This window comes from Pezoporus wallicus, unplaced genomic scaffold (assembly GCF_028554395.1).
Source record: "Pezoporus wallicus isolate ANWC-B61680 ecotype Strahan unplaced genomic scaffold, APGP_CSIRO_Pwel_v1 contig_642, whole genome shotgun sequence".
Taxonomy (NCBI): Eukaryota; Metazoa; Chordata; class Aves; order Psittaciformes; family Psittacidae; genus Pezoporus; species Pezoporus wallicus.
Genome location: NW_026637470.1, coordinates 1,048,202 through 1,120,290, shown reverse-complemented (window position 1 = coordinate 1,120,290; position 72,089 = coordinate 1,048,202). Strand labels below are relative to the sequence as shown.

The following is a 72,089-nucleotide window of genomic DNA, read 5'->3' as shown; positions in this document are numbered from 1 at the left end:
GGCAAAGAACCAGGAGAGGGCAGGTGGGAGAGATGGTGTTGATTTGAAGCTGTGATGGAGTTTCAGTGAACCACACCACAAGGCCTGCTGACTCATAAAAAGGTGGAATACCTAAAAGGAAAGCAATGATCCCTGAGCAACTGCATCCCATTATGGTATGTCAGACATGTCTTTGATTGCACAAGCTTACAATTAGTTACAGAGATTTATGCTATTTCTGAAGAAAGAAGAGGAAGCAAAAAGAATTATTCCCTGTGCTAGTGACTAGCAGGATCAACGGATAACGCTTAAGGGTTGCTTTAAATAACATGTATTCACTGTTGATGTTTATTTTTGCAATTTCAGAGTAAATGCCAATGATTCAGTAAAATTTAACAAATCTTAAGAGATCCCACTGCAAAGATCTGAAAATCTAGGAACTGATTTTAGGGCTTGGTTCCTAACCAACTCTGCGTGTAAGAAACCCACTGGAGCGTCTTAAGTATCTTTTGAAATTTATTTTGAAAGTTAAGATCTCTTGGATTTGCGGCGAGAAACAACCGAGTTTAACACGAACCGAAAATCGCAGTAATAGCTGCATTACATACCTGCTAACACTAGATGGGGTGCAAGGAAAGAGTGAAGGGGAAAGCCAGGGAACGGCAACCCTTGGAGGTCCGATCTACCTCAGACACAGAAACAATTTAACTAAGCTTAGCAGAGCTTCATCCACGTTTTCAAAAGCCAAAACCAATCGTAAATAGACAAGGACCCACTCACCCACCTTGTCCAACCCTCTGGAAGTGTGGATCTTCACCGCATGGGTATTTTAACACTCACAGCACACCACTATTAGTCTCATTAACTACATTTTATTCATATATTGAAAGAGTGCATACACATGTCAGTAGCATTGACTGCATCAGCTCTTCTTTACTAAAAAAAGCTCAATGTATATACAGCCTTAAAAAGCTCCCACTGTAGCTATCACATTGTATTAAATCTATGCTTATATAAACTACTGTTCTTTACATAGTTGCATGTATTTTAGAATACCTTAAAAATTACCAGGTGGCATGTTCTTTTATCCTTTCTCACTGTCCTTATGGTCTAACAGTTTCAATAAATTATGTATATGCATAGTTAATTTACTATTCAAACCAATTTCTATTATAGAATATAGGGCATGGAGACAAAACCATTGTTGCATTTGGAAAGGCAGTATTCTTGATGCTTAGTGATTTCTGTTGTTATGGTTGCATCCTGCACCTTTCCTTGAGAGCAGGAAGCACAGAACATGTTTTCTGAGCCCCTGCCTTTGTTTAATCCTGTGAAGCATACCATAACCTTTTCTACATCAGCTGGCGCTTTTTACCCTCCCTCTTGGCTGCTCTGACCTCCTGTACTAACTCAGCAGAACAGGAGGGACAGTGCCTGACTCCAAGTTCCTCCTGAAGCCAGGAGGGATGCTGAGCTGGCCCTTCTGGCCAACCAACTCAGCTACTCAGCAGAAGTGGCAGCCTCCCACAGAATTAATTTCCCTCACTTACTTTTTCTGGTCCCATGTGAATGAGCTGGACTCCTACGGATCACTCTATCCTCTTTATTAAGCCTGTCTCTGCAGAGACCATTTTAATTTAATTCAAGTCTATAGCCAAGTCTCAAAATCCCCTTGGCTCTTGAAACAGTACAATCTCCTGGTATTGGTATTTGATACACAAGCCTTTTTCCACCATCCTCTTGCTTCCTTTCAAGTAAAAATGGCCAGGATCCAGTTTCTCTAAACTAGCTTTTTAGCTCTGCCTGATGCCCCTTGCTGAGGGAATGCTACCCACAGCGAGCCGTAAAAGAAAGTGCTGGCATGCTGAGAAATGCTCCTCCTCATCAGAACATCTGACTCTTACTCAAACATGCATGCTCAACAGAAAAGCAGTAACAAATTCTTCCGCGACACAGGTTGAAGAAACACCGCTTGCCAGGCATACCCACTTCAAAAAGTAAACTGGGAACAGGGTAAGAAATCTCATTCACTGGCAAACATATGAATCATCCCTGTTTTGTCGGATTTGTTAGCTTAATCCTAGGAGAGGTATTGCTAAAACCTACTGCAGAGGCTTAGTTTGCATTTACTGGTCTGACTGAACCACCAGGGCTGAAACCACATTGGGATTCGGAGGCCAGTGCTCAGTACTTCAGATGGCTGGATAGGCTAAATTGCCAACGTAATAAAAAATAAAACCAGGATGAGCATCTCTATAGGGAAAACCCAAAGATATCATTTAAAAACAGAATAAAATGAGTTGGGTCTGACAGACAAGTAATAATTTTATTTCATAGGAATGAGGCAAAAGTTGGGGAAGGCATGTTGGACATTGGACATCCTATAAGAACATCTCTATTTGTAATAATAAGCCATGTTTCACATGTCCAAGGAGAAAAAGTAAACCTCACTCAGCACAGAGATAGCCGTGAGTATGAAGGAATAAAGGACAGTTTCTTTTGCTCTGCCTGCTTTATGCAAAGCCTCCCTATTTATCCAAGGCAGCAATTCAGCAGCAAGACATAGTAAAACAACCTAGTATGCTAAGTGGTATGAAAACTCAAAGAAACACACTGTGTAAGTGAACAAACAAGGGCTCTGATACACAGTTTTGCTGGGTAAGAATGGTAGAGAGCCCTTCAAGGAAAACAGTCACTTGCTGTTATCCTGACAGAGGATGTGCCAAGACTGCCCTGTTTAGGATGACTGAATGCCTTAGTCTGTATCCACCCAAAACACCAATAGGGCACAGTGTGTTTAAATTCTCCAGTTTAACTTTCAGTGGGTTGGCAACCTGGAAAAAGCCTGGAGTCACCAAGAGGAAAGTCTTTCTTGGAGGCAAGGATAGCTCTAGCCTGAAACAGTTCCTGCTGCCTTGGTTTCAAAAGACTCAGCAATACTGAAGTCATATCTAGACCTCAGCCAGGAGGATTCCCCCAATACAGCTTGTGATAACCCAAACCTCAATATATTGCTTGTGAGTTGTTCTGGGGGAGCACTGGAGAGTAAATCATCTCACTGCATGCAGACGAGCTACAGCATGGAGTGCATGAATGTAGATGCACGCTTCAGGCTAAGCTTCAGCTGCGCTTTCTAGACTGGGAAAACACAACATACTTGTTAAAACACCCCAGAATCTAGAGGGATCATCAGAAAAAGCATGAATTAGGGCAAAATGACATAGATTTCTGGAATACCCATTAAAACAGAAAGTGGATGGAATTTGTAGTTCATTCATTCATGGCACCATGCAGACCTGTTGTTTTCTATCTATGTTAAGACTTTACAGTCCAGAAGTGACAAACTGTTCCTTTCCTAGCTACCCAGTTACTGTGGGCTGAGCTACTTATTATACATTTGTTGCTGAAATAGTGAATAATGGAAGAAAAATGGCAATAGATTTTGACTTGCCTTTAACCTTCAATGATTTAAAATGACGTCTTAGACTTACTATAACCACAAAAACAGATTTTGAAGATAGGCTTCAAGAAACCAAAATAAAGTCTGCTCTGGAACGTTACTGTTTGATTCTGCAATTCATCAGCAATCATGAAGAACTGGCTCTAGTCTTAAAATCATTACTAACATGCTTGTTTAAGAGTCAAGATAATTTCTATGCTTTGTATGGGTCAGTCTTCATTTTCCTTATGAGATGTTCAGTTCAACGTAGTTTTCTGGGTAAGATGGAGACCATCGTCTTAGATGTCAACATTAATCCTGATGCACTGCACTCTCCTCTGAATGACTGCAGATTGCAAAATGTCTTTGAAAAAGGATAAAACGAACATGTCATGCAGTAACCAAGTAAATGCAATCCCTGATTAATACGCAAGTTTGAAAAGTTCAGAAAATGTCATCACACTCCATAGGTGCACCCTGGTTTTGGAAATGTCTCTGTTGTTTTGTCTGTGTATAAATGTCATTGCACATGAAATTCACTCCAGCAGCTTTTCATAAACTCAAGTCAATGATGATGTGTTCAAATATTTGAGTGTTTCCTTTAAAACTAGAGGCAAAGAAAAAATCTCTTCGATCCGTTGACACAGCTGTGAAAGACCGTGGTGCTTGCACATAGATTTCCTTAAATAATCTGAAAATCTTCTTTTCACCATCCCACTGGTAAATCTGGGAGAAGGTATAGTCACTTCCCAAAGCTAGGTAGTAATTGTTCTTGAAGGAGAAAGGCTGCAGCGTCATGGCTCCTCGGGATGGAAGAGCCTGTATCTCCACAAACTGCTTGCTATTCCATTTCATAACTCTGGAGTCACCAATGAATCTCGTGAGTGTGATGTACAGATTATCCTGCATCCTGAAACTCTTCACAGCCAAGACATCTTCCATGTTGGGGATTTCACTGTGTGGAACAAACTTTTTGGAAGCTTTGTTCCACTGGAGTATAATGGGAACCTGAGAACGGCTAGAGAGGATTAGATGTGATTTCCCATCTATATCGAGAAACTCAGCATCAGTGTCCCTGAACCACTCGTGAAGGGACTGGTATGAGTAAAATCCTTTGTTATTCCACTTGTACACTGTTGACAAACCCGCTTTAGAGCTATCTGCTATGACAAAAAACATTTCACTATCTATCTCAAAAAGCTCTATATCATTGGGCTTGGAAATGCGAGATACTTCAATATCCTGGAATTTGACGAACTTTGTCCAGCTTTCATCATACTTGTAAATGTGTGAGCCACCAAAGAGCTGTGCCACCACCACAAACACTTGGTCACCAACAAGAATGGCTTTACATCCCACTATGGACTGACCTATTGCCCAAAGAAAAAAGAAAGCACATACATTAGCACAGTACAAAGCACCCTTTAAACCACAGAGAGATTACCACATCACCCCTCTGCCTTTTTATATCTGCACCATCTGATAATTTTCTCTTCTGCTACATGCCACCAGAGCTTCTTTTCATGCTTTTTTTCTCCCTAGGAACTGGAAAGGTGACTTCAAATATTGAAAATTTCACAGCCCTCAAGGTGTGCAAGTATTATGTACCCTAAAATGCTTATTTTTACCCAGAATACCCTTTATTTCTCTGTTCAAACACATGCACCCTAATATTCAAAACAATTACTAAGCCTGAATTTTGTTATTCCAAAATAACAAGAGTTATCTCATGACTCAGCAGGAATCTGAAATTCTCTTATTCTTGGAATGTCTATCTTTCCAGCTTAACCAGAAGAATGAAATATAGTCTAATTTTCTTGCTCTAAGAGGGCCAAAGTCAGCTTTTTTCTACTGCAAATAGAAATATTGATGCATCTCATGGATATATCACCTGACAGCGGGATGAAAAAAGATAAATCTGACTCTGTTGTTTCTATTAACTATTCCTGAGGTTATGTTAAACTAGAAATATTTAGGAATATTGTGATTGCCAGATTAGATCAGATCAGGTTATGGTCTATCTTGAGAATGTCAAGTCACTGTACAACAACCACACCAAAAAAGTAACAAACACAGGCAGCCTGGGATGATCTACCACCTGCCCAGTGTAGGAGAAGTGGGATCCATCTCAAATACTGTAAGGTATCTGCAGCATAGACTTGAATGGCTGAGCTGATCATCAAGGCTCTTTTTGGTCTAACTTAATCAAAAAGCACTCTTGAGGATATTTCACCTGGCCTGTATATGTCCCCTTTTGCAGAGGACAGCAACACCTATAATCTGCATGTTGACTATGAAGGCAACCTTGACAACTAGCTGAACTCTATAAGCCCATGTCGTAAAAGGCTAAATTCAGATATCCGAATGCCAAGCATACATTTACAGAACATATCTGGCTCTTGAGCTCTACAAAACACTCTTTAGGCCCTGCAAGAGGCTCTTTACATGTTCATGTTCCCTGGCAAAAGTCTCACTTGCATTTCATAGTCCAGAGCTCAAGCTCAGACCTTCTAGGAACAGAATGGGTGTTCAAGAAACAAGTCTGGGCATTCACACTGGGTGTGGAGCTAGGACACAGGTACCCAGCAGAAGTGTCTCCTAATCCCATTATTCACAGAAAGGTGACTGGGAGACAACTTGGAAATGACCAAAATCTATTTCATTTCCAGAGCTTTCCTAGAGCTCTGTTAGCTCTCTCTGGGCCATCAACTTCTCAGCTTTCATTCACTGGTACATATTTCCTCCTAATCTACCAAACATAATGAAACATAAAAAAGGCAAAATTTTAATTTCCAATATTTCCTGAAGGAGGGGTAGCATCTTGTAAACTTTCACTAGTGACACACAGCTGACCTGAGGAGGTAGGTGCTTGCTGCCTTTGTAGACCAGATGGGGATGCAGCTCACTCTTTGTTTCCCAAAATGCAAGGTAAAAAATAATTACACATAACAAGGAACATGTGGGAAGGAGAGTTCACAGGGAAATTTAGCTCCTGAGTCTCCAGAACCAATAGCCTGAAGTAGCTGGGAAATCGGGCAGTGTGTAACAGCTCTAAAGACTCTGTTCCTGCTGTCATGGTGTGACTGAGCATCATGAGTATTGGTTAGGGACAGAACGGTTGTTAGCATTAGAAAATCACCCAGCATCCACATGCACTTTTTGTTTGAAGAGTAATCTGGCCACGATGCTAATTCAGCATGTTTGTAAATGGAAAGTAAACATGAAAGCTTTACAGCACATCTCTCTAGGTAAAAACACAGTTTAAGTATTTCTGCGTCATCTTCAGCTGTAAAACATGCTTTCCTGGCCAGCCCATCCTAAAAGCATCCTTCAGAGCTATTTCCTTCTACATGCAGTAGACTATTTTTATATTCTACTTTGTAGGCACTTTAGCAAGAGCAAGGGCTCCCTCAGCTTGCACTGTAACCCGCAGTGTGATTCAGGCAGTGAGTGCTAAGCTGGGCCACAGTGTGACATTCACAGCAAGTGTTTGTGCCTTCAGAACCATTTACAAGATCAGACAAAAAATGCCTAGTTTGTGTGCCACAGCGAAGTTAAGCGTGCATGTATTAACAAGATGCACTACTCCATGAGGTCACTGATGTCCAAACATTACATGCTTTGATCTGCCAAATTCAACACAGATTCGGAACAAAAACCATCAACTGGTCCCATGTATGAATCTTGTCCTTGTGAAATGCCAACAGTTCATTAACAATGGGAATCCAGATGTTCATATACCTGTGATGTTGTCATAACTCCTGAAATTCATTTCAATGTGATCCCACTCCAGCACCATGCAGTTCTCCATGCTGGGCTGTGCAATGGCTACGAACACATCATTCTTTGAGTTGAATGTATCCACTGAAACTGACTGGTAGGGCAAAATCTGGTGAACAACAAAATCTAGAAACATACATTTTCAAAAGTTAGAATACATCTTTACTGGAAACACAAAGCGGTCACTGATTATAACGATTTACACTGAAAAATCAGCAAAACAGTCTGGATTTTGTGTAACACTAGCATGGAAGTTCCAGTGCTCACATGAGGCATGCAGCAACAGGGGAAAGTGTCTCCTGCTTTAGGTATCATAAACTGTCCTCTCTGAAAATACAGTTGCAAAGGAGATCAAATAGGTAAATAGTGGCAGAAATCAGATTTTCCATCTAAGCTGGCTGGTATTAATGAAATTAGGGTATTGAGAGAGAAGTCTCTTTCCCCACAGCTGGAAGGTGCTTTCCCGTCAAGTGAAATCACCTTGCTAGAATCACTGTCAAGCTAAGAGACAGCAACTTCCAGCTGAAGTCCAATAACTTCTTAAGTCATGTAAATTTAATCACTAGGAATTTGTGTTATGTTAAACCAGGCAGAAAGTGAAATGGTATCTGAAGTTTGCCTGGGGATAACCCCATTATGGCTAAACCATAGACAAAATAGAGTAATCAAAAACTCAGTTAACATAACGTTTTATGGGGCATTTTAAAGTAGTTTAGGCATAAAATACAACTAACCTGCAAATTACTACCCAGTAGCAGACTTACTCTAGACACTAAGACTGAGGAGTTGGAGTAACTTGTAAAGACTAAGAGTGTAACTCAAGATTTTTTTCTGAAAATTTAAGTGCATTTGTAGATTTAACTATAAACTTCACCCAGGGCTAAGTCAGCAGTCAGCACAGAGCCAGTCTGGGGCAAAGTGAGGAGACTTGGGTCTGATCTTTGGCCTGACAGCTGGGGAAGGTCATTATTATCAGAAAAAGAAAGCGGTATAACAGAGTTGACAAAGAAAAGCCAGCACTTGGGTCTAGCACATGGCAGAAGTGATGTATGGATACAGATATGTAGAAAAGGAAATGCATCTTCCACTACGATGGCGTTTCTCTGCAGAGCGACACACCGCTGTTTCAAGCTCCGTTTGTTACATGTTTTCACCATGCAGTCCTATGCTGGAAGGGCCTGAGCATCCAGCGATTTTGGTGAAATGGTAATTAAGTCCTCACTCGAGTCCCTCATTTTGTTGCATTATGAAATAATTGCTTTTGAATGAAGAACCCTCTGTCTCTGCATGCTTGAAAGCCTTGCCCTTGAGGAGTTACACTTCTGGAGAATAAAGACAGATGACTGCCATTAAACAAACAGAGCAGATTCTACAGCTGCGAAAGAAATGACAGACTCCATTCTTCGAGGGACTATCATAAATAGAGTTTGGGCTTGATTCATAAATGCTGGTAGGAAAACAAGAAAGTTGTCTTCATACTCACTGGGAAAAATAAAAGAACTGGAGAAAGCTGACACTGAAGTATGCAGAAAGTAAAAGTAACTGATAAATCAAGGAAGGCAGCTAAGGATGGAACAATAGCAGATACAGTCACTCAGAATCAAAATATTTTTTAAATCTTGAAAAAAAAAACCAAGCCAAAACAAAACAAAACAAAACAAAAACCCAAACCCCTAATCCTGAAAAAGACATCTCTTGAAATCTGAACAGTTGTGAAACACTCTGAGGGACCCTGTGAATGAAAACAAACCAGTCTGTGTGTTGATACCCACTGCTCATTTAGAAATGATTCAGTGTTAACATAGCTATTTTTACTTGCACCTGTCATTTGGCTCTTTATATCACTGGATGAGTAAAAATGGCTAACAAAATCAGTCATAATCAGTAAAAAGCAATAAATGTTGGTTTTGGCACCAGCTGGAAATACGAGACTCTAATGTACAAGGTTACACAGTAAAGAGATGCTGCCACATCAGGATTGCCAGCAATTCACATCTTGGAGGCTTGACTTAGTTTTACAGGCAGGTCCACATACCTTGCTTTAATTCTAGAAAGAGCTTGTACAGTAAATATGGTGTGTGTGCATGGAGGGGGTGTCCCAACATTGCTCTCTTTGAAGCTAGATCAGCCTGCACAGGAGAGGGAAGAGGATGCAGCCTTCGCTTCCCCTGTGCTGCTGGCTGCCCAGTCTGCTGCCCTCTCTTTCTAACCCTGATGCATGATTTTACTCCCCCTGTCATGGTTTTAACACTGCTTTCTGCTGGCTGGGAGCTGGGGTGGTGTGTCCCCCCATCCTCCAGCCACCAACTCTGTGTCTGCTCCTGCTGCTGAACTGGCATTAGCCATCATGGATGAGAGACCCAGCTCTCTTGTTGCTGGACTGATTTCCCTTCCACCGCTCTGTCTGATCCCAGCACACAGGAGTGCTGATGCTGGCAGAGCAGAGGTGGGGTGCCCAGAGAATGCTGGAGGATGCTAAAGAGAAAGGGGAGCAATGATCTGTTTGGGCAGCAGCTCCTAAACTGCACCCTGTGACTTGGTCCCCCTCTCCTCACATCCTTTGTTCCCCACAGCAGAGACTTCTACCAGGACCTGGGTGTGCTGTCAGGGAGCATTAGCCATCCATTCCCATCTCCCACCACAGCAGCACAGGTGATCTCACACACAGGAGTGAGTACAGAGCAGGTAACTCTTAATTTGCAAACTACCTTCCTCCCAGCCTGTGGGGAAAGAGAGAAGACAATCCCAGCTGGCTAAAGAAAGGGGAAACCAAGCTTTCAGAGCTCAGTGAGATGATCTCTGCCTGTAGGCCTGGGCAAAGCAGGTCCCAGGCATGCACACAACCTGTTCTCAGTGACTGTGGGAGCGTGAGGCCCACTTCCCAGCCTCCTGAACATAAGTTACATGTCCCCCACTGTGCTTATAGCCACAGCACAGCCCCCTTGCACACTGCTATGGGACAACAACAAGAAACGAAATGAAACAGCTTGACCTGCTTCTGTGATGTAAGCCACGAGACATGGGAAAGAGGGATGCTATCACAAAAAGAATTACAAGGGCAGATCACCAACACTGTGAATTGCTTTCTCTGTGAAGAAGCAATAGGAGCATTTTGTTCTTTGTCTTGTTTTGATTTGTTTTTTTAATTGGCAGCCCCTCTTTCCATTTCTCCTCCTGTTACCACTGTACCAGTTCAGTGGATGCAATGAACCAATGAAGCCAATGAGATGCATGTTTTACCAAGCAGATGGCTTTGTTACCATATCCTACAACCAGTCATGCTCCACACAGGGTACCAGAGACCAGAAATAATGGAAAGTCTCATCACATCTGGCAAAGGAGGGAAATACAATACTGAAGACTAACATGAATGAAAGAGGTTTGCAGAGCACTGCTCATCATCGACTGGGAAAGGAGACTACACACAGAATATGGTACAAGCCTGAGCCTGTGACTAATCAGTCCACAAGGAATGAATACAGACATATTTATGATCCCTTTGGATCTGGGGAAAGCAAAGGCAGAGAAGGAAAAAGCAGCTATGGCCTGATACCGCAGACCACCAAGGACACCAGAGGGTTATAGCCTGAGCAAGGTAACTTCCAGTTCAGTGCAGGGGACATGATGGTGGCTTAAACATGACACATTCCTGAAGATCTGCATTTCTGCTCTACTGACCTGTTTTGTCTTTTACAGGTAATTCCTGCATGTACCTCTTGGCACTTTGTAAGGATGCCAGAGATCCATGTCTTCCACACTCTTCACCTTCGCTCTGCATTGGAGCTCTGCAAAGCCTACTGCTGCCTGCCCCCAGGCCAGAGGGGTTTAGCACACAGCCTTCGCAGAGAATGACTGGTCTGAAGATGCCCTCTGCTATCTGAAGTGTATTACAGCTACATGCTGTGCTGCAAGAGCATTCCTCTGATGGCATCTGAACAAATACTCAGCTGGGCAATCCTTGCACCACGTTAACGTCTTAGCTCCCCAGCAAACTACAGCATGTGAAATTACATTCATGCTTCGAGTAATTTCACCTACAGCAGACCAAGGAACTAACATTAAGGGTGAATTTTGCCTGTTGCAACCTCATAGTTAGGGTCCTAGGTACAAAGAGATGACAGAGGGCAGGTAGGTCAGTACAGGTGTGAGGACTAGGTAGATAAGGCTTGCTCATCTGCACCATTAGTGCTGTGCAATTGCTTAAACCAGACTGCAGTGAAATAAAGCGGTGCTTACTTTGTACTTTGGCATCTCAGTGACTTGGCAGACACAGGAACGTAACTTAGGTACCATTCGAAGCTACACTGCTCTCCTGGTTTTGACATCCTTTATGTAGCAGATTACCGTGCTTTACACCTGCTACTATTCTGATGTATTGCTGAATTTTGAGTTAATTCTCTTTTCCCTTACATATTGCCCTTGGATTACCATTCCCTGTCATGAAACTTCGTTTTACATTACTAGTAATCAACTTTCCTATTGTCTTTTAATAGCGATGACTTGATGACATGAGAACTTGAATGCCTCTGGTATTACTGTACAGAAAAAAGGCAGAGTGCTGACATCATATACATGAAAGATGAAAAACAATACTCACAGCTGATATATTCAGTTATATGATGTGACTACATTTAAAGATAGGTAACTGTGGCTGTTCAGTTATAAAACATGAGCATAACCACATGCAAGTTTCTCTTCACTTCCTTTAGCATGCTTTACATTACCTAAAATAAAAATCAAGATCCTAAACAAGACAGTAGTGAGAATATTATTGGACATTTCCCACAACTTAATGGAGTTCCATGAAGAACAGCTGGCAGTATTGCCACCACTTTTGATGCTATTAAATCGTGGCCTATTGAATAAAGATAACAGATATAGCCACATTATTTAAACCTCTTTTCATTGCTTTCTGTGAAATACAGAGATTTTGGGAAGCTCATATGCCATAACTATATGGCCTTATTCCAGATAACAGAAAGCATTCTGTGATGAAAAGACGCAAAGGGAGTCATAATCAAGTCTTGGAATACGAATAGTCAGAGCTCTTCTTCCATTATCATTTAATCCAAATAAAAGCTCAGTACTTACTTTGACTTCAAAATGTAATTTTCCCATTTTATGCTTGTTCTTGTACTTGGTAGTGCTTTGTATGTAACCCTTTCCTCCCCCCAGGTCACGCTCACAGAAGCAAAAAGGTATAGTCTAAACTTCTGATATTTAACCATTTGTAGTGTGCTTAGAAATATACATTCTGAATACCTGTAGTGGTGCATTCATAATCAAAACTTGTCACATCATTTAACTTCTTATCCTGATATTCTGCTGGACCAATACACAGGACATCAGAAACAGTGGAATTTGTCATCTTTAACCACAAAAACAACCACTTGGCTTTGCAGTCACACTCAAATTTATTTCCCCTTAAATCTCTAAAAAAACACACAGAAATAAACATATTTGAAAAGGTTGATAGCAATACGAATACTACAGAACTGTTATCACCTTGACATGCTGAATTTAAAAATACCTGAGCAGCCTTGAATTGTTTCTGAACTGAGAACAGGAAAGTTGCTTCAGTTTTATTTGGACTCTCTTACTATGAACTCTCCTTCACTAAGTGTTGTCCTTGGAAAGACTGTTTCTATCTAGGAAATATGCTCACATATAATCATAGTAATGTGTGATTCCTGTGTAAAGTCACTCACATTAATAAATTTTCATAGGATTAGGACTGTAATGTAATAAATCCTGACAGCCTGGTTGTCTGCTGCAAGCCTCCTTCCCTCCATCTACTGCTGACACTGATAAATCCCATTCCTTCACTAAACTACTCCAGTACTGCTGGTTGACAGAGTGGCCTTGCTGGCACCATTTCTGTGTTACATTAAAATACAGATGTAAGGCTTGTATTTTCTGAGTCGCTGCTGATGTCTGGTCAATTTAACCTTCCCCTACTAATGTATGTGCAATTTCAGCACTGTACTTGTTCTTCGATCTCCTGGCAATTTTTGTTGTTTACAATTATACTTTGCTGTCTGGGAGGGCTAGGCCAAAAATAGGGGAAGCTGACTATCAGCTCAATTATACAAGACAACACTGATAGTAAGTCAACAATGTGGCACAACTACATAAAAATAAGAAAAAAGGTGGCTTTTTTAAATTAATGTCTTTCACTAATATAATCTCAGGGGATGCATGCACAATAACAGGGAAAAATGTTCAGAGAAATTGTAGTTTTAAAGTTTGTTGTGTCCCTTTCCCTAAAAAACAATTTATATGAAACATCAAAAAGAAGTACAGTAATGCAAGCTATGTACATCAGCATGAGAAACTAGAGTGATTTGAGAAACAGCAGTTATTTTAGAGGAGTCTAGCAAGTAAATAATTTTAAAATTAGGAAAGCTAGCACAATAAAAGGCACACTTCTTTCGTGTGCAGATATCAGGTACAGCACCACATAAACCCAGAATGTAAAACTCAAGAGTAACAGCATGACAGATTTAGGCAGACGGTAGAAAGATTCTCATTACTTACAGTTCAATTAAAGAATCTAAATCACTGAAGACATCCCTCGGCAGAGCTTTGAGATGGTTATTGGCCAAAGAACTAGGAAAGAAAGTTAGAGCTTAGTACCACTGCCTTCTGTTGTCTGGCTGATTCATTAAGTCTGAGCTCACCTACAGTTGTTAGAACTGTCCAGCCACTGACATTGTTAATAGTTATAAGGAACAGGCACATATTAATTATTCTTACTCAAGAATGAAGATTGCTTGATCATGTAAAAGTAAAATACGCAGAACTTTTTTATTGCTCAGGTGCAAATGCAACACACAGACCAATCACTGAGCATGCTGAAGAACCAGGACCGATAATCACTAATACACAGTGCAAAGGTGGTAACGGTTCAGCATCCGCGGGCAGCAGCTGCATCTCAGCACAAGCTGTGAGTGTGCACAGGCAGCCCAACAGGCCACAGGGCTGCCCCAGCAGGAGTTCTTTTAAGGCCAGTTTTTAACTTGAGGGAGGCATGCTGCTGACAGCAGGAGGAAGCTGATGCATGGAGGGGAAGAGAGGTTTTCTCTGTAGCAGAAAAAACAGTGGTTCCCCCTAAAGAGTTTTGTTCAAGCAGAAATTACTCTATCTAGTGTGAATAACTTACAGGTGAGTCAGGTCTCGAAGGCCACGAAAAGCGTTTCTTGAAATGGTTTCAATTTTATTTCCTTCAATGAATCTAGGAAAACAAACCAAAAAAAAGTCTTTTAAAAGACTTTATTATTAGCATCACCAGTGCTTTAAGATATGGCCTCCAAATTCAGCAGTGGCAGCCCCTTCAGACTTAAAGGTGGGGAAGTCTCTGTGGAGCTCGTTTTCCCTTTACCACTTCCTTCGGTGGACTGCAAGGAACGACGAAAGTACCAGGCAGCAAAAGGGACAGCAGCATGTGACACAAACATCCAGCAGAAGAGGAACAAAACAGACATAGCAAAAAACATTACTCCTCTGTTAGTTAATCCTCTCAGGGTGTGTTGTGTGAGGCAAAAGACCTGTGTAGGAGAGGTTTCTGAGGTGGCCTTTGAAAGCTGAGGTCCTACATTCCTCTCACAAATCACCTGCACTGTAACACCACATGGCAGCACAGAAGTGCCAGGGCTGCCTGGGCTGAAGACAGACACTCTGATGGGCAGCTCCTGTGGCTGCACGCACTGTCCCACCTCGGCACCCACAGAGCCGTGACATGAACCGTACACATACAAAGCCTGGGTAAATGGCAAGACCAGTGTCTTGTTCCTGCTGCAGCTCCCTCCAGCCAGGACACCACCTCTGCAGGGTGATCACCTGCACACAAGCCACGGCCCCATGCACTGGGGGAATAATCACAGGCACGTATCGATTCCAGGAGCATGCTGCTCCTCCTGACTGCATGTCAGCATTTAAGGAAAGCGTTGATATTTGAGCATTTTGACCCCTGAGCACTTGAGGACTGTCCTGGGTTCAGCAGTAGCAGTCACATACTGCTGAACCCAGGACAAGGACACATCCCTAAATACATCATCAGCCCTGCAAAGCAATTGCAGCCAGGTGGCCATCAAGATATTGCATGGTACAGCAGTACCTGGATGAAGATAACTGCATGCTGACTTTATAAAAGGTTTCACGAGATATAAATGTCTCACTTCTTCTATACATCCTTGTTTGCCTTCCAGAGAAATAGAGGAAAAATGCTATGAGCCAAGGTCTCTTCAAAAGAAAGTCAAGGTGGTGAGGCACTGGAATAGGTTGCCCAGGGAGGTTGTGAATGCTCCATCCCTGGAAGTCTTCAAGACCAGGCTGGACGAAGCCTTGGGTGATACGATGTAGCGTGAGGTGTCCCTGCCCATGGCAAGGGGGTTGGAACTTGATGATCTTAAGGCCCTTTCCAACCCTAATTATTCTATGATTCTATGTGGGAGATGCCATGTGCTCTTGGTTCTGCTGTTTAGATGTAGCCAAAATCCTTCATGAAGTGACTGGGACCCTGACTGCATGCAAAAGGTGCAGATAAGAAAGTGTTGTATGTACACAGGTGTCAGAAGAGGTTCAACTGTTCCAAGGCTGCCTGGGGACATGAATTCAAATCACAAAGCAGAGAGCCAAACTGCCTCCTGATACTCTCATCAGCACCTGGCATCCCTGCACAGTGCCAACTCACCAGTCTGTGCAAATAAACACGGCTTCACTGCACACACTGCAGCAAGATCATGCAAATTTAGGCTGGGACTCTGTAATTTGATGGATTCCTGAGTCACCAAACCTGGCCTCAAAGGGATGCTACCCTGGGAATGCCACTCTGTTCACCAGCAAAACTACCATCTTTATTATACCTGTCTTATCCAGACTGTACATGGAGCCAGGTAGTTTAAAGGTGCACTGAATGCCATTGTCAGTGCTGCAAGCTCAGCAGGACACAGCTGGAGGTATACTATCTATATACATATATATATATATATAAGTATCTGCTGCAGACACTCCCCAGCAGCTCTTTGTTTGGAGACTTAGCTTTGTACATAAAGAAACTTGTTATTCTTGTTTGTCAGAGAGGTTTTCTTATTCTCTGTAAGGTCTGATCACCGGTAACTGAGAGACACGAGTTACAGAAGCTGTAATGCTGTTACTGGCTCCATGGCCACAAAAGCCCAGAGAAAGGCCACTCACACCCGATTCCCAAAAGGTGGAGGTGTGATTTGCTGGGAATAGGAAGCACTCTGTGGACTTGGCAGGGAGGGTGACCACAGCCATTAACTGAGGCCACTTGTTCAGCTGCTGCTAAAGGAAACTCAAACTGTATGGCTTTAGCAGTCTTCATGCTGTTCCCTGGCTTGCAGATGACAACCAGGGAAAGAGATTGCCCCTTTGACCAACTGAGGAGGGGCAGGACTTTCTTCTTTCAGACTGGGGTCTCTCTGCACTCACCAATGCAACCAGGACAGCCAAGTATGCTGCTGGGACAAGCTCATCAGCACTTGAAAGCAAGTAATTCATGAAATGACACTAAAATGGTTTTCTTCCTTTTTACAAACATATTGAAAATTACTTTTTTCCCTGTAGACACACGGAAAAGAGAATGATTAGGGAGTTCACTGTTTCTGAAAAATCCTCTAAAATAACCGAATCATGGATTTTAGAGTATACCATTTACCATTATCCTCTATTTCTTGGTCTGCAAATTCCAGTGTTGGCTGCTTCACATGTATCAGACTAGTAAACTTGAATACATCCCACTTTAACACCTATTTGTCTGTACTCAATTTTATGAGCATTGGTCTTCCTCTGGAAAAATACAGAAATGCTTTCCACAGCTACCTTTCAGCATGAAAAGGTGGGTGGAAAGAGGAATTTCTTTCAGATCATATTCCAAGTTTCAAACATACCAGCTCGTGTCCGGTAACACAGAGAAATGGCAGTCCTTTGGAGTATGAAGTGAGGACAACCTGGTACCAGGGATAATACTTTTTTAAAAATTAAAAAGGGTGACCTAAAAAAAAAAAATAAAAATTGGGAAATGAGGATACTGTAAAAATCAAGTACGTGAACAAAGTACAGGAGAGTTAAATGAATATAAATAATAAATAATTGCAACAATGTATATTATATGAAATATATATTTATATATTCATATATTTATAATTATTTATAACATAAAGATAAATGCCACTGGCATTAAATGGGATAGCAGAAAAAAGGTGAAGTTGGAAAAGAAAGTTGGGAGAATGAGCCAGGCAATCAGGGCTGCTCTGGGCAGTACACAGATACCCTGCGACTCCTCTTCAGGCTGCCAGCAAGCCAGGAGAGGCTTTCCCACCTCTTTCCTAAGGTTCAAAGCCCCTCAACAGCCATGGCACTGTTCTGGAAAGCTAAGCCAATGCCTTTCAGTGTACTGTGATTGCCACCTTGCATTCGCGGCTTACTTTAAAAATCCACTTGCAACCTCTGAGAAAGAGTGAGCCACTGTAAAGAACACTTGCACGGAGCAGAACATAAATCCTTCATCCCCCCTGCTCCTGGGAATCACACTAAAGAATAAGGCTCCACAGCAGGAATCTTGGCAACTTATCAAAACATCTTGATTTATAAAGGACAGGGGAAGACATAAAATACCAGACTCACAGGTATTCTAGATGGAAGAGACCAGCAAAGGCGTCATCTCGTATAACAGTGAAGGAATTGGAGTTTAGCAAGCTGAAAATGGAGAGCAGGCGTTAGGAAAGCACATTAAAACTTGACACGCTGGATTATGCCTGTTGTGTTTATTGCCCATGACCAAACTAATCTTACTGACTCAAGCCCATATTGCCCCACCAGTGTAGCAGATATAAACCTCTGTGGAATGGCCTATTAAAAGGAAAAAACAAACCAAAGGCATAATGTGATGCTAGTTAATGTCCACTGCTCCCCAGGAAAAATGCTCACTGTGCCATCCACACGGTTAAATGCAACCTGACCCTCAACAATCTGATCCCCTGAAAAGGACAGGAAATAGCAAAACTTCTTATTTGGTCTAAAAATCAAACACTACTCAAAAGAAGTCATTTTTGGAAAATCTATGAATTTTCCAAGTGAATATGTCTACATTAATCACTTTATTAGAGAAACTTATTAATCCTCTTTTTGTCTGGTTTTAGGCATTTTACTAAAATTAATTTAGAAGACTAATGAACATGAAATGCAAACTTTCCCTGTGATCCTTGGTTATTATGCTAATGCTAGACAAATACTTGCTAAATTATCCTAAAGAAATCTGACAAAGATGCAGGCTGCCATTAAAAATAAATCCTTACGTTACTCTTTTACCATGGCTACTGCCACAGAGGACACAGGAAGTACCCAAGTGATCAATTATGCATGTATCTCATCTCTTGTGCCATTTAATCATTCTTTTTTCTCATGCTTGAAGGAAAGTCACAAATTGCACCAACAAAATCTGTCAGGGCTCAAGGTGGTGGTGCCAAACCCTTCTGGCTCCCATGCCTGATCTACCCCATAAAGTGACAATGGCAACTTCTGATTTTCTCAACCTCTGCCCACCACCCCACACAGCCCAATGTCTCCTCCTGAGTATCTGCTACAGCTAAGGAATAGGAATAACCTTCATGTGCTCTTCCTCCCTCTTCCCAGTACCGCTACCTAAAACAAGCCAGATTCTCCTCATCTTGAGTTTTCCACCCATGGTTTCTCTCAGCCCACCTTGGGTTCACCCCTTCCCAGCTGGCATAGGTCAGCTGGTTGCCCCCATTCCCCAGTGGGCAAAGTCCCTCTACCCTCTTCCTGGGGCTCTGTGCTGGGCCCCAAGGCCCACAGGCATTTGGGTTTGGGACTGGTGTCATGCTAAAGAAGGTGCAAGCCTGCATTCCTTGCTCCACCCACTTCTCCCCAGTTTTCTCGATAGGATGCTGCTCCTCCAGATAGTGAGACAGGCCTTTGAGTCAAACGAGGAGGGGTGCCCAAAGACAGACCGTAACACTAGCAGAGGCCTTCAGGGACTACCTCTTGCTCAGACCAATTTTAACACCTAGCCCTGTGGTGAGAGCTTAGCCTGGGTGCCTCGCATCTTTCTGCTTCAATTTTCTTTGCAGTGTGCCTTAGGGAGGAAGCCGGTCCTTGATGTGGGAGGTATAGAGGGTCTGCCTGGTATCGGGCATCACAGGCAGGCTGAACCAGTCTACGCAGGGCTCAGATGAAGCAACTATCAGAGAAACAGGCACCCAGGCTCCCAAGGGGATTGTACCGCACTCTGTGTCTCTGTGCCTTTCCACTACTGCCTTCCAGGACAGCTAAATTAAGGCAAGTTTGGGTAAGCTGCCCGAGCTGCAGGCACACACCTAACTGCAACGGGCATGACCATGCGAGGTGCCCAAGGTCAGGAAGGAGGGAGCGCTGCAGAGTGCCAGAGCTGGACTGCTGGCCCCCGGGACAGAGGCCCACCAGGTCAGAAGGCATCCATTGGAGGGGCAAGCCTCCAAGTTGGACACCGAAGCTCAGAGTCATGCTGCAGACACCACCAGCACTTCATGCATGGAGGCTTTGCACAAAGGCTTGCTTTCCTCCAAGGAGTGTCCCAGCAGCCTCTGCTTACCCCCGTAGCTCCTGCAACGTCCCAGAGCCAATGTGAGACTCCTGGGCACAAAGTGAGCCAGTGAGGCACCACATGAAAACTCAGCACTATAAACTTATTAAAGCTGGTGGCGTGGGAGGGTTTATATAACAGGGAACTCAGGGTATCATAAAACATTTTGTCCTCCTTCAGCAACTAAGCACACATTTTATGAAGTGGTTTATGAACGGAAAATGCATCCCTCTGTTATGAAGCAGCAGCTACATCACGGGATGCTGCACAAGCTGGGAACGTCCCTGTTTCCCCCCCGTTCCTACAAGGGCACCCGTAACTCAGTTTAGGAGGCGCAGACAAAGTGCTAGCTGGCCGCTGCCCTTTCCAGTGCCATACTTACAGCAGCTGCAGGGAGGGCAGGTGGGAAAACATCCTGTCCTTGACTTCGGCGAACGTCCCGTTTACCAGGCTCCTGTCAGGAGAGAAACCACCTATGAAGCGGGACCGCCCCGCATCCAACACCGCCTCACCTCTCTCCCCGCTCCTTGCCCCGCACTCACAAGGACCCCAGGCCGGCGGGCAGCCCGCGGGGGGCCCCCGCTGCCCCGACGCACAGCGCCGACTCTCGCCAGCAGCTGCAGGGCGGCCCGCAGCGCGGCGGCCTGCGCGGAGCCCCGGGCAGGGGCAGCGGCAGCGGCAGCAGCAGCATCGCGCAGAGCGGCAGCAGCCGCAGCGACACCGCCATGCCCGCACCACCGGCACCGCCACCGCCTCCCGCGCCCTGACATCAGCGCGGCACCGCCCCGGGGCGGGCGGGGAAAGGGGGGTCCCGGGCCGGGCCGGGCGGTGCGAGGGGCGGTGCGAGGCGGGGGATCGCGTCGCCCGCTGCCTCCAGGCGAGGTGGATGCGTGCTGCTGCCCCGCCGGGAGGCAGAGGACGTCGCTGTCCCCCAGCCCTTGCTGCTGGTTGCGCGCTCAAGGCCAGGTTGGAGGGTGTAGTGAGGTGAGGGTCAGTCTCTTCCCCCAAGTAACAAGCAATAGGACAAGAGGTAACGGCCTCAAGCTGCGCCAGGGGAGGTTTAGATTGGGTATTAGGAAAAAAATCTTCACCAAAAGGGTGCTCAGGCATTGGAACAGGCTGCCCAGGGCACTGGTGGAATCACTGTCCCTGGAAGTGTTCAGAAACTGTGTGGATGAGGCCCTCAATGATACGGCTTAGTCGTGGACTTGGCAGTCCTGAGGTAATGGACTTTGTGATTTTAAAGGCCTTTTCCAACCTGGTTGATTGCATGATTCTAACTGTAGCAAGACCAACTCCAGGGATGTCTAGTCAAGAAAGAAGCAGATGGATGATAACACTGTAGAATTATAGCTGCTTTGCAGTAGTAATTTGTGTGTTAAGTAGTGAGTGATCAAATCATGATGTATCTGAATGCTTGAAAGGTATCAGAGCTGTGTGTTCTGAAACCACATTCTGGTGCCCCAATTTGACTGGGATGCCTCATGTACATGAATGAAATAATCACTCTTTTAACTCTGTCCTTAGTATCCGAGCCTCTTCCCTTGGTCCACATGGGCCAGTTGCAAGGATTTTGTGGCAATTTCTGCTGCTCAGCTTGTGTTTGCTGCTTCTCACCATTGACTGCATTGCTCCAGGACAGCCTCCCCCAGGTTGTTGAAAACAGCAGTGAGACTCCTTTTCTGTGTGCTGAGCTGACCCGGGTCTCATCACCTCCACCCATACATAATCCCTCCAGCAGGCAGAAAATCAGAATGTGTGAGCAACACCTGAGTTATCAGGACAATCCTTTTGTCATTTCATTAGGTGGAAACAAGACAGAGAAATTATTTGAGGTCAGTGTTATCCCCAGTTTTCTTTCCTTGGTTTTATCTTTTCAGTGATTTTAATGATTCATGTAGTACACCTCTTTGCAGGAGCTATTACAGCATCTTAATTCAACAACCACAATAGTCTTAGGGTGCTTATTTCCTTGGTAAGCAGACAGAAATTGTTGTGATTTGTGAGCCCTGTTGGGTTTTCCTGTGATTCCTTTCCAACTGAGTCATGGGTGCTTTATCCTGGGGTCACTGTTAAGCCCCCCAGAAATAAATACAAGAACACTACCAGAAATCAAAAGCTTTTGATGCTGTCTTTCATGGAATCCTGCTGGACAAAATGTCCTGCACACAGCTACAGAAGTCCATAATATGTTGAGTGAGTAATTGCCTCAAAGGGTTATAGTATATGGAGTTACATCAGTCTGGCAGCCAGTCACCAGTGGGGTTCCCCAGAGTTCAGTTTAGGGCCAATGCTCTTTAATGTTTTTATAAGTGACCTGGACATATGAGTCATATGTACCTTAAGTAAGTTTGCAGGTAATACTGGACTAGGAAGGACTGTGGAGTCCCTCGAGGATAGAGAGGCTTTACAGAGAGATCTGGATAGGCTAGAGTTGAGCAATTACCAACTGTATGAAAGTTAACAAGAGCAAGTGCTGGATTCTCCAACTGGGACAGGGTAATCCTGGTTAGACATAGAAAATAAGGGATGAGAGGCTGGAGAGCAGCCCCTCAGAAAGAGATCTGGGGGTTTGGGTTGGTGGCAAGTTGAATAAGAGTCAGCAGTGTGCCCTGGCAGCCAAAAGGCTGAGGTTACTTGGTTTGTTCAGCTTGGAGAAGAGAAGGCCAAGGGGTTGCCTCATTGCAGTCTACAGCTTCCTCAAGAGGGTCAGTGGAGGGGGAGGTGCTGATCTCCACTCACTGGTGACCAGCGATAGGACAGGAAGAAATGGAATGAAGCTGTGTCAGGGGAAGTTCAGCCTGGCCATTGGAAAAGGTTCTTCACTGAGGGGATGGTCAGTCACTTGAACAGGCTCCTCAGGGCCTCCTCAGGGTCATTGCACCAGGACTGTCAGAGTTTCAGGTGCATCTGGACAATGATCATAGTCATGTAGTTTAGTTTTAGGTGGTCCTGCAAGGAGCAGAGAGTTGGACTCAGTGATCCTTGTGTGCCTTCCAACTTGAGATATTCTATGATTCTATGAAATAAAGGCACAACAGTAACTTCCCAAAGCAGCAGCAAAGTTGTGATGTTCCTTTGAACCAGACAAGACATTTCTCCATAAAGTACAGCTGCTGTGGCCATCAAGGGATGCCGCTTTGGGAAGCCTTTGATGTAGCCACCCTTTCCAAGAGGCACTCAACACACTGCCAGAAAACAGGGTTTCAGGGTTTGGCATCACTACAAGGTTTTAAACCAAAATATGGCAAATATGGCAAATGCTGTATTGGTGTGGAAAGCACCTTCTCTAAAAGATACACACCTATTTCACCCCAAAGAGTTTAGGACCCCAATTCCACCACTTTCACTCATGCTAAGCTGTTTCATGGCAACCTCTAAAAATCCCAGGACACTTCAAACAGGAAAGCTGCTGTCACTGCTCACAATTAATTTTGCATACAAGGTGTTTTCTGAATCAACTGATTTAAAAGCAATTTATTTGGCAATCATCTTCCCCTCACTGGGAAGAGGAAGGAGGATTTTGGATTTTCTTCTGCTCTTCCCACGTGGGGTGTTTTGTGCAGCTTCACTTGCAGCGGCCCTGCTTCACTCAGTGGGGGGCTGCCAGGCACAGACCCTTTCTGGGGGTCTTGGAGGTGCCAAGGAGCCTTCCTTGCAAGTCAGAGGAAAATAAGGTGGAAGAATTGCAGGTGCATCAGGGCTGGGATACTGTGCGGGAGGGAGCCAGTGTGGAGATTGAGGGCTTTGTTGGAGGCTGAGGACAGCCTGGAGTGCCAGCAGGACACAGCAGACGGCCCTGTCTTGATGAAATTAAAAATGAATGATTGCTTTGGAGCATTCACATGGCAGAAACCGGGGGAGGGGGGGGAGCTGGGTAGAAAGATAAATGTGCATATACATACACACATGTAAATTTCCTTAGAAGAACATTAAAAATCTGCTTGTCTTAAAAAGTGATGTCTATGGTATCCACACGATATGCATATGATTTATGCAATAGCCCTGCATAAAAACGAAATCCTCTTTCTTCTTTGAAAAGACAAAAATACATTGAAAGAAAGCCAAAGGAATGAGAAATAACACTGGAATGTGTGTTCTGTTTCTTTCCTTCACATTCTAGTTCATAGGCTGAGGTGATTTTTTATGTAGACTTGCAGGTGCATCCATTTAAGTCATGCTACAAATAAATGCAGTCAACTGTACATAAATGATTGTGCTATCAGACACCCATAGATAAAATGGCACTTCAAATGGGTAACACAAGCAAAGAAACATTCAGACAGCGTGTCAATGGCACGATATAAAAACCTGAACAGATATGTGAGGTGGAAAGCACATGCCATGTCTTCAAACAGTCACTGTAACCAAGCATGCAGAGGAACATGCAGGTCCCGTGGGACACTGTTTGTGCCCCCAATCAGACATCTACAGTGGTGTACATGATCCCTTAAGTGAATCTTTAAGTTAAATGGAAAATATCCCAATTCCCTGGTAAGTATGGCTCAGACATTATGTTACCACTGTCACTTCTTCCAACACAATGACTCTTTCTCTTTTCCAGAATCTCAGATATTTATCTGGAATTGCAAAAAGAAATGGAATCAGACAAACATTTAGGACCACATAAATATAAAAATAAATACCCTGATGTGAAAGTTGTCAGCTCTGTTTCGTTTAAGATCAGGAAGGTATTCCCCACGTGTTCTCTTTTTTGCTTCTCAGTCCATTGCTCACAAGCTCCTGCTTTATTGAGTAAATATTAACATAAATGCTTTAACTGTTTTTTTCCTGTAGCTTGCCAGAAGTGGACAGGAGTGGACAGGAAGGTGCTGATCAGCTCACCCCATACGACGTGTGAAGTATAGAAGGGAAGAACACTTCAACCTTTTGTCTGAGAAAACTGAATTTCCAGGTTAATTTGCAAATAAAAATGATTTTTGTTGGATCACGATCAACCACCTGCCCAAAGGAAGAAATATGGAAAAAATTGTGAGTGAGAGGCAAGTCTGTCAGTGGAAGTGTTCCCACTATGAGGATTCTTAATTGCTTGTGACCCTGCTGTGGAAGAAGGTATGGGAAAATTAATTCTCTGAGCAATATTCATCTTGCTGAGTGTTTTCCTTTCTTTCTTCAGTCATGGTTGATGTGACCTTTTTGGACTCCAACCGCTAGAGGAGATATACTGCAACATGCAGAGTACATTATTGTTATCTTGAACATTCTGCAGCTTTCATACCAAATGTTTAGTCTGCTTGGTCAGGATTAAATGTCCTTTGCTTTTGACTTCTGAACATTTCTGATGCAGACTGCACACCTGGTACGTTGCTACAGTTTCCTGTTAAAGAAGCACAAAAGCAGTTTTCTTTGCTGAAATGCTCTACAAGGTAGGCTTTTATGAAACCTATTTAAAAAAAAAAAACATATTGCCAGAAATCAAACAAAGTACAGCTTGCCAAATCCTTCTTTGGGAATGCTGGCAAGTCTTCTGCAGTGACACCCTGCTGTGTGCCGTGTGTGTGGTGGAGGTGGTTATTCACATGACACCAGAAAAAGAGGACTTAGTCACGTGTACTGTCCTTGTTTTCCAAAAGGCCCCTAAACATGAGTTCATGGTGGCTCCAAACCCCCAGATCTGGAAAGGACTCACTGTGGAAAGAGGAACAGGCAGAACAAGTTTGGGCGCCCCAGAGATTTTCACATGTAGTTTCACATAGGGTCCTACCCTGCAATAAATCTTCTTGAGAAAAGGTATTAGTAGCATATTAGCACCATGTATGTAATAAAAACTTAATAGACATAACAATCCACATGCCTTTCTCTTTCTTCACTTGTGAATGCCTAAGACACCAAAGGAGCTGCAAGTTATTAATTGAAGAACAAAATGAATGGAGTCTTAGTTAAGGCTAAGTCCATATCCCTCCACTGCAACATCCACTGCCTCCCCTCCCTGCAACATCCTCACTCACCTGGGATCTGCACTTCCCCACTACTCCAGTTTCAGCAACCTCCTGCAATGGTCACTCTCCTTGTGTGTTCCTCATCTCTTCTTCCCTCTGGCTGTCAGTGGGAACTCAGGGTCTCTGTGTCCTCCATCCTGCTCTCCAAACTGGTTCAAACTGAATGAGCTCAAAGTTATCAAAGGGTTCTGGCAAACAGGCACAAATGCAAACAGATGATAGTGCAATAACAGAACTCTCATTTCTTTAGGACACCAGGCAAAGAAAAACCCTATAGACAGCGTGACAGTTCTACAAGAAAAAGATTTTCATGTTTGCAGGATGACTGCATTTCATTATGTGCGATTTGGTGTGCTACAGAACCTCCTAAAAATGAATAAGGAGTTTTAATTTTTCTCTTTCCACCTTAAACTTGGAAAAACTATTTCTAAATTAGACTTGTAAATGAAAGTAAAATTCATCCTTTATATTCTTAAAGACAGAATAGCTATAGTATTGGCTGCAGAAAAAGTGGTCCACTTGTGGGTGGTTTATGTCCTTTGAAACCAATTAAACAGAATTACTGCATTTTTTAACATATATGGCCAAAGTTCAGATAACCTGCAGTCCCTCAAAAGCATAGGCACTTGAAAATAAATCCTTAGATAACCCGTAATTTCAAGTAACCCACAAAAAGAAACAGGGAGGCTGCGGGAGAAGGAAATCAGACTCTGTGGGTATCATGGCAGGGGACTATTAAGATACCGAAAGCTAAATTTTGTCTTGTATATACCTATTTACTGACAAATTGTACAATCAGCTAATGAATTCTAATGCCGCTTGATCAACTGCAGTTCCCTGACCATTTCACCCCAATTCCACTTATTGATTTCCTGCTCACTGAACTACTTCAAACCTTGCCATTCAAGCCAGGATTGCTGGGTACAGCACCCTTATAGAACAAACCGTCGCTACATTATAGAAGAGCACCAATTCTCTGCAGTCCCAATTTCCCTGAAAATTATCCCAAATTGCCTTCTGCACATTTGAGATGAAGCTAATGTCCATCACACCACAGGCACTGCTCAGCTGTGAGGTTGCGAATGCCAGTTAGACTCAATCTGACACAGTTTTATTTATGCTAGAAAGTACTATGATATTTTCTGAATTTCAGGAATGCCAAACACCATTTCTTCAGTGAGGAAGGACAGGCAGAACAGTCCAAGATTACCCAAAGAGATGAGGAGCACCTTGGCTGTATTGGCAGCATAGCATTTGGCTAGATTTTTCTCATCTTCCTCTTAATTTCTGTGTGGGTTTGGTCCATTGTGCAGCCTGGGCATGCTAAATGCTGCTAGAAGTGTGAAGGTGCAGTGATGATCAAAGGGCAGGGGCCCTTATCATGAAATATGCACTGAAATACATGTAGATGTTTCTGGTTCCCTGACAGCTCTTTCTTCATAAAGCAACTTGTGGAGGTGGGTTGCTCACTGCTGGATGCCGGCTCACCTGGCTAGCCCATGTGGACAGCATCAGGATAGAAGGAGGCTCCTCCATTGCTGTTCATACTCATTTCCATGCTAGAGTCCCTCCCTTCATTTTCTCTTATCCCAGTTCTATGAAAATCATGTGTGGTAATCACTGTGCACAGGGTGTAAGTAGTATTTTCACTATGTTCTGTGTTTAGTGATGTTACATTATGTTAAAATATCCTTTATAAAATATGTTTATATTTTATGACCATGCACAACCTAACACAGTTCACTGAAAAGCTTATCCCATTGTATGACAGCAAAGGAGGCAGGTTTAAAACTGCAAGTATTAAATAGGTGGAAATCATGATACAGAGCTTACAATAACATCATTTTGCCTAACTTGGCAAACTATCTCTCAGACTACAGTTTAATTTAAGCAAAGGATAAAATTGCCAAGTAATCTATATTACATTTGCCAACCAGTTGAACAAGCCTCATTTAAATTGATTTGAGACAGTACAAACATTCCATGTAAAAAGATCAGGCATATCCACGTGTGTATTTTAGCAACTGAAGAAGTGGCACACTCACGGGCAGGGGTGAGGACCTCAGTGCTTGCACTGCTTTTGTACTCTGAAGGCAAGGCAAAGCCCTTCCTCAGGCTTTGAGCAAAAGCTGGATGATGATTTCAGGTGTGTAACTCCAAGTGCACTTCTCCCACCCCTCCCCTGCCCATGGCTAATTACCCAACTGGGGGGGGGGAGCTTCCTGCCATTGTTCTAAAAGACTTCTAAAAGTTCTCCTGTTTTCTTACCCCCATGTGCTTGACAAAACTTGGGGTTTTCCTCTTGGCTCTAAAAGGCCTGACAGCAAAGGGAGTCTGCCCTCTTGGTTCACACACTGCCACTATGCACCAGGAGTGACCTCAATGTGCCTACTCCCCCTTTTACTCTAACAAAGCACATCAAGCCCAGTCCTGGTGCTTGCCACCTGCCACCATCATGGCAGGCTTCAGCAGGGTGGGAGGAGGAGATGACCAGCAGTGGATGCATACTGAGTCAGGGATACTAAGAGAACTTGGCCCAAAGCTGTCAATGGGACCTAATGGGCTCCTCACAGCACTGGCTGCTGCTCTTGTAAGAGCACTCTTTGTCACCTTTGAAAGGGTTTGGTGAGCAGGATAGGTCGCTAGAACTGGAGGAAGGCAAATCTTGTACATGTCTTCAGAAGAGGCCAAAAACATTACCTGGGGAACACAAGCCAGTTAGTGTGACTTTGGTTCTTGGGAAAATCATGGAGCAATTCCTCCAGGAACACTCTTCTTCAGTGGATAATATTTACATCAACTTCATCAAAGCATTTGACATTGTCTCCTTCTTGCATCAAAGTGAGAACATTATGGTCTGGATATGTGGACAACTAGTGTGTAAAAGCTGCTTGGATGGTCAAGCTCAGCAGGTAGCAGTAAGTGGACCATACTCTATCTGGAAAGTAGACCAGTAACGAGTGGAGAATGGCAGGCGTATGTCCTGGGACGTGTTCAGTTTAACATCTTCATCAGTGACAATATGAACTTGAAGGAAAAGTCCCTTGCAACAACACAAATGGGGGGCCCAACTGGCTGAGGAGCAGCTCTGCTGGGATGGACCCGGGGCATGAGCCAGCAGTGTGCCCTGGCAGCAAAGGTGGCCAAGTAAACAGGGCTGTACTAACAGGAGCATGGACAGGAGGTGCAAGGGAGTAACTAAACCCCTTTACTCAGCAGTAATGAGATCACGTCTGCAGTCCTGTGCCCAGTTTTGCCCCTCTCAAGTAAAAGAACAAGGATGATGAACTGTGGTGGGTTCAGCAGAGGGCCTCAGACTGGGACGGAGTCTGGAGCACTTCCCTGTGAGGACAGGCTAAGTAAACTGGGCTTGACCAGGCTGGAGAAGAGATGGCTTTGGAGGCACCTAACAGCGGCACCCCAGCATCTACAGGGAGGTCACAGAGGAAGCAGGGCCAGGGTCTTCATTCACAGAGCTGCATGGTAGGAGAATGAGGGACAACAGATGGCTGCAAGAGAGGTTCAGACTGAGTATATGGACAAAGGTTTTCCCCAGGAGGACAGTCAGAGGGTGGGATAGCTGCTCTGAGGAGCTGTGCAGTCTCCATCCTTGGGAGTTTCAAGGTATAAAGCCCTGAGAAACCTGATCTGACCCCAGAGCTGGCCCTGCTCTGAAGAGAGGTTGGACTAGCGGCCTCGTGAGGTTTCTTCCAACCTGAATCATCTTGTGATCACAGGAGTCTGTGGTAATGGAGCCTGGTTTATAGGCTCCATAAACAAGGAGCCCGGTTGTAGGTGGTGCCACTGAGAATAAGAAACGCAACTCTGAGATTCTTCGCCTTCCCTATATTTAAATTCTCATTAAAGATGATGGATTATTTCAGGGGATTTTTTGCATCACCCAGATATATTCATATACACATACATCAGTATATATATAGAAACAAGAGAGTGTCTGTGCATTTTCCTGTGTGTATTTATCCAGTAAATGCATGTTTTATAATCCTCAGTGTTTTGCAAGGCTACAGGGTAATCTGCTTCATTCAGTAGTAACTCTTGCTCAGGAAATGCACAACAGTCACAAATGCTCCACAGCTTGGTTGCTGGGTAAACTGTGGCTCATTTGTATTCAGCACCCTGTGTAAAAGTGATAAGAAGCCAAATACTCCTAGGAAACAGCACAAATGAAATACAGCATGCAGGAGGCAAAGTATTTATAGAAACAAAATATCAGCATTTTCCACACATTTACACAAAGCAATTTCAGTCTTTTCATAGGAAAAAAAGAACATCTCTGGCATTCATTTACTCATTTCCCTGCAGTCATATATTTTGGCCAAAAAGCACTGACTACATAGGAAACCTTCAGGTCACAGCAAATTAAAGATCAATGACAACCTAAAATAGATGCTGTCATATTTTCATCCTTACATGTCTTTGTAATAAGAGCATTGTTTTAGTAAGTAAATAACGTGACATTTTGGCTTGAATGGGATTTTAGCATCTTGGCTGAACCCTGCCCGCAGATCCCCAGCCTGCTATGAAAGAAAGAATTATATCTGCATTTAACTCCCGGGACCTCTGGATTGATTGGCTGAAGTCTGTTCAGTGCAGGACAGAGGCTTGCCAATCAGAACAGCAGCTGACCACATCTCCCTTGGTGTGCGTGTACCAGCCGTGGGCTCTGTTCATGATGGTGCAGCCTTGGTGCGCTCAGGCACGATGCCCACCGGCACGGGGGAAAAGCCCCCTGCGCCACAGTGGATACTGGCACAGTTTGGCCAAAATGCTTCAGCTTTGTTCAAGGGAACCAAGGAGGTGACTGTGATGGCCTCTTAAAGGACTCTTGTGCACCACGCTCATGTCAAACCAGCTACACTGGCAGAGGAAGAAGCAGGTCAAGCCAAGCCCCCATTGTCTGGTGTTGCTGCTGGCACTTGCTCACCCGTCCACTCCCCAAGACACCAAACACAGCACCCATGCTATTGTCTCTGCCATCCATCTCACAGAGCACCTGCCCTCTGTCTTTGAATGAATAGGTAAGAATAGAGAACTATTTTTAAAGTGACATTTTAAGGCTCTGATTTTGTTATGTATACTCAGCCCTCCTTGTGTGTGTGGCTCATATAGTTTTATGAGTAACATTAAGGCTGTGCAATAACACTTATGGACTGGAGCAAAAATATGGTTGTTTAGTCGTTCCACAGTAAAGTAACCAAATATATCTCAATTTTTGCAAGAAGCTTAGAAAATAATCACCTATGTAGCTGATTCCAAATATTATTCCCATTTGGCAAGGATGTGAGTGGAGGCTGGGAGATGCCATCAGCTGCACCTTCTGCTATGATTCCTTGGCTTAAATCATTATTTCCTATTTGTGGATTTTGGGGATAGGGATTTGGGAATGCAAGAAAAATACATGATAAAATCACAGAGGAAATGTGAATTTATTTTTTTTATTGATCTTTTATTGGCGGAATTTTTATCAGGAACATTCAGAAACATGAAAAAGGAGAAAATGTTGGAACCATCCAATACAAAGAAATAAACCAACGACTATAAGAAAGCATCTGAACTGGGAAACAAGACATAAAAACATCTTTTTGCTGTCATCACCTACAGCTGAGCAAAAATATTTTTGGCAGAAATTGTCTTACCTATTAGTAGAAAAGATATTAAATTTAATGGTACTCAGCAATCTTTTGCACATCTCTATTTTAACCTTCATTCCCTCCAACCTCTACCAAGGCTAAATAAATAACTAAACATGTAGTGGTCAGTCCATGCCAGTGATTTACAAACAGCAAACAGAAGGCTGGAACAGCACTGGAGGCTGAGCAGCAGGAGCCATGAGGTGCTGTTGGCTGCATGTAGTTTGATGAGGTATTTTCTTGAATCTGTTTTCTGGAACAAACTGGGGAAAAAGGGTGCAGTTATAAAATGTTTAAAAAACTGAAGCAGCTGAAAACCAGCAAATGCAAGACTCTGGCCAAAACTGTGGAGGCCTTGCAAGTTACTGCTTAGGAGAAATCAATGCAATGCTGCTTCTTACAAAAATTCTGAGCCCTGATCCTTCGGGCATTGAAGGGGTTAAGAAAACAAAGTTTCTGTGCTTCTACCACGTCTGTTCCAGGCCGTGTATTTCCAAACCTGCCTCTCCGGGCTTCTTCTCAGGATCACACTTATTTAGAATAGATCTGACTTTCTGCTGAGTTCTGTTTTTCTCTTCCCTTACATCTGTAGTCAAGGATCAGAGAAATTCCTTTTCCCAGATGATTTAGTTTCTTTAGTGAATTTAGATATGCCATATATCGTGGCTGGCGCTGATACCAACGTCTATAGCACAGCTAGATTAGTGCAAAACCTATTGGAGACAGATTAATATTAAAGCCCAGGACATCTATTTCACCCTTCAAGACACTTACTAATTTACTGAGTTCTTTAAAATTAATGCACATGCTCTGTTATGTTTTGGATCGTATGGTTAACCTGATCTGGTTTCACCAGAGCTGTAGCACAGACATCAATGCTTCCAATTTGTGTACCAAACAACATCTCTATTTCTCATATCAGATTTCAATTTCCCTTGCTAGGATCCTTGTCTGCATTTCAATACTCATAAATCATACTCATGTAACAAAATAATTTCTTTTATTGTGAAGTCTCTTACAGGGTCAGCAAGATCTTAACCTGGAGCAATGCACACAAGTTAGAAGCTGCAGTTTAGGAGTTGTACCTTTCAGTTCAAGAAGAAAAGGCAGGCTGGGAAAGTAATCTAATAGCTCTTTGAACAAGGTCTAGGTGCAGAGCACTGAAACTTCAGTAAAGTATCAGATGGACCTGGAAGGCCACATGAGGGGGGCACAAAACTATTTCCTCCCACAGGCAGGAGGATGGATCAATAACAACAGCTAACTCAGGGTGGGCTGGAGGGAAATAAAAGAAGAAAACCTGATGTAGAGGTGTGAGATTAAATGACTGAGGCATCCCTTCTTGTGCCTTGCCTGAAGTCAAACACTGGCTGCATAGCTTGGGAATCTGAGCATCACTTGCATCAGTAGCGAGGTGGCCTTCTCTGAAACAGCTTGGCTGTTCACTAACCCTGGTAGGTCCTAAGTTCAAAAGTTGCCCATGGCCAAAACTGCCCAGACTTAGGGCTCAAGATCAGGCATACTTAAATTGTTATTTGTCTCTGTCCCTAGGAAAACCTTGAGCCACTGTTCTTTCTTAGATCATCTTAACATACCATAGGACCAAGGCCTTCAATGAAATGCAGTTACAGCCAGTAACAGTTTTAAAATATCATTACAAGCACCACCTTCCACCTTCCCACACCAGATTTCTGATCATCATTTGTCTAGGAAATGACAAATCTATTCTTAGTCTTTCCTCAAGGGGATTCTCTAAGCCTTGGGGAAAGAGTCATAGCCTGAGGCTTACAGTCTTCTGGAGGAGGAGAAGAGGGGTGTACTTCATCCTTCCAGGTGTGCCAAGAAGAAAAACAAACAAAAAATCCACTCATTGTTCATTAAACTGAGCAGAAGGAACAAATAGGTTGACAGCCTATGGCCTCATAGCCCAGGAAGGAAGGGTCAGTGCCCTGAGGATGCCAGTGCTCGTCAAGTGAGTAGTCTAGCTGCCCCAGCCAAGGTCCAGTCCGCACCTCCAAGTGAAACACCCAGGTCCATGGTGCAGGGCTCAGAGCTTCTATGCTTTTTAGGTCAAATGGACTTCTGGCAGCTTCCTTACAAACACTCTGGGGGCTGTGGATGCCATTTGAAGGGGTTAGATTGCAGAGCATCGTGTTGGAAATACTCATGTCTTCTTTAGTTTCTGACCATTAGGAAATTAGCCTCCAAGGAGGCAGTCTCTTACTAAAAGTGTTCTCGCCTAGACATACCCTCTAGCAGGAATCAAGAGGGAGCTGAGGGATGTGGATTAGCCATACTGTACCACACAGGTGCTGGAGATGGCAGCTTTCCTCCTCGTACAGGTTATGCCCCACTCCAGACACAACCCAGAAGTACCCCAGTTAGCATATCCTCAGTGTCAAGCCTGTTGTTTTTTATAGGCAGCACTGGATGAAAGGGGCTTAAGAAATCCATTACAAATGCAAATATATGCCCTGAGTATCATAGCTACAAAAGGAGGCACGTTGATCTCCGGTGTGGAGGCTTGGTTCACGCAGTCCATCTCTGATCCAGCAGTCACTGGCACGTCTTGGCTCTGGCACAGGGCTCAGGACAACGTAACCTGCAATGGTGACAGCCGGACAGCAGTGAGCTTGGTTCTCCCATGAGGGCAAATCCAATGTCCTGACCTGCACCAGGAGAATTAGCACTACAGTATCTACTAGCTGGAGTAACGGGGTATTGCTCTGAACTAGACAGTCACTGAAAACAGAAAACAGTTTGAATTCTGTATCAATGAGCTAAGAGAATATTCTTGCTTAAGACAGAAGACTGAAGTCACCAGAGTTATGCTATACCATTCAACTGACTTTGCTTTATATTGGTATGACCTTTTAATTTCTTTACATTTTCCCTTTTACTTTCAAAAGCAGAATTAAAAAAAAAAAAAAAATTCTATTAAAGATAAAATTCAGTGAAAATGATTCATGTGTTTCAGAGCAATGATAAGACCCTTTTCCAGAAAGAATGGAAAAATACAGTCAAGATGAAAGAACTTTAAACAAAGACAAAGGTAAGCTCTTCGGGAGTGCAGCCAAAGCTCCAGGTGTGGGAATCATGTTCCCAGAAGTTCCTGCTTGACAGTTGGCTGCAACCAACTGGAGCATGGGGAAAACCCAAAGACTGGCATGCAAGAGCATCTAAAGGTCATAGCAGCAAAGAAGGAATATGAAAAGACGAGATTGGTCTGTTGGGAATTGCATATTTATCACAAATAGGCTTTGAGGAAGATCTGCCAGGAAGATGAGGCAGGCAGGAGAATTAGAGCAAACGGGAACAACCTGGTATTGAATTTGGAAATAGCACCACCTATCGATGGCCATTTTAGTTGGGAAAATGCTGGCGTATTCCAAAGTACACTTCTGGACATTAAAGCCATTATTGCTACTATGCTGTTTGTTTTTCTAACGGACACTTGAAGTATTTATAAAAATGGGATTCTTAGTTGCACTTATGACATAATTTAGGTTGATTCTCAATAATACCCTAAGTAGTTGAGAAATACACAAGTTTGAGCTTGGCAAGATATGATCAGGCCAGCATTATATCTGACCTCATTTCACTTAAGAGAAAATCCACTGAAAAGCCTTTCCCTTGTCTCTCACACTTACTAGTATTTAAAAATACATGGAAAAAACTCCGTATGCAGTACCAAGCAGCAGAGTGGAAAAGACTGCAAGATAAATATCTGTAATAAAGAACTTGGTGCCTTCTCTCCAAAGCCCATCTAATCAATCAAAATGTATTCTGCTCTGTGTATTTGCCTATTATATTTGCTGACCTGTGCAAGTAAAGCTTACATATATTGGCAGTCTTGTGCTTTTCGGGAAAGAATATTTCAAAGTAAGGCGCCATCCATCATAGCATCAGCACTCTTCGGAGCTGCTCAGAAACAAGCTGGGACTTCTTGGGTTGCTCTGGGGGCTTTTAGTTAGCACTTGTCATTGATATAGGAATGGTTACTGAATGGTTACCAACAGCAAAGGGATTTATATAATGGCATGTACAAGTTTGACGTGGAACAATATGGTTGTTGCCCTAGTAAGCCTACAATTTAAATGCATTGATTTTCTATTCCCTCTACCCATCTTCTTTTATTTGCCCTTCTTTGTTTGGGTTTGTTGTTGGGTTTGGTTTTTTTTTTAATTTTTCTTTTATGACTAGCCTGTTAGCTAGAGGCCTGCACTCAGAGCAACCAGACCTGTGTGCAGTTCAGACATTAGTGGGAAAGCCTATGTAGGGGCACTTGATTAAGGGCCATCAGGACCTGTGGTCATTGCCCAGGCTGATGCCAAGTACCAGTGAAAGCCTCAGCTTTCCCTGAAGTTCATTTGCTGATTGAATAAGGCCCTGCTCCTGCAAGCTCTACTAACATCTAATTGGATTTTTCAAAGGCGCTCCTGAACAGCACTGTTTTACCTCATGCCTTGGTAATCTTTATTGCATTTAACAATTGCTTAAATAAAGGGCATGGGGAAGAGGGAACAATTCTGCTGGGCTCTGCCTGCGCTTGCCCCACCTTTGTGGTACCGTTCCATAACCAACTGATGGTCCAGCCCTCACACAAACATGAGTTAGCCTGAAACGCAGAGCGCGCTCATGTCTCTGTCTACTGCACGTGCATGGTAGTGAGAAGGAAAAGCAACTTAATTATTTACGTTTGATATTTCTGAATGAAGCTGTTATTTCTATTAACTACTGAAATTATCTGGATTCCACAAAAATCTTGGAAAGGTACTGAAAGCATCCATGTAAAGTGTGAAATCATAAGGGAATCTTTGAGTAGGCATAGGTTAAGTGGGGCTTAGGTGGCCAGGATTTATAGCACTTATTTTTTACTATGAGAACAATTTAAATTAAATTATTAGTTTAGTGTGGGTTTTTAAACATGCTTTAGAAATGTCTGGTTTTGTTGTGCTTTGCCTTTAATTTTAGGCATTTTTTGCATGCTTTCTATTTATTTTATTGTTGAGACTTTGCAGTAAAATTGAAAGCCGAGTTCAGCAATCCCCTAAATTTGGACAGAAATTATAACCTCATAGGAAAACAAACCAGCTCTCTGGGCATAGCTGCAGTGTATGCTGCCATTGTTCTGTATTCACTATGCCTTAAAATTCAAAGAAGGTCTGAGATAGAACCGGAAAGAGAATTAATGTTTCCAACTAACTGACAGTGCTGAATTTTTTCCTGTCAAAACCTTATTTTAGACACATTGTTTTCTGGAAAGCTGTAAATAACACCTTAGAAAAAAATGGTTTTATAATATGACCAGACTTCCATTGCACATGGGGAAGTTGTTTGCTTAACTTTAAGCAAGAGGTATTAAACTTTCCTAAAACCATACACTTCATAGGTAGGATTGGCAGAGAGCAAGAGCATGTGCAACTGTTAATGCTGAGATATTTCAAATACTTAAGAAAAATATCTGTTGACAGGCCTGAAAACTGCCATTTTCTGGCAGTGCATATTCAGTAACCTGAGAGCTACAGAGACAGTGACAGCTCAGTGTTACATCCCTGCTCCACCACTGTACTTCTGGAAGGAAATCAGAGATCTTTGTATTTTTTAAGCTCCTTTTATCTAAGGCCCTTTGAAATTACTGAAGGAACTAGCTAGTCAAAACCACTACCCTGGAAAGTGGAAGCTGCTGATTTTACCCCTGTATATGCCATGATGCGGTATTTGGTCTGGTGAATTCTTTAGGAAATCTTATTCAGGCAAAAATGTTTTTCTCCTTGTTTAAGTAGAGAACAGTTAAAAATGGAAGACTTGAAGTAATCTGACCTTAAAGAAAGAGATGCAAAGACAGGGACAGCATGTGTCCTGAGCTATCTGTACTGGGCATCAGATTGTGACCTGCTACTTTGGGCTTTCTGAGACAGAACCAAAGAGTACAACCAGCTTTCACCAGCACAGCTACATGAAAGCCAATTGGCTCTCGGCAGTGATCCGTCTTTGCTTTCTGACCCATGAAATGGGAAGGCTACTTACTTAACCTCCACCTAGCAGAATGATAGAGAAATCCATGCTTCCCATTTCAGGCTTTGTAGACCTCAGGCAAAACTGAAAAATATACACAAGTGTTGTACAACCAAGACCATAAAATAAAGACTGAAACTGATTTTTTAAACTAAAATATTTAGGGCTTTGCATTTTGTTGGTTTTTTCGTTTTTTTTTAATACATGTAAAGGTTTCTCTGGGATCATCTTTCCCCCTTTTTATGCCAGCTGCTAGTTTCTGCTGGTCTTTTTGGAAGGCCTTGGAGCAAGTCCCTCATGACGTATATGCTTTTAGTCTGGACCAGTGACATGATCAATCGTCTGAGCCTCCATCAGCCTCTGCACTTTCACAACACAGTGCTTACACTGCTATATTTTACTGAGGAAATGAGGTCACCCAAGACTCAGAGAGTCGTAAATGCAAACGACTGTTACTGTACAGCAAGGCAGAAAACCAGCAACAACCTCAACCCCAGTGTGACTGGAGAGCAAAGCAGCCTGAACAGCCTTGTCACGCAGGACACACAGTCAGGGTATAGTTGTGCACACAGCTATGTAGCAAGACCCATGGCACTGGATTTCTGCCAAGCAATTTTGTTGTCTGCATCCAGCGCAGGGGTAAGCAAGAGAGACAAGAGCTGCAGGACCACCTGTACGTGCAAATAATGTCAACACTGCTGCAGGGGAACAACAAAACTGGAGCAAACAGTGTGGAGGGCAAAGTTGAAGCCACCTTATCATTTAAAAAACCTCACGCCTGAGCAGTAAAGGAGCGAAACCAAATCATAGAATCATAAAATCACAGAATAGTTAAGGTTGGAAAGGACCTTAAGATCATCTAGTTCCAACCCCCCTGCCATGGGCAGGGACACCTCACACTAAACCATGTCACACAAGGCTGTCCAACCTGGCCTTGAACAGTGCCAGGGATGGAGCATTCACAACTTCCCTGGGCAACCCATTCCTGTGCCTCACCACCCTAACAGGAAAGAACTTCTTCCTTATAGCCAATCTAAACTTTAGCCTGTTACTCCTTGTCCTGTCACTACAGTCCCTAATGAATAGTCCATCCCCAGCATCCCTATAGGCCCCCTTCAGATACTGGAAGGCTGCTATGAGGTCTCCACGCAGCCTTCTCTTCTCCAGGCTGAACAGCCCCAACTTTCTCAGCCTATCTTCATACAGGAGATGCTCCAGCCCCCTGATCATCCTCGTGGCCCTCCTCTGGACTTTTTCCAGCAGTTCCATGTCCTTTTTATGTTGAGGACACCAGAACTGCACACAATACTCCAAGTGAGGTCTCACGAGAGCAGAGTAGAGGGGCAGGATCACCTCCTTTGACCTGCTGGTCACGCTCCTTTTGATGCAGCCCAGGATATGGCTGGCTTTCTACAAAACCTGTGGAGTCCTGCCTGCACACAGGGCTAGGGTAAGACCTGAAGTTGGGCTAGCACTTTCACAGGCTCTGGAGCTACAGCTCCTCTACTCCACATGGGTTTCAGACCCATTTAAACCTTCTCCAAACAATTCCAATGAGCTCTTCACAGCTCCCAACTGCAGCTGTGGCACTGCCAGCCATGGTCACACTGGCTTAGGAGGCAGCAGCACCTGAGCCTCCTCCGCAATGGGCCCACCTCACCGAAGGTGGGATGCAGAAGGTGGGATGCAGAAGGTGGGTGCAGCTGCAGAAATACAAAGCAGCAGCATGCAGAAAACCAAAAACCAAAGCTGTAAGGTAAAAAGCAGAAGGAGAACACACAGCCCCTCCAAATAAAAAACCTGGTAAGCTAACAAAGAAGGAAGGAGGAACTGTTAGAAGAGTGAAAAGATTTATCCTTAAAAAAATACCCTGCTTTTCCTGATGTGTTTATTTTGGGAACACAGTCATTGTGCATGTACAGCTTATCTCTGCAGCTCAGAGAAAAGTATAGATCAGCTCTCTGCTGTCACCTCGACTGACAGACAGCTGCTGCTGCAGCAGTGACAGCTGAAAATCCACGCTATTGATTCCAATAGGTCTTGCTCCATTGCAGCTAAGGAGAGGCTTGTGTTCATTCTGCTTTTATTGAAGTGATTTCTTCTAATTGCCTACTTAACACCTTAAAAAATACGAGGAGATACAGGTCAGTGCTCTGTAAGCTGATGCTGGGGTCATATTTTCAGGTACAAATAAAGATTTGCTTATGCTCAACACAAAGGCTGCAGAGAAAAAAATTAATGATGTTATCAGGTAAAGCAGGTGTTGTGGTCACACCACCAAGGTCACTGGCGTTAACAAAACACTCTGAAAACACAACTGTGGCATGTTCCCAGCAAGGTGCTGGAGTGTTGTAGAGATAACGTGCTCAGCCTCCAGGGGAGAAAATGTGATGCGCTAACACTCATGAACAGCTGTTAATGGGAGAGCATTGTGGACAGGAGAAGGATGTTTGACCTACCAGTACTTTGAAGGAAGATGTAAACAACTGGCTTGATTCCCCACTGCCTTGCCCCTGCTATGGCCTCCTACGCTTGTGCCAAATAAATGCAGCATATATGCTAAATGCTCTCGCAAGGAAAGAGCTGAGTTTTACCACCACTTGCACAGATGCAAAAATCTACACAAATTGCAAGGTAGGGGAAAATTAGGGCCTGGAAATGCAGGAAGAGTGGCTTATGCAAGAATGAAGTGAACACGGAGACTCAGAAATGCAGTCATATAGAGACTAAGTGAAAATAGCATCTTTTAACTGCGCTAAGTGGTGCCCCAGGAGCCTTGTGAGTCACAGCTAGTTGCTTCTGTGACAAAAACACATTGTTATTGCCTCTTCCCAAGCTTGCTGCAGAGCCATTGCATCTAGCAAAGGAAAACACAACACCCTCCTGGATCAGAAGACCAAATTACCCCTGGCCAGCTGCACAGGTCACTTCTGCCTAGCTTACACCTGCAGAAGGGTCATGCAGCCCATCTCACTCAGCCAAGCAACAGCATTTCATTATTGGGAGCACAGGGCACGGCACCACTGGAGCTAAAACCCTCAGCCCTAGTCCACTCCATTAGCAAACTCACACATGCCTTACAGCCTTGCTGAAGGCAGCAGTAGTGTTTCATTCGCCACAACTTTTAATAGTGATAAAGGTGTGCAAGCAATAAAGAAGTGCTTGTCCTGCCCACCTCAGTGCCAACAGAGGGCAAAAACTATTTACCTGAAAATGAGTGTGTGGATCCAGAGTCACTGCCTGAAGTCACCACGAGGCACCGTGAAGAGTGCATGTAGCCTGCAAAGACCTCCAGCAGCCACAACAGATTTTTTCTGAAGATACAGTCACTGAGAAATACCTCATTTCAAAAGGCCTTGGAGCCAGTGAGACTGAAATGCCCAAGCATGCCTTCAGAGAGTGGCCTAACAAAACCACCTACTGCTGGAAGACCAACACGGTGAGTCTTTTCTGAAACCTGAAGGGCTCCTCTGGCAGAGATTCAACATTTAGCTGGAATTTTTAGAAACAAAACCAAAGAGAAAACCAGAGTGTGACTGTTTGTGCATGGAACATATGCCTGAGTTTTAACAGCATCGGTTACATCATTATTAATGAGTGGTTTTATATTCAAACCATTTACTGACGATAAACCGTTCAACAAAAACCACCTGTGGCATGTGCACTTGCACCTGCTGCTTTTGTGTGCTCCAGCTGACTTGGTGCATGTGCAGTTCTGCATTGCTGGTACAGCAATACACTGGTAACGTCCTTCCCCCTGCCCACCCTTCTTCGGATGCACTAGTACAGCAGAGGCTGCTGAAAGAACCACCCAAAATTACTCAGTGGGGTGAGGGGAGAACAGAGTACTGGAAATGAATACTATTAGAGGGCAGGCTACTGCTGCATAAAATGAGAACTGTATTTTGACAGCATTCTCTGGTGCTTGCACTGTACAGCAGGTCAAGACTTTACTATGTGCACTCAGATCCTGCTGGAGACTCAGGACCACCTCAGCTGCATGGCAAGCATTTCAGGTGATTTCTATTTTTATAAACTTCCTAGACACTTTCCTCATCTCCCATTTAAAGATGTATTTTTAACTGTATCCCATGCTCCTCCACCCACTAAGCCATTTGCAATTCCCCCACTATTGAAGTAGATGCTGTGTAGAATGTGAAGCCAGAATCTGCATTGTAGCTTCATTACAGAGGGATCCAGAAGATGACAATAAGACTAGTAGTAATCTTACTTATTGTATAGACTCTTTAATCGAGAGTCTATAGAATATGTTGCAGATATTTTAAAAGATGCTTCTATTTAGTTATGTTTGACGGTTTCTTCTTTCCTCAATAGCTACATTCCTTGTTCGACATATTACAGACCAAACTAAGCACTTTTAGTTCTGCAGTTCCTCAGACTTGAGAATCCTAGTTACAGGATTAACAGCTCAGCAGCATTTGTGTCTGCAAACTAGTTCTACTTGTCACATCTGCTTGGCAGCTGAATATCACAGCAAAGAGGGAACACGTCCCCTACTTGGGCACCAAATTCTCCTCCTGTAGCCAGAGCTCATGAATGTATTCATGGTCCATCAGCTGCACTGCCAGAGCAACATACCCTGTCCCAGGGCTTGCAGAGGTGCCACTGCATGAATTCAGTTCAGAAACATTTTAGGTAAGTGATGAGAATGGCTGCAAACATTTTGTTCAAGAGTTTACACAGCAATATGAGCTTTATACATAGCAAAAGCCAAACATAACCATCTAGAAACCTTCCAAAATGTTGGAGGCCTTGTTCCTCTCCCATCTTTTGGCCACATGCTCCTCTGGTACACTTTGATCACAAGCAGTGCACCCAAGAAGCAGCTTTTGGAGAGAACGGATCAGTAAAAACACTACGTGTTCATGTGTAATTCCCAGTGAAGTGGTGTGTTCATGCTTGGGATGCCTAGAAGATTAATAACACGCACATCTCTGTTGCTGCCATGCTATTTGTACAAGACCAACCTCCCCCCCCCAGCCAGTAGTAAGATGATGGCCTAATGTTTGCAGCAATTTGAGAACAGCCAATAGGAAGGGTATCATCCAGCTGAAAACAGTGCATTCTTTCTATTCACACTAGGTCAAAACCCAAGCAGTTACAATTTTGCTACAGCTGACTCAGACTGGATTTGAATCCAGCATCTAAAGGCAAATTAAATTTCACCATCCACACTAAGGAGCAATTCAGCTTCTGAACGGGATCAGCTTTGATGCCATGGTAAAGAATTTCGTTGAAATTCTTTATTGCTATGATGAAAGACTCCTGTTCAGCAGGAGATATAATTATCACACCGATCTTAATTAGATCCTGAACTTGACTTTAGGATCCCCAGAGGAGTATTGAAAGCTTGGTCCACTTACACTGAATTTGGTCCAGAACACTGAAGCTTATCCATCAAGATAAATATATTACTAGTTCTTTGATACGACAGATGCCTGATGAGTAACAGAGCAAATGCCTTTTTAACTATGATTTTTAAAACAAATTATTAAGCTGCAGTAAAGTGTATGCTGCTATCTTTAAGGGAAAAAAAGTATACATTAAAAAATTATTACAGAGCACAGAGAGCACATTTTTCCAAGCTGGTTTCAGAATTAAAAACATCTGAACAAAGGTTCTCTCTGCGGAGAGTCACTTCGTAACCAATTCAAGCCTTTAAATAGCTATTGTTTAAGAAAACTGTCAGCTACAGAAATTGTTTTTTCTTCAGATGCCAAACTCCGTCAGGCCAGGTTGATTAAAATGTTGCACTTAGAAAAAGGAAACAAAAAAAAGCAACCTAATCACCCCTTATAAAAGTGAAAAAAGCAACTCAATTTTTAAAGCATCATGAACAAAAGGCTATAGCCTATCTATCACTCACATATGGATTCATGTAATGATTCTTCAATTAGAATTATTATCTATACAGCAGCTGAAGACTGAGAACTGCTGATACACTGCAGATGGGAACATTTGCTAGTCTCTGGGCTCCAGCCTTTCTGAAAAAATGATGATCGCACAATAAAGATTGCTCAGTTTATATGTGTATTAAGCTGCAATGCCAGCATTTACATTTGCAACATTTGATTTTTGCTTTCTTAGGCTCAAGAGAATTTGCTGCATCTGGTAGATTTTATTTGCTTTGTATCTTAAGCAATCGTTACGCACAAAGTGCGATAGGCAGTATTATTGCTCAAACAGCCCTGCATTTTGTTCATTATCTTAGATACTACAAAAGAAGTAAACCAAGAGTGGGCCTGTGAGATGGGTCATTCTGTGTCAGTTTGCCTGCACTATATTATTCCAGTGCTATTTTTATAAGGTACATCCATCTGCTCCTTCATTTCTTCCACCTATATAGATCCAGACAGCGCAAGATGCAACATCACAGGGAAAGGAAAGCATCTCACAGAACAGTTACAGGCACCATGAGGGGGGAAAGTCACTTTGGTGATTCAGACTGCAGCAGTTTGAGGGGTCCTTGCCTATTCATGCACCCTACCCACTGTCAAAGGTTACTGTCTTCAGTAAGCAAGTAGCTGTAGAACATACGTTCTGCAGAAGCAGAATGGGAGATGTGCTAGCTCTTCAGCCACTACTTCTCATGCTACTACTTGCAATGCTCAGACACCCCCCATTTCAGTATCTATTAATTTTGCCACCTCTGCTACAGGGCAGTAACTTAGAGCAGCAGACTAGGTAGCAAGAATGGTAACCCCCTAAACTTATCTTTCTGAATCCTCAGCTTTTCTGGAGTGTGTCAAGTGCCTGCCCATTCCTCTTTCATAGCTGGAAAGCACATGCTGTGACCCAGATGACAGAGATAGGTGCTACATGAATAGTAGCTGCGAGACAGCTCTACTGAATGGGCATCCGTTCTTGGTGTTTACACTAGAGATTCTTGCTGTGTGAACTCCAACCATGTTCTGAAGCCCAGGGAGCTCTCCTAGGTGTCTCGCTAGTAATATGGATGCTGGAGACAGCACGTACTCATGGAGACTGAAGTATGTAGAAGCCTTTATTGACACATGCCTATGTAGAGATTAGGAAAAGGGCTGCACAGTTAATTAACAGGTTTCTTACTTCACTGCACAAACTTTGAAGGATCTTCACAGAAGGCAAATACTGTTAATATATTTGTTTTACTCTATGTATTTTGGCAAACCTATCCCCATGTTACTACCATTTTCACAGCACTACTTTTAGTGAGAGACCTGGCAGAGTCATGAAATCTCCCTCTATCTGTTATACAAAGGAAATGAAAACTCTGCTCATGGGTGTATGTTCCAGTGTTATTTTACCACATTATTACAGCTACTGGTGAATCGAGAGTAAGTGATTTATGCTTTTCCTTGAAAAATATTTTTATCATGTACTGAATCTCCTGTTTCAAATATGCCATAAATAACCAGGTCTTCTCCATTTATTTAAAAGTATATTGCCATTTGAATTAAAATTTCATTATATTTATAGTGACATTATATACTGCTTCTATCTCTAAAAAATGAGTATTAATTAAAACTGAAGGCATTTACAGGGACAAAGCAAGCAAATAAAACTGCAAACTCGTACAACAGTTTACCAAAGTAATACATACACGAATATTTAATTCAAGAGTTTACACACTATGGTGGGGCACATTTCTCAAAATACTTTCAATTTCCTGACTTCAGGTGACTAAGATTTGTGAAAAAAATTAATGACACACAAATTAATTTATTTTTACATTAAAATAATCATATTATTTGTTTAAATAACAAAAAGGTTTAAAAGGTCAAAATCAAAACAAACCACTTAATTCTTTCCCTGGGTACTTGTTTATAGAGATTTGTTGAAATTTTCAGCTTTGATTTCAAATGAGAAACATTTCAAAGACCAGAAATCACTACCTGAGAAAGCAGTTCAATCTATGTGACTGGATTATTTGCAGCATGAGACCGCAAAAGGGAGAGGTTTCTTCCTCTCAGAGGAGGTAACTGCTGTTTTGTTTTCTGGATATCATCCATCAAATGCTTATTTTAGCTGCTACTGTGCACCTCCATAAACTCTTGTAACAACAGTTCTAATGTTTGCATTCTGGGACTAGTCATCTAGACTGGTAATTTCTACTCATTTAGGCACAGAACAGCAATATCAAAAACCAGGAAGAAAGGTATCACTAAGGCTTTGTGGTTTTCACTGGCTACTCCAGTATACTGAATACTGAGGCAGTGAGCTGCAGAGTTTTGGCTCTCAATCTTGTGCAAGAGTTTTACTGACTGGAAAAGCTGAGGTATAACATGATCTCAAATTAAATACAAAAAGGGCGGGGGGAAGAGTGAGAGGGAGAAAGAAAAGAAAAATACATTTACACTTCCTTATAGGCACTAGGACTCAGTGGCCAAGTTATATTACATTTCTCCGAGGATGTGTTTGCACAGCAAATAACAACTGTGACTGTAGTCCAGGGAGCCATACCTTCACAAGCTTAAGCAATCTAATGTGTAACTGTAGCAATAACCATGTAGAACCAGCAGTTCAATTTAAGCTTAAGATACGATGGACCTCACTAAGCGAGAGCACCTTCACGACAATTAGCATATCATTAACTTCTGCATATTAACATGACCTCTTGTGTCAATTCATTTGAACACGCTGGACATACAATCCTTTTAAGAGCACCAAGATCTTGATTAAGCAATTTACAGAGAGGGCCCTGAAGGATACATGCCTCAGATCCCACCAAACAAAGTAACGTGAATACTTCCTGATATTTAGAACTCATTAACTGTGGTATCCCAAGCATCACTATATTACAGACAAAGGAAATGTCTTTGAACATGAGGCTCACTTTGAACAGAAAATGACAGAAATTATATACAATGTAGTAACTGCATTTAAGAATAACTAGTTTTACTAGTTTTGCAAGCTACAGCACTGTCACCCCAGGGATACGGAACCTTTGTTTCAGGAACAGACTCTGAATCTATTGTCTGCTTAATTAACTGAAATCAGCAACTGCACACAGACACAGGAGCAACAGTACCAAATGGCACGAGGCACTTCAGAACTGGAAGTCTATAAATTTTAACAATGAAGGACTGAAAATGCCAAAATACCCTCAGATATCACTAGCTCTTGAAACACCTGTATTAATCCCACAAGGCATTCCTGCTTTTCAGTGGGTCTCTGACCTGATCACCCTACCAAAGAAAAGATGAAATAGGAAAAAATAAAAAGTTAAAAAAAACCCAGACTCCACAACACCTTGCTTTCATTATCAGAATTCCTGTGGGTTGCTGAACTATGCAAATACTTCCAAGAGCTGAGTGCTGACAGGATATGAGGTATTCTAGGTTTTTCTTTGCCACTGAGGGCTGCTTTGTTCTAGGTAGTTCATGAGCTGAGAACACTACTATTCTAACTCCATCACTTCCTCAAGCAGTTTCAACACTGTATTCATTAAGGACTATCCTAAAACTTAAGTAAGTTTGAAAAATGAAATTTAAGAAGTGTGCTGATGCAAAACAAAGTTATTTTGAGAGCAATGAAATGTTTCTTGCTGGATGGTCTACACCTAGGAAGGAATTCAAGAACTGCTACAGAAAATCTTCCTAATCAAAAACATGTAAATAAGCATTCTAGAATTTGCTGAACACTGGGCCAGTCACTCACAGACTGAAGAGTCAGCTCAAGGTCTTTATGAATGTAAAGCTTTACTTTGACAGATACTAAGCGCATTGATATGTTGCGAAAAAACTTGTGTCTGGCCCTCTGCCTTAGAGAATCACGTCATTTTTTTAAAGCTGAGTTTTGCCCAACTTTTTGTTGTTGTTGTTTTCAGACCAGGAACAAATTTTCTGCACTGCAGATTCATAATGCTAACCCATTACAAACCTGACATACTTCAAACAAGGGCATATTTTCCTCCGTTACTAAATCAGTATCTTCTACTCTTCAAGTTGTTCTGTGCCTGTATCAGAATTACTTGTTTCATTTACAGTGTTTTCTTTCTTTCCTTCTTTTCTAGAAGTCTTCAAACACTTGTCGAGTCTTTTTAGGAATACATCTACATCTTGCTTTTTTATTCCAATTGCTGAGGCAGCATTGAGGTAAGCACAGGGATAGTCATTTGCATGTGACATAAAGCCTTTAAAAGTGTAGTTATTCACTGTTTGTACAGACCCACAGGGAACAACCCTGAAACAAACAAAAATGTGATTCAGTTAAAGATGCCTTGGATAGCATATGTGATATACTATGATGGACACATTTTAACAAGTTCCTATACAGTGTAGTATCTGTTAACTCTAAACATATCAATGTAAGCAGGCTTACATCAGGCATTGTCCAAATCAGTGCCCAAGCATCACTGTGAATTGACAGTAGTAGTAGATCCTGACTTAGCTCAAGTCTGTATGCGTATGTGCATGCACCTTCCCCTCTTCAGTTAAATTAAGGTCTTTGGTACTGGTATTTATGAACTTCCCAGCGTAGAGGGGTAAGATACACCTTCAGCAAACCTTCTTAATCCATAACAAGCCCTAACTATCTGACCCGCTCTTGTCTCTGACCTGCATCAGTTCACTGCTCCTTAGGCAATGTGGTGACCCTGAGCTCCTTGGGATCACCATACTGACAGCAGCTTTAGTGCAGACGTCTGACTTGGCAGTCCAAAATGTCTTGAGTTCATGTGATTCAGAGCGCTCAGGATCCCAACTTCATCCCACTCCTTCCTCTCCATCAGATCTTTTTCCCCAGCCTATGATGTTAACCTCATATTCATTCCTTCCCTTGTCACAGATACTTTTTGTCACCGCTTTTACCTCTTCCTCATACTAAGAGCCTCTACGTATTACACCCTATTTCTCCACACTTCCAGTACATATCCATTTCCTGATAAATCCACATCCTTACTTGTTAAAGGAACAACTCGCCTTGTGGCTATAGTTAAAGCCTACACAAGAAGTTAACAATCAATGGATAAGAATTTACTACCTCTACAGAGATACCTCTACAGAGACATTCCCTGCAGTTCATAAAAGAAATTGTATTCAAACAAATACCACTAGGATTAGCAGATCCTTCCTCTGTCCAAGGGCTCTGCCCACAGGTTATGCAAAAACCTGTATGCTGCCAAAGTAGGGAGTGGATATTCCTACCACTGACATTCAGCACAACATTTAAAATCTGTTGAAATGCCAGGTCAAACTGTATATACTACAAGAGAACTAGTTGGTTTAGATCAAAAAAGGAAAAACCTGAAACCCTTATTTGTATCAGGCAAAGAACTGGAGCGTTTTAACTTCCAAAATTGAATTTCTTGAATCATTTTTGCCAAAGATGGCTGAAATTGCAGAACAAGGCACAGTTAGGACAGGCAAATTAAAAAGAGCATCTAACTACAGTACATATAGATTTACTGTCATTCATTTGTGCAGGAAGTGGAATAATCCAAGCTAATGAAGCATGCCTTCTGATGTGGAAACACTCGGCTCTGCTACAAAAAAATGACATTAAGTCTATGGCAGAAGTTAGCATGGCAGCAATAATATTCAGATTAAGGAATCCTGCCAAAACAAATTTTAAATCATTCTCTTCTTCTAAAAGGTTTAAACCAAAACCATTAAAAATTATTTGGCTTGCATTTCCATGTACCAGTGCCTCTAAGAATAATTTCATCTCAGATTGGCGCTGGTTGTAGACTTTTTTATTTCTTTTTCTTTTTTAGCACAGTTAGTTACAGAAAGCAGGATTTTCTTCCTTATGACAAAAAGCTATGTAGGGTATTAAAAGCTTATTCCCCAGCATCCAGCACAACCGTATGTGTGCTGCAATAAACAAAACAAAGATCTTCCCTAAGTAGGTTACAACTTAACTGTAAGATCAGACAACAGCTGGAAACTAAATGAAACCAAGGGGTACTACGGAATAATGACACTAAATTAAATGGGCATAGATTATCTATTTAGCCTACCAAAGCTAACAAAGGGGCCCTTGCTGCTAGCTCAGGCAGATAGACATTACTAGTAGATAACAGTGATTAGAAGAGGTTATTACTCTGTGACTGGTTATTGTCAAACAGTAATCTGTAATCATGAGAGAACTGGTGCAAAACAAATATTATAGGATTTCAGGAAATATATGCTAATACAACCCCTCAATTCTTTCAAATTCATAGCATCCTCACCTTGCTCCAGAAACTTGTCTTGTGAAAAGCATAGATCCAAGCTGGGTAACAGCAGCATCATTATTTTCATCTAGATTCTTCAGTGACATGGCTAAAATAACAAAAGGTCAGGTCAAAACTACTACAAAGCTTATATTCTCCAAAGAACCACAGAGGACAAGCTGTTTTCCAACAATAAAAATCTAGCCAAATATCTGTGCTCAGATACAAAAAGAAATACAAATGCTACGTTTAATCATTTTTAATTTTCCCACAGGTTGTCATAGATTACTTCTTTGGTTAGACTGCCTGTATGTAAGGTAGATGCAGCACAGGTAGGCAATATTACTTTTGTGTTCAGCAGAATTTTTGATTAGAACAAATACCTTGAGTAGGAATTCCATAATCTCTTTTACAGCACTATAAGATGATTGGTAAAATAATTATACCATAATTTATTTTTAAATCTACTTTTCTATAAACTATTACTAATGCTAACATCTTCTGCCTGCCTTGATCATCAATAAATGAGTACGTTGGACAGGAGTAATTTTGTAAAATAATACAGGGCCCAAGTCACTCCTCTACTTTTATAGTAGGTTCAATAGTTTCGTATCAGTCTAAGAACAATTCAATGGAGGGCAGTGAACTATGCTTAATATACTGGAACTGTATGTGAAAGTGCATTATGAATGCACATCATATTAAAATTTTTGTAAAAGATAAACCCCAGCAATTACCTAAGGAAATGGGATTATGTGGTGTGTCTAACAGTCTCTCATTGTGGTTATCTGCCAGCTTCTTCAGCTCGCTTGAAAGATAGGAAAACATCTCCTGAAAAAAAAAAAATGCAGTATTTTCATTATTAGATATGAAACAGAGAATACAGCTCCTATTTCACAAAACTGTTAAGTCTCCATTATATCCTACAGGTGTACAGCTGATCCTCTTTTCATGTGTACCAAATAAGTGGGCCAGACAATTCTCTGAAATCACTCTATAAAGGAACAGCTCCATTTCCTGAACACTATTTTTCCCCCTCAAGCTGCTTACAAAGCTCTCTATCTGGTCTAATCTAAGTGCTTGGGATGTCAGTCATTCTCTCTGCAGCCCTGAAACCTATTCAGGTAAAATCTTCAGGAGACTGCCACTGCACAGCAGGTCCCAGCCCCCACACCCCTGCAAGAGCTTCCCCCACCCCAGCCACTTGAGCCATAGAGCATGAACAGATGACCACATTATGGCAAATTGCTCCTTACTTTTTCCTCTATTAATACATTCCAGACTAAAAACAGTGCATGCTGTTATCACATATCACACAATTACAATTGCCACTAGTGCATAGATTTCTTTTTCTGTATGAGAATGGCAATACAGCCTCTTAAGGGAAGGCTATGAGAACACACTTGAAGGTATTTCGTTTCACACAATACGTACTCTCCTGAATACTCAGTTCTGTTGTCTAGCCAGCCCTCTTTCTGGAATCAGCCCTTCCTGTTCAGGCTTACTAAAAGGATGGAGTTACCTGGATTTCTGCTATCACTTGATTAGACTGCACCTTTGTTGTGAAAGTGTCATAAAGCTGAGATTCATAAATGTTTTGGCTCAGATACAAGTCATGCTGCACATAAAAGGCTGCTTCTCTTCATCTATATTTTATTTCCTCCCTGTTCCCCAGTGGTAATCTATGATAATTGCTGATGGTCTTTCTCAGTTTAATATCTTCCTTTTCACATATCAGCTCAAAACACTTATGGACAGAGTGAGATTAAACACTATTCTTCTTGCTGCATTCTTTGGCTTCTTTTCTATCCTTCTTAATACTTAGACTGTCATAAAAACTAGCAAAAAAGATACAGATACTGGGTAGTCTTTTTAAAAGATACTGAACACCAGATTTTTCCTCTTTCTGGCCATAAAGATTGTGCTGCTCATCTGCTTCAATATGACTGACCATTTAAGCATTCTCATCAACTTCTGGACAAGTGATTTGTCATTCTATAAACAGACTTGCCTATGCTGTTTGTAGACCATTATCCTGTTCGGACCTGTGGACTCTGACAGATACAAATTAGAGCTTGTGATCAAAAGTATGTTTCTGAGCAGAACCTCCCAAAGATCTTACGAAACCAAATAACCTTTGCGGTAGCTAAGTTTAAAAGAATGTTACAGCTGCTCTTTTTGAGCCACTGCAGTGAACCTAGTCTCACTTCATGTGTGACCAAATGAACACAGCTCCTGCTCTGTTCTTCCTAACACCACGGAATGAATTCAGCCAGAGAGGAAAAAGGACCATCTTACAGTCTAACTGAATTAGGCTGTTGATTCCACTATCAACATGAGCATAAAGCTTCTGTAATACTTGGAACAACAACAAAAATTTTGAGAGGCATCTATGGTTAATTCACAGAACTTGAAATTTATGAGGAACCATTTTTCAGAGGCATGTGTAAATGAAGTGATTTTGTGGCTTCAATTCAAAGTTTATTTACAGTTCACTAGCACAAGTTGAAAAATATTTATGTTTCAAATGTTCATACTTTTGGCTCCTTTCTGGTCCCCCACTGATATAAACACATTACTCTCTTCTTACTCGCTTTCCACAATAAGCATCACCAATTTATTAACCATTTTATCAGTATTTTTTAAAAATCCAAATCATACATTAATTTGTGCTCCCTCTGCTGGCTATTCTACAACTGAAGCAAAGCCTTATGGAAATATACATAAACTGTGTCTACTATGGAGATATAATTTGTGAAATTAGTATTGAGAAAAATCTGTACTAGAAAAAAAAAAATCCCAAGTAATTATTTTTTGTGTGATGTACCTAGGGAATTCTCAGTTGCATTTCTTGCAGTATTTATTACCAAAAGAACTGCCAGTCTGTATAACCAGCTACCCACTGTATAAATGTATTAAGATTAAATATCTAAGTTAGTAGATGAGCCTTTGCATACATAGAAATGTGTTAAAACAAGGGAGAATGGATTGGATTGATGGCCAAAAAACCCTCCAAAAGATCCAAGTATGCATTCTAATTGGTTTGATTGAAACTACCTGAACACAAATTCAAAACTTCTTGTTTTTATGAAAGACATTATTTTGCACCTTTGGATTGGAAGCCCTCTAGATATTTCATAGTTTCAGAAGTTAAGCAGTTTGTTGCAAAATAGATTAATGGCCTTTAAATAAAAAAAGCAAAAAAGCAATATATTTTTGTGAGGTCAAATCTATAACCAACCTCTATTACAAAATATTTCTGTTACGTGGAAAATGCATAAGCACCCTCAGCAATTACATACAAATGAACTCCTACATAATCGATTTTCTGTGGTAGGCACTCAAGTTTTCTCCAATGAAGTTAACTATCATGCTAAACTTGCATTGAACAGCCCAAGCACTAAATGTCAGTTAAGTTTCATGATTTAATTCACTCTTTCCCCTTAGAAACTTATCACAAAGCAACCTCACCAGGCTAGTGAAATGAATGCTAAACTATATGAAAATGTCTTGCACTTTTTCTGGCCCTTCTAGCACTTAAACCAATAAATGACCTCAAAAAATACAAAGAACAAGTCAACAATGGTGTGTGCATCAGACATGCCAAACAACTCAATTATTGAGAAAAAATGGTTTACTTCCATTATATATAAATGGTTTACTTATATGTATGTATGGATTATATATATATAAATGGCTTCCATATAAAAATGGCTTACTTCCATATATAATATATAATAATACATAAAGTTATAAGAATCTACAAAATTATATAATCTACAAAAATATTTTCAAGGACTTTCATACCAGTTACTAAAAATATTTGTATCGTAATGTATTTACATTGTAAATCTATTTTTTAATAGAATATACACTAACTATGGGTGAGTATTCATTATTCATTCATTTGTTCATGTGATAGGCATTGCTCGTCCAAATGAAAATAACTAGAGGGAAATCACTACAGGAAAAGCCAGTAACTCCAGAGAAAAAGTAGGACACAGGGATACTAAATATGCCATTAGTCCTATATCAGGTGACAGAGAACTGGTGAAGGCCAGAAAGCTTTCTGTGCATGGCTGAAGCTATCCTACCTGGTTGTAAGCACCCCACTTGCTTACACTCTGAGTCTGTAACATTCCACCCTCCCCCCTGTTCACTCTCACCCGAAAAGAGTTGTCCTGGAACAGCCATACAGTTGCATATGGTGCTGAGGACAACACTGCAGAAGAGCAATTTAACTACCTCTGTGCACTAGATGCAGACTGTCAACTCACATATCCTGTACCTGAGACTGGTCTGGTCCCATCTTAAATTAGTTTACTGCAGCAGCTGTTTATAATGCAACCATCATAACCTCTCTTCTGCTTTGCATACCAGACTGACCAGCTGCATCTGATCTGTGAGCTGATCAGACCACACCACCTCATGCAAAGAGAGGCTGCAGTGCTGAGCATGGAGACATGTTAGTACATGCCCCAGAAACCCCGGTAGCAGGCTTACCTTCTTGAAATGCAGCCAAACACATGATAGACACTGTACGTGTACATGTGTGATACCTACAAATACCACATACCCTCATACTGAGATTCTTTTGCATTGCAAGATCAAAAATTTTGTTCTGAATTTATAACATACTGGAAAGTTTTTAAAATACAAAGTTAATTATGGAACCTTTAAATCTTTGTATCTTATGTAAGTAATCTAACAAAAACCGCTCAGCAAGTCTTGGCAACCTGATAAGGTAACACTAATGTTGACAATCACCATGCTTCTTTTTCCCCCCTTCTAAAGGTCTTTAACAACACCAATCAACATATTTTCTCATCAGCACCTGCAAGACCTTGAGATCAGGCTCTTTAGGGGCCATACCTCTCCAATGCACACCTTAGATACACAGGCCTCTTTGAAACTTCCATTCACACTTGGCACTTGCTTAACTACACAACACCATTTAAGATAATGGTTACATTCAGTTAAACTATCTTGCCTTCAGCCACTTTAAAATTTAAATATGGTTCCACATATTTCACACAAGGAAAATCCTGCAATATTCCCACATCTGACAAACTACAGCACAGCAAACTGACTAGACAAAGAGTAGTAACAAATGTCTGTCTTGTAAGAATATTTAAAATCTTACATTTTTAATATCCAGCATTAAATAGCTTTTCTCTTCTCTTCAATCATAAATAGAGCAGCAATATAAACTCACACTGAACTGTACAAACAATTTATTCCTATCAGAATCAAAACTGATACGTAAGGTCCTGAACATAAATCCTGAACGTAGTGTCCTTGTCCTTGCTCTCCAGCAATTCTGAGGTAGCAATTGAATTCTAGTGTTTATGCAATACAATGTAACCACTAAATCCACTACATGTGGCCTGGTTCCCTCACACACATACATGTTCAAAACCAGAGAGTTTGAAGACCCAGGTATGCAGAATATGGGACACAACAGAGCCTGTGCTGAGGAAATCAAAGTTGTTGCTACAAAACCATAACATTTACATAATATTATGAGTTCTTTAAAAGCAAAGATATTAACATATTTGACTATGAATCAGCTGTCATTATCTGCATTACTGAAGGACCTAGAATTTCCTACTGAGATCAGAAAACTATTGTTCTATAAAAAGGAATGCTGAAAATATAGAATAAGCAAGAAAATATTACTGTTGGTGGTTGCTTTCCATCCTTTCTCTGAAAACAGCGAGGCTAAATACAACTGTTGAAAATATTTCTTATTATGCTTTTATATATGGCCACCTTTATTCAGACACCTGGACAGCATGTGTGTTACTTCCCTGCTCTGGTTCCTCAGATCCATGGCACCATTTTACTCCTTCATATCATAACATACAATCTCATGCTCTTGGACAACTGCGCACCCCACAACTGCCAGCTTGTCAGAAAATCCTTTTCCATGTGCATGCTCCTCTCCCTTGTATGGTATCTTCCCTGCCTGTATTAAACCATTCATCTGTGTAAAAGAAAAACCGTGCAGGCTCTCTCTTCTCTTGGTTCTGCAAGATTAAACTCTTCTCAGCAATATTCTGCCCTCTCTGGCTTAAACTCAAATAACCTGAAGTAACATCCATGTCAGTAAGGATATGGTAAAAATGAAAAACATTGAAGTTTTTTTATAGCTGACTTTTTGTGCAAGTAGGTGCAGCTGCACCGATATAGAAAGGAGTACTCAATGTCAAGCTATAAATAGCTCCTGCTGGGAGCCTAATAGCTCTGCCGTTGCTTTCACACAGCACAGGCAATAAAATACCACTATTACGTTTTTATAACTCAGGAACAAACAAATTTTAGCAAAAAAAAGAAAAAAGTTTCTCTTTATAAGAAAATCAAATAAAAGAAACGTATTTATGTCACAAATAAGGCTGTGTTTATAGAGTATACTTATATTTGAAATAAAAAGACCTGAAGTTGTAAAAATATAATGCTTTATTCACTTTAGACTTCTATTTCCAAGAAAATCACGAGTCAATATATGCAGCTATTTATTAGGACATTTTATTTACAAAATAATTATGATTTATGACTTAGAGAATATGTATACTGCCCATTATATCTCTGCTACCAGTGTAGATCTAACAGCAAAATTAGCTTTGCAGAAAACATGATCAGTTCACTTGGGATTCTTTTGTAGATGAGAGTGAAGTGGTAGAAAAATAGAATTCTATTTTAATGAAGACACAAACCATACATGGCAATACATACAACAGTAGGGAATAAAACATTAGGAACTGTATTGCAACAGTGGCAAAAGTGGCAATTGCTTTTAGTATTTCGTAAGCCATTCAGTTGTATAGATCGCTTCTTAGTTGTTGTAAGGCCATTAAAGCAGGTTTGTTTTTTCTATAGTCTAGTTATTCCCATGGGATTTCAGTTCCAGCACAGAATTTCTGGATGCATCCACAAGTAGCTAGAAACAAGTCAGAGCATCCAGCACTATTGCCCCGCCAGATAATCAGACACATTAGCAAGCTGTCAGTAGGAAACAACTGAAACTTAGTTTCTAAATAAAATAATGGAACATATAATGCATGATTTTACTATTAACAGTACTTAACTCTCAGCATTTCCCTCTACAGAATGTATTCTATTTATATAATATCACATATTCTGTGATACTACATAACAAAATCAGGTGTATATGTCCAGAATTAAGGACAACTGAAGAAGTAGTTTCCAAGCTTAGACCACTACCTGTTTGTGCAATGCAGATATACTCAACATAAAACACAGTCTGTGACAGGCAGAGAAGAAACCTAACTATGTATCTAGATGAACACTCTTAAGTTCCAGTATTTTTCCTCTTTTTGTGGCATGCACAGTGCTTATAACCTAGCCAGAAGCTGTGACTCTCCAGAGAATGTGGTATACAAGCATTTAATTAAGCACGATTGTAGCACAAAGGCACAATAGGGCCAAATTAAGAAGAGCAGAGACCCCTGGTTTGCCTCGGAGTGTCCAGTCTCATGCTTCAGACATGGAAGCAGTGTGACCATGATAACACAGCACAGTACTTCTCAGACACAGCTTTTGTGGGCAAAATTCTACTGTATTAATCACACTTTAAAACAAGTATGAATACTGTACAAGATAGTGCAGTACCTCAGTTTAGCTTTCTAGTCTGGAAAACAACATCGAAATCATACGTACTCATAAGCACTATTTACACAAGAAGTCATTTTATCATACTGTCTTTCCAGATTCAGAGCTGTGGGCTCAGAAGTTCAGTATGTTTTGAGACAGAAACTGAATTTACTACACAAAGCAACTCTGCAACAAGACTTTGTTAACAGCTGACTTCAAGAACATGCTGCTTGCCAAAAACCTTACCTTTCTCTCTTTCAGTAACTGTTTGTAGCCACTGGCACCTAGAGACAGAAGTGTAATGAGGACATCTAAAGAAGGAGTCGCAGATGCTCTTCCTGGAGAAAAAAAAAAAAAACAACCACCACCAAACAAAGCAAAATGAAAAAACAAACAGATTAAATTAGCAGAAATAAATTTTATGTGAAAGCAAGCTATCAAGTTTTCAACAGTTATTTTGTATGGATGAAATCAACCCATGACCTAATTACCTGGATACATTTTGCTGATCTCCTGAATGAAGGATTCATTGAAGCCAGCAATGATAGCACCACCTACTGGAACCATAAAATTTTTGTCCAAGCTCTGAACAAAAGCATCTAATCTGCCTACTCGAGCACCCTTCATCAAAAAGGAAAAAGAGAAAAATAAAATTCACAGCATACGTTAGGAAATAGGAAAAGTGACAGCATCATAACTATGCAGCAGCAATGTAACTAAACACAAGTCCCAAAACACTCTCACATACTGTATTTGTGATGAAAAATTAAAAATCTTAATATGACCTTTTCTTAGCATTGCTCACTATTATTACCATTGTCTTCTTACATAGTACCTTACAAATTCTTATTCTGCTGTGATTTAAAATATTGATTTTACTTCTTGCAAGTTTAAGTGTAGTTTATTTTCAGCAACCAAAAAGAAAACCCTTGGAATTTAATGGGACTTGCACAGTTAAAACTGCACAACTCAAAGTATTTCACAGATTCTCACAGTAAAGGGATACAGGTTAATGCTTCATTAGCAAAGAAGGAGATTTTTCTTGATACGTGTATAAATTTGCATTAAACCAAGTGGGCTGTGACAGCACTCCTAATAAGGCTGCTTGCAAAATCAAGATCCAGATAACGTCCTACAGCAGGTTTCCTCACTTCCTAGAAAACAAAATGTCTGTATACCTAGCCCCTCACATATTCTTAAAGGAAAAAAAATACAGTTCACAGTAGCATATTACTCAAATTGAAGATGTACTGCAGAATCTACAATTAAAAAGTATGCAGCATAACAGAACCTGAAAAGCATATTAAAGAACATACATATTAAAGTATATTTAAATACATAATAAAGTACTACAAACTAAACCCAAGAAATAAAACAGAATTCATACCTATGGCAAAAAGAGTGATAAAAGCAAATTCATCTAAACCTCTTATTTCTCTGTTTCAATAGCTTAGTGCTTGGGAGATACGAAGAAGCATTCCGAGTTTGTCAGCTTTTTGATGGGAAGAAGAATGCCAGCAGCTATCATTTGATTTAATTGACAGGAGACTACCAGAGGAAAAGCATGACGGATGAAATGGTCTCAAAAGCTCTTTCCTGTGATATTCTTGCATGTTCTTTTGACACTGTGCTCAGCATGTACATTTCCTTCATTAATAACTACTTCCTCACAGACAGTACATTTTCCATGGCATACAATTTTGTAAATAAATGTAAACCAAATCAGAGCTCAAATGTATACATTTGCATAACCAAAGAACCAACAAAAAACCCCTAAATAACCGACCAAGAAGCCAAGAAAACAAACAAACCCCCAAAATCAGAAAACCACACAGTGATGGTTCCATTTGCAGCTTCATAGTCTGAAAAATTATCACTAGGTACATTTCATGCAGTAAACCTCAGCAATTCCACAGCCCCCTTTATGTTGAAACTTCACTAAACCTGTGCAAGCTAAATACAGTCTTGTATCCTGTTAAAAAATTACCCCCTATTCTTTTGTTATGGGCACCAAGAGAAAAGAGAAATACTTAAGAAACACTGCATGTACATTGCAATGAAGAAAACCACAAAAATTCTGTTTCATGGTTGACGTCAGATATTAAGCAACCTCATCTTCAAAATGAAGAGCAGCAGAAATTAAATGTTTTCAAGCGTAACACTGAGCTTAACCCAGTTTCCTCAGCTGTTTTCTGCGCCAACATTTGAAATGACATCATCTAGAAAGTGTTGCTGTAGAATCTTGTATTTTCAGTTGAAACTATGTCTCACGTTCTGCTGAAGGCTTAATCCCTATTAAAGTATGATCCATTATTTTTTAATCAAGTTTAGGAACTATTTTAAGAAATTATGAAAGACAAACATAAACAAAACCTAAATAAATTTGCATTTATTACATAAAAGCACATAACAGAAATAACAAATGCTATTTTAAAGTTCCATTTCCCTCTGCTCTGCTCTCTTAGAAAGTTGTCCAAATACCACACACATAGGATTAGTCTCAAAGCTGTGAAACATCCGATAAAATCTGCTAGTGTTGTCTACAGTCAAATTTACTTATACTTGTCATTAAAAAAAAAAGCTATTGGAAATACACAGCTCCTACCTGCTGGATAAGATGCATACATTTTGAAGACTGAACTCCATACGCATTGTTGACAATATGAGGAATGTCATAATTAGCACAAATCACAGCCAGTTCCTCCAGTCTATGAGCATAAAATTGTACTTTAGAGAAGCATTGATAATTGTAACTCACGTTACAGATCAGACCATTAAAAACCAAAAGGTCTACAAAGAGGTCAGAATGAGAAAAGAAACTTTCTTGATTAGTACCTCAAGGCAGCACTTGTCACCTTAAGTTATAAACATTACGAAGAAAACTCTGTTATAGCTTTTACATGTACTACAAATTGTTGACCACACCTGAAATTTTTCATGCTTCACTGAAAGTTTTGTCTGGAAACCAGTAAACAGATCCCAAATCATTGTTTCAGATATAAGCATTATTTATACTACTTTAATGATAACTAATGATTAGCTATTCACACTTTTTTGTCTTAATTTTCTTCTAATACTCTACTTGAAAATGACCTAATGGAAATTTCAAGATCTTGGAATCAAAATCATTATACAACAGGAAGTTTTACTTGCTTCCGTTTATTTCAAAGAATTAATATTTGAAACTTCGCTTGCACATTTCAGATAAACTGATTAATAGATATTCTTCAAAGGAATGGAAAGCCCTAAAATGTCTGAATGTGGAGATCAACAGACTAAAACTTTGTTCCCTTTACTCTTCACTTGCCTTTAGAAATCCCTGAAATAACAGTAAACTCAGCCTGGATTGATTTTTCAGTCAAATGGGATTTAAATGGGTGCATAGGTAATTTTGGGTAAGAGCCTGAATTCAGCATTTTAAACAGACATGTACTTTGTACACTTGTGAAGCACTCCAGTCATGAGTTATTAGAAAAAAAGAACACAAAAAAAAAAACCAAACAACCCCTCCTGATATTCCCCAAATTTGTGAATATATTTTAGAAATTAAATCTATTTGAAAAAAAAATAAGGTAATATATAATAATTTCAAGTGATGATAAAGATAATATAAAAAAATAATCTGGAAACTCTGAACTTCCCATGCATTTTTACTCTATCTCCTTCTGTACAGCCTCTCACTATATTTTACCCACATTCATATAAAATGTGACAGAGTATGAAAACATTTTCCAGGAGGTGACATTCCTTTGCATTCTATTTCTATTACACTGCCTAGTGTCATCTTGTAATGCAAAATTCAGCTGCAAAATTCAGATTAAATTTTATGAACCCCAATCCTGAGGTGATGAGAGCATCACCACCACTGTATTATCCCTAAAGAAATCACAAGTATTTAATGATTAGGAAACACCAGTAGTATAAGGTATGCCTTGATCTTCTACAGTCGAGATATTTGTCAACAGCTGCATGTCAAATCATTTTTCACATTTATCAACATCCTGAACGATGTAATGTTACCAGAATACTTCAGGAAACTCTAACACTACAGAGGGCAAAGTTTTTGTCTTCTCATCTGCTGATTTTAATCAGTCATTCCTCACCTTCCATAGAGACTCAAAGGAAAACAGTTCCCCTCTTAGAGACTTCTTTTCAAGTGCAAGAGGAGAATTTCACCAAACTGGAAACATAGAGGGTGTCCTGCTACAGGTGTTTGTCTTTCTCACTTTCTGAGACTTACAGTAGCAATAAGCTAAGCTAGCTTCTTCAAGTACTGCTAGCAGAAAAGTTTCTTTTTCCTAAAGATATTATACTGAACAATTAGATCCACATTACAGCACAGGATGAGTGTGCTACAGTTTCAAACGAATATGGATTATGTAAGGGAACCAAACGATCATGCATAGCACTTGTCCACTTCCAAGGCTTAAAATGAACCATTAAAAGAGCTGTTAGTCGTATCAGAAAAACAAAGCATTAATGTAAGTTTAGCTACTACTCAAGTTCTTAAAAGTCACCAACAGGACTTACACAAATATTTTCCAATTTATTCTTTCTCTCTTGTTTATGAAAGCTTTGAATTTTCTTCTAATATTAATGAAAGCAACAAGATACAGAGTACTGCTAAGTACATTAACTGAAAAAGACACTTAAATACAGTAGTTTTAGAAACAACTCTATAGCAGCAGCTGGTAAAAGACTGTGAGAATTGATGCCTCTCAAATGGGGTTTATGCACTGGTGAATCATTTCCATAAAGTTAAACAATACTTGGAAGGAAAGCTATGGGTATACAGGCATAAAACTCTTACCCCGACCTTTAAACAATCCTAAACCACTTAAAATTTTAAAACACCACCACAACCAAACAAAGCCTTACAAATGCAAGATATCTAAAAATAGACATTTAAAATGGTAGCCTCCAGAAGCGCTGTATGGGATTTTCCTTCCTGCAGGAAGATGAATGTTACGGCCTTCAAGAGTTGACAGTATCCTTTAAATAGAAAGTGTATTCAAATCCTCCTATATCTGTGGTATATCATGCCACAGGGCCACTATCTAATAATTCATCTCTTAGTTGCAGAGGACAAAACAACTGCATGTCAAAAAAGGGAAGCAGATAAGGAAAACATTCCTTTACCCAAGCTGTAAAATAGACCACTCAATTTTTATAGCTGTGATTTAAGTTAGCCAATAAATCGGCAAGTCAACCTCAAGCAATGTTCATAGTATTCTTACAGAATTGTACGTTTCTAACTTGCCCCCAGCAACTAGGTTAGCCTATAATACTGAGCTTTTTTAAAGGTAGGAGAACAGAGTGAAACATGCCTTTACTTGCCATGTTTCAGAGTCAATGTTTCTTTCCTACACTTACGAATAGTCAACTAAATTTTCCAGATAACAAAACAATTAACAAAAAGCATGCACTGCAAAGGAACTCTGAGTGTTTTCAATTTTGTGATAAATTCAAACCAGCTGCACTACTGAGACAATGTATTTAAAATCATGTAAAAAGTAAGACTTTTTACTAATACCTCGTATTTCAGTGTACTACATAGAGGCCCATAAAAATATGCCTATCAATTGTAAAACTTAAGAAATTTGCTTCTTTATACTTATTTTCATCATACGGAGAAAGCAGGTTTTGCAAGCAACAGTGGTGCTCCTTTTTGCATAAATGACTCAATATACCATGTATTTCAGACATCTCTACTCCGACACGTCATTTTCAGATTGAGTTTTTCAAGTATTTCATAACCAAACTACAACATAACCAAACTACAAGCTGAAATAATGTCTCAGATACTCTATTTCTCATTCATAACCGTGTGTTCATCTCAGCTTCAGCAAGCGCTTGAACGACATCTTCATAGCAACTATTGAAGTTGTGTAAATGGACACATCTGAGTTGCAGTCAATGGTTCAATGTCCCTCCAGACTTTGGAGACAAGTGGTGTCCCTCAGGGATCAGTATAGGGACTGGTGCTGTCCAGTGTTTTTGTCAGCAACATGGACAGTGCGATTGAGCGCGCCCTCAGCAAGCTTGACAAAGACGCCAAGCTGCGTGGTGCACAGGAGGGAAGAGATGCCATCCAGAGGGACCTTGACAGGCTGGAAAGGTGGGCCAATGCTAACCTCATGAAGTTCAACAAAGTGAAATGCAAGGCCCTGGATGGGGGTTGGGGAAATCTCAAGCACAAATGCAGCCTGGAAGGAGAACAGATTGCAAGCAGCCCTGAGGAGAAGGACTTGTGCGTGTTAGTGGATGAGAAGCCCAATATGACTTAGCAATGTGAGCTTGCAGCTCAGAAAGCCAACCATATGCTGGGCGGCATCAAAAGGAGTGTGACCAGCAGGTTGAGGGAAGCGATTGTAGCCCTCTACTCTACTCTCAGAAAACCTGACCTGGAGCACTGTTTTCAGCTCTGAGGCCCCCAACATAAGGACGTGGAGCTGCTGAAGCAATTCCAGAGGAGGGCTATGAAGATGCTCAGAGGACTGGTGCACCTATCCTATGAATACAGGCTGAGAGAGTTGGGCTTATTCAGCCTGGAGAAGAGAAGCCTCTGGGGAGATCTGATAGCAGTCTGCCAGTACCTAATGGGGGCCTACAAGAACGCTGACAAGGGACTTTTTACAAGGGCACGTAGTGACAGGACAAGGAGGCATGGCGTTAAGCTTAAAGAGTGTAGATTTAGTTTAGATATAGAAGTTCTTTACTATGAGGGTGGTAAGACACTAGAACAGGCTGCTCACAGAAGCTGTGGCTGCCCCATCCCTGGCAGTGTTTAAGGCCAAGCTGGACAGGCCTTTGAGCAACCTGGTCTAGTGGAAGGTGGCCCCAGCCATGGTAGGAGGGTTGGAATTAATGATCTTGAAGGTCCTTTCCAACCCAAACCATTCTGTCTGTATGATAGTATTAGCAAAGAATGCAATGTATTTTAAGCTTCTTTTAATGGTGATTTAACAGCTGGAAATTGTAAGAAGTAGCATCATACAATCAGGCAGCAAATGTTCAAAACATGGCAAGTTACAGGACGGCAAATCATACATTACACTCACCCAGCATATCTGCCCTAGATGCTTCCAAGTGTTTGCTTGTATCAGTTAATAAGCCCTATAAACATCAGTATAACAGAAGACAGAATAATGCAAGCAAAGATTTAAAATTTAGCTATAGCTTTTTTTTCAACTGGTTTAGCAGCCTCTGAAAATTCACAGCTGGCTAAAGGAGACGAGCAGAAAAGGCAAGAGTAGTATTAAAACATGGCATTAGCTTTGGAACTACATTTCCCTGGGCTATGTTTCTGTGGAAGTCTACTTTAGTACTTCCATGAAATGACAAGAAAACCACTGCCAAAATGACATTCATTTCACCACAGCAGATCACCATTAACCTCAGTTATATGACAGAAGGAAACCTTCTGCATTATTCTCACTCTCCTAATACACTTTTCTCAAAGTGGAACATTGTTTCAACCTGCCACTTTCCTTAATCAAGGGGAGTAAAGTATCTTCACTAATTGCTGGTGGTAATTGACCAATTTTAGGAAAACTGACATTCAAAACATGGAGGTTTTTTGTTGTTTTTTTTTGTAACTGGAAAAAATAACTTCTTTCAAAGCCTACTTACCTATCAGGTACCCTTGGAGCAAAGCAGGATGTCGTAGAATGCACACAAAGAATATTTTCAGCACCAAGAGCCTTGATTTTAGCCTCCACTGCTTCAATGTCTGTCCGTAGCTCATCGCCTTCTAATACATTTTCTATAACCACAGGCTCAAAACCTGAGCAAAAAAACCCAAGATCTAAATGTAGATCATGAAATCCAACTAATTGTGGGGTTTTAGTTCCAGTATAAATCTGATAAATCTTCTTGCTTCTGTTGTTTTAACAGATTCTTTCAGTCTTGGATTAAGAACATAGATACAGAACCTGTATTACATAGATACAGAACCTGTTGCATGCAATAGCAACAGGTTTGAAGACTGTTTTAAAAACATTAACTCCTTCCCTCCCAATTACAAAGAAAGTGGTTGAGTGGCATTCTTTCAAAATAACAGCACAACGAAATCGCCTCTCTAAAAAAGGATGCCATTAGATGTAGCATTGCAATAATCATCATTATGAATTGGCTTTCATCATACGCCTCTGCCTTATGCAACTGATAAGCTCCCAAATTACTTCTTAAAAGATAAAAATTCCATGTGACCTCATTTCGAAAGTGAACTCTGTCATTTCAAAATCCAAGCTATTTCCCAGGTCTTTTATATTTTTTAAATTTCCAGTCTAAGTTTGTATTTAAGATGTACAACAGCTGAACCTTGTAAGGTTGTTTCTCAAGGACACAAGGAGAAACTGTTGAAAAAAAGGAAGTTATCCCCTTCTTCTAAATACTGGAATGTTTACAGGTTTGGAACAGCTGCTCAGGAAGGATGTTTTAAAAACAGAGCTCATCAAAGGGCTACCAAGGTGCAGTATACTGCACACAACAAGAAAGGTGTAAGAGCTAGACTTTTCAAGGCTGAAGAGGCTAAGGACAGTATCTCATAGCAGCCCCCAACAATCTAGAACGGAATTACTAAGACAAGACAGACAAACTCTCTTTGGTATGATATAGTAAGATGCAGTAGCAACAAACTTTGGCTTCAGATGTTCAGAATAAACAGCAAGAAAAACTAATTTGCATTCAGAGAATAGCACAGCACTGGAACTGCTATCCAGAGAAGTTAGGGAACCTCTATTCTTAAAGATTTTCAAGATCCAGCTAGACAAATGCATGGCTGTCCTAACCTACCGCTTAAAGAGTTTTCTTTCTTATAGAGAGAAGCCTGTCATGGTAGTTGCTCAAATTTCTTGCTTACAAATAAATAAATCACAAAGGTTTTGTTTACAGAATAAAACACTGGAACTGGGGACTATAGTCTCTTCCCCAAACAGGTGTGGCATGGGCATGGCATACCTGAACATGAAGCAACTATTACTATTACTTTCTTAAAAAGCAGACAGATATTCAGTTTACTGATGAAAGTCAAGGAGAAGGAGGTGGGGGTAAAGAGTGATTTTCAAAGTACTGTAACATGGCAGCAGCTCTGTCAATTTTTCCTTCATGGCTTGACACTATGCCTTAAAGCTGACATGTAAGGCCCAAACCCTGTAGAAGTACTTAGGCTAGAATGATTTACTGGCATTGTTAACCCTAGTCTGGTTTTCATTTAGTGATGTGGAAGGCAGAGATTCCATTTAATACTTAGTTGTGAGATTTCTGATACCTGCTTCTCTCTTATTTTTGGCTGACAATTCTTTTAAGTAATTCTGTGATAGCTGTCTTAGTTCTTCAGAAAAATCACAGATTGATCTTATTTCCTCAGAACCTTCTCCATTATAAATTTCCTTAGCTTGATGTTCTAAATTAAGCATAATATTCCAACAACACTCCCACTTTTCCTATAGACACGTTCTATTCGTTCTCATCCAATTCCTTTTACACACCTCTGCATCTTACCTGGACAGAATCCAGTCTCTGCTTCCAACTGTTTAGTCATTTTTATCTAATTATTCTTTCTTGCAAAGAATAAAAGTGTCCTAGGAAATAGGACCAGAATCTATGCCACCACCTGCAGGTATGTGCACTGAGATGGAAAATTATAGTCTCTCTTACTTGCCCTTTCCTTGATCCCAAGCATCTGTCTGCAAAAGAGGACTGCTTCAGTGGAAGAACACACTTCAACCCTTAGTGTACTTACAGACGAGTAAATAAGGAACTCCATTTCAGAGAAATTAAAGTTTGAGCTAAGAAAGGCACCAAGCCCATGTCCTCAGTGAGCTGAATGATGCTGAAATATTAAACCCAAACAGGGCAGCTAATACTTCCCAGGTTCTGAAATAAAATAATGTGCATGTCAGACAGCTTGTCACCTTCTAATCACAATTCCTAGGACACAAAGATACTTTGCATAAATTTAAGAGATTTGAACCATAAGCCTTTGTTTGATATAATTATCAGGACAGCAAATTAGACATCTAAGTCTGAGAGTGATCTGGAAATTCCTTAGTATTGTGTTCTCTATTGACTATGTCATACACCTCTGTATACCTACATTTTTCAAGGCATTAGGAAGACAGCCCATACATGTGATCACATGTTAGAAATCAGGACTGTGGAAATAAAGCACTTAGAACTACTATCCATTAACTATTTCCTGGATCTTAGTGCAAGCATATGAATTGATACCTCTGCCAGATGAAGCTCTGTACCTGTTAAAAGAATACGCTGTGTAATCAGTCAGCTCCTTCTTACCTGCAGTTATCATTGATTTAAAGCAAGATTTTTGGTCTATACGTGGCCAGATAATGTACTTTGCCTTTGGTCTCTTGTGCCGCAACGTTAAAAAACACAGAGTTAGACTCATGCCAGTTGCCATAGGAACCACAAAGCAACTGGTCACTGTCCGGACACCTGCACATAAAAAAGCAAGTTGGCAATTAATGTGAAGAACTCGCAACATGCCTGATCAAATGAGAGATATTTTCAGATTTACACCTACCAGCCAGCTTTATAATATCCATAACTAATGAATTGGTAAGTTTGTTCAAAAGGCTGGACCCTGCAGCCTTAGGCTGCACTGCAGAAATATCACCTGACCTTCCAATTCCATGGATCAACCTACAGAAAAAAAAAAAAAGATTGAAAACATACATCATGGTTTTTTCACATCCCAAAGCAGTAATTCTGGCTGACTGAAAATAATTTAATTTGATAATCAATTGTGGAAAATGCTGTATCCAATGCAGCATCAGTATCTACCATAATGAGTTCCACTATAATGAACAATATATATTTGTATGAAATCTTTTTAGGTGTGTTTTGGGGGGGGTTGTTTTTTGGTTTTGGTTTTGTTAACAGTAGATTACACTGTTCCAATATGCAAGTAAAAACTTCAAGATGACCCACAGCAGCAACACCTTTAGCATCTGGCAGGCTTCCTTTTAAGTGCACCTCAGCACTTCTTTGATATCTGCTGAACAAGCATTATAAATGCTGACATGTTCAGACACACAACTCCAAAGAAAAGAAAAATCAGTTGCCTCTAGTGTAGCATACCATAGGCATAGTGGTATTATACAGATACTCCCCTGACAAATGCTTCATCTCCATAGGGCAAAGAAATAACATAGGCTGTGACAAAATGTCCTGAAAGACACTTAGGTTAATGTATCACTTTACCCATCTTCTTCTCCATCTTCAACTTCCTCTATTTCATTCTACTATTCAATATTATATACCACGCAATACCACCTCTCTCTCTGCAGTCTGTTTATAAACTATGTTTAGAAATGCTGGATATTATTTAGCACCATCCAGAGTGGAGGATCCTGAAATTGCTTATAAAATCTAAGCTTACAGAACTAACTTTACCTATGGCTAAAACAGAGCAGCTGCTCAAGAAAGCTAGTAACAATACACATCTATTTATTGCTTTAATTCTGTTTTTGTCTTGGGAATAGACTAAAATGCTGTATGATGAGTGTAAGGAACTTAGAACTTGGAGCATAGTTTTAAAAATTAGACTTTTTTTTTATCCATTTCAAGCTATAGGTTGAAATCAATAGCTTGATAATTAATTGAAACTTGTTCATAATCCTCACTCCATCAAAAATATTTTCTTTTTTCATTCCTGCTGTTTTGTTCTTAAGAGCTTTCTCATACTACCACTTTTTCTTTCTCTCCTAAGAAGCAATCCTCCCTAAGACTAGCACTTAAAATTTATTAAGCTGAAAAGAAAGCCTGAGACCCATCTCCTCCTACCTCCATCACTTTCAAAATTACCTGTAAAACTTATTGCAGAAATAAGTGGAGGGGAGGACGGCTCTATCCCCTTCCTTGGGTAAAACCTTACTAAAATTTCTGGTCTCTAATATGCTTTTGTGTCAATCTTTCAAGAAGAAACATTGCAGGAAATTTCACTTTGTTTCATTCCTGTTAGATAAAACACCACAGCAAGGAACTCAGCACACACTACATACACACACAAAAGTATACTAATAAATAAAGGCAGAGCCTCTAGAATTCCAGCACCTTACCTATTAAGTGTCAGAAGGGCTACAAGCTATTTAAAGCATTTCTTGTCTTTATAGATCTCCTTACTTCATATAAAATCCATTATAGATTGGACTGGGTTTTCATGTGCATTATCAGCTAATCCTATTATAAAGACATTAATGAATAAACCAAATACAAATAGCTGTTCACTAGGAACGTCTGATACTTTACAACTACAGTGGACAGTAGTTTTGGATAATATGCAGATGAAAACCTGCACAGCATTAATAAACAGCAAGTAACACATAGATTGTTTTAAAACAGGAAGATCTCTGCTTTCCTATGCGCAGTCAACTCAATGTCTTAAACTTCCACCAGTGCAGCATACAGGACATAACCCTGACAAAACATTTTCATTTTATTCAAGACTTCCCAGTGAGTTATTAATGAAAATTTAATACAGAAAGTTGTACCAATTCAGTATTGCATTACACTGTTTTTCTAAAATGCTACCAAGGTCTCAGATAACAAGAAACAATAAAATATGCCATTTGAAAGCATCAATAATAAATCTGAATAATTCAAATTGACAATAACTTGTACCTGTAATGCCTTCGGGCAACGAGTCCTGACGCCACTCTTCCTTCCCTCTCACCCACACCACAGTTGCCCAGGAAGTTATTGCTGTCCATTATAGCAAGTTCATGAAGAAACAGTTCAATGGTGCTTTCATCCCATCCATCTTCAGGGCATTTTCCCTTAACAACCAACATACAGGTAACTTGGAAACATGGAAATTAAACATGAACAAAGCTTCATGCAACTTGTTTGATTAACATTACCCTTCTTTCCCACACTGAACAGCAGTTTCTATTTTTGTTACACTGTTTTATATTATCTAATGTTACAAACCTGTATTCAAAGAAAAGTTAGTAACAATTTTTCCACATATTATGTGCAATTACACTACCATATCCTGGTATTTAAAACAGTCAGGATATTTTTCACTTTCAAGTGTTCTTTAAGGTACACATAAAACCACTGCAGCACATACATGTTAATCACTCCCTAGAAGACTATACATTATTTGATGTATTCTAGAGACAAGAATCTACTACTACAGGAACTCAACAGAGAAAACAGGATGAAAGGGAGATAACTGGTTATTACAGAACCAAAACTATTACTTATGAGCAGACGGGAAATACAGTTTCACTTCCAACACATCTTCCTATCTGCATATTTTCCTTTCTAGTTACAGAATCATAGAACTGTTTGGGTTGGAAGGGACCTTGATGATCATCCAGTTCCAACTCCTCTGCCACAGGTATAGACACCTTCCACTAGACCAGGCTGCTCAAAGTCCTGTCCAACTTGGTCTTGAACACTTCCAGGGCAGCCACAGCTTCTCTGGGCAATCTGTTCAGTGTCTCGCCACCCTCACAGTGAAGAGCTTCTTCCTAATGTCTAATCTAAATCTCTATTTCAATTCCTCCTTGAATTGTCCCTACATGCCCTTGTAAAAAGTCCCTCTCCACATTTCTTGCAGGCCTCCTTTAGGCACTGGAAGCTGCTCTAAAGTCTTCCTGGCACCTTCTCTTCTTCAGGCTGACCAAACCCTTATCATCTAATAGGCAAGGAAAGCATTTAATATAACACATCAAAACCTGCAACCAGATACACGCTCTCTACTGTGTTAAGAACTGCACTCTCGTCTTTGCAAACTGCAGAAGAGACCCTCAGAGAAAGTTACCCATATACCCATGACACATTACTATAGCGGTTTAATAGCTCACAGGCTCTTTTTACATGCTCTAATAACACTAATATGAATTCAGTAAAACTTCCTAGTTTCTAAAGTGTGTTTTAAAGTTAAGTGTGATGCAGTGGATGATGTGACTGATTGTTCAAGAACTTAAACATTTGAGAAATCACTGATTATTTCTAAACATTGGAGACCAAAAATAAGACTGTTTTGGCACAAGTATCATTTTGCATCTCATGTACCAGTATGTTTGTATCTTACTGTTTTAAAAACCGTTTGTACCTCTTTGCCTTTCTCACACGCACACCCAGAGACAGCATTTTTTGTCCCAGTCGCGGACTTTCACCCCGGGGCTCCGCCAGATCTCTGCCACCAAATACAGGGCGCTCAGCTCTCTGCCGAGCCTCCGAGCCTAGGCCGTGTCCCTGCCCACCGGCACGGGGGTCAGAGGTTCGTAACACCGGCGTGGGGGCCGCAGAGACAGAACGGCCCAGCGTGTGCCCGAGGGGCCCGGCACACCTCCGAGCTCGCCGGGCCGTGCCGGACGCTCCGGCCACGCCCGAACTGGCCGGAGAAGAGGCGGGATCAGCTCCCCCGCGGAGCCCCGTGCCGGGCTGGTGCTGCTGTCCCTGACCCAGCGCCCTGCAGCCCCACGGTGGGGCTGCCCGACCCTGTTACCTGCTCCAGCAGGGCCCGCAGGCACAGCTCGTGCGCTCGGCGGCCCTGCGCCCCCTGGCGCACATAGGCCGCCGTCACCAGCCGCTCGCTGACGCTGAAGTTCTCCGCGTTCATGGCTGAGGGAGGGAGGGAGGGAGGGAGGGGCGGGCGGCAGCTCGGCTCCGGGCGGCAGCGGCCTCTGCGGCCTCAGCCGCCTCTCCCGCTCAGCACCGGCGCGACACGGCGGTGTCTGCAAAGCTGTCGGTAGCTCAACTCCCGCCGGATGAGGGCCGTTGGCGTGTTGCGCATGCGCGGCCGAGAACGGCAAGGAGCGCCGTCCCTCACGAGGGCCGGACAGCGCCCGCCCAGCCACACTGGGAGCCGTTCCCTGCCGGGGCCGTCTCCGCCCAGCGCGGTCAACAG

At 41.3% G+C, this 72,089-nt stretch overlaps 2 protein-coding genes across 3 annotated transcripts; both read right to left on the bottom strand.

The window, feature by feature from the left end:
• Window positions 1-831: 831 nt before the first annotated feature.
• On the bottom strand, window positions 832-20,529 carry LGI2 (leucine rich repeat LGI family member 2). The gene is made up of 8 exons (XM_057405616.1): window positions 20,345-20,529; window positions 20,185-20,256; window positions 17,846-17,917; window positions 14,361-14,432; window positions 13,736-13,807; window positions 12,461-12,630; window positions 7,160-7,324; window positions 832-4,788 (listed from the first exon to the last, which is right to left on the bottom strand). The coding sequence occupies exons 1-8, from the start codon at window positions 20,527-20,529 to the stop codon at window positions 3,971-3,973; spliced, it is 1,626 nt and encodes a 541-aa protein (XP_057261599.1). The 3' UTR covers window positions 832-3,970.
• A 26,301-nt stretch (window positions 20,530-46,830) lies between these two features.
• On the bottom strand, window positions 46,831-71,840 carry SEPSECS (Sep (O-phosphoserine) tRNA:Sec (selenocysteine) tRNA synthase). Of its 2 annotated transcripts, none has more exons than XM_057405614.1 (11): window positions 71,688-71,840; window positions 69,848-70,002; window positions 67,749-67,867; window positions 67,502-67,660; window positions 64,835-64,988; window positions 59,808-59,910; window positions 57,694-57,823; window positions 57,449-57,540; window positions 50,326-50,419; window positions 49,607-49,697; window positions 46,831-47,616 (listed from the first exon to the last, which is right to left on the bottom strand). In XM_057405614.1, exons 1-11 carry the CDS (start codon window positions 71,799-71,801, stop codon window positions 47,367-47,369), a joined length of 1,461 nt encoding a protein of 486 aa, XP_057261597.1. In that variant the 5' UTR covers window positions 71,802-71,840; the 3' UTR covers window positions 46,831-47,366. The 2 variants fall into 2 exon arrangements, with proteins under 2 accessions (XP_057261597.1, XP_057261598.1); XM_057405615.1 differs by lacking the exon at window positions 71,688-71,840 and adding an exon at window positions 71,317-71,391.
• Between the last annotated feature and the right edge of the window lie 249 nt (window positions 71,841-72,089).

What these genes read in the sequence shown, in the direction of transcription:
- LGI2 (XM_057405616.1), bottom strand. Translation starts at nt 20,529, where the DNA reads ATGGCGGTGTCGCTGCGGCTGCTGCCGCTCTGCGCGATGCTGCTGCTG. An exon ending in CTCTTCCATCTAGAATACCT is followed by an intron (nt 14,433 to 17,845) that starts GTGAGTCTGGTA and finishes TTGTTTTCCTAG; the next exon opens with ATTCATTGAAGGAAATAAAA. An exon ending in CTTCGAGACCTGACTCACCT is followed by an intron (nt 13,808 to 14,360) that starts GTAAGTTATTCA and finishes TTTCTTTCCTAG; the next exon opens with TTCTTTGGCCAATAACCATC.
- SEPSECS (XM_057405614.1), bottom strand. Translation starts at nt 71,801, where the DNA reads ATGAACGCGGAGAACTTCAGCGTCAGCGAGCGGCTGGTGACGGCGGCC. An exon ending in GTATGCATCTTATCCAGCAG is followed by an intron (nt 57,824 to 59,807) that starts GTAGGAGCTGTG and finishes TTTTTGATGAAG; the next exon opens with GGTGCTCGAGTAGGCAGATT. An exon ending in ACATAATCCCATTTCCTTAG is followed by an intron (nt 49,698 to 50,325) that starts GTAATTGCTGGG and finishes TTGTTATTTTAG; the next exon opens with CCATGTCACTGAAGAATCTA.